This window comes from Eriocheir sinensis, unplaced genomic scaffold (assembly GCF_024679095.1).
Source record: "Eriocheir sinensis breed Jianghai 21 unplaced genomic scaffold, ASM2467909v1 Scaffold857, whole genome shotgun sequence".
NCBI classification, from domain to species: domain Eukaryota; kingdom Metazoa; phylum Arthropoda; class Malacostraca; order Decapoda; family Varunidae; genus Eriocheir; species Eriocheir sinensis.
In genome coordinates this window covers 31,467-103,555 of record NW_026112227.1, presented here as the reverse complement: position 1 = coordinate 103,555, position 72,089 = coordinate 31,467, and positions in this window count along the sequence as shown.

Here is a 72,089-nt window from a genome sequence, read left to right as displayed (position 1 = left end):
TTGTCATTCACGTGGGGACAAATGACGTAAAGACAACCCGTTCTGAGGAACTGCTTGGGAAATACCGCCGGATGATCAAGCAGTATACACGTAAAACTGATGCCAGTAACATCATAATCTCAGGAATCCTCCCGAGGGTCGGTGCCGGACCTAGCTTTTACAGTAAGGCCTTCAGCACAAACAACAGACTTCAGTCCCTTTGCTCACAAGAAAACGTCCAGTTCGCTAACTTGTGGAACAGTTTTTACTACGATTCAGACCTGTTCCTTGGTGATGACATCCACCTAAACCATGTTGGAGCAGCCCGTTTCGGGAGGCTGCTCTGTGACCAAGTGGCTCTTCGAAAGCCAAAAAACGCGGAGGCGAGAACACCAGCAGCTCCACCGTAACTTGGCAGAGGACAAATCCTATATACGGATAACTTCTACACCAGCCCTCTGCTTGTCAGTTACCTGCACGACATGGAAACAGGTATATGTGGGACGGTCAAGGCTAAAAGGAAACACATGCATCGCCAAAAAAAAGTGACTCACAAGGGTGAAATGCACCTCTACGCTGCCAACAATAGAAGTAAAAAATTGGACTGAGTCCGTTCCAAAACGATGACAAGTAGGACGTATCGGTTAAGTACGAATTCGGATTGAGCCCGTTCACGTTACTTAAGATGACAAGAACGCGTCGGTTACGTAAGAATTCGGACCGAGCCCGTTCACGTTACTTAAGATGGCAAGGACGCGTCGGTCACGTAAGAATTCGGACTGAGCCCGTTCACGTTACATAAGACGAGAAGGACGCGTCGGTCAAGTAAAAATTCGGACTGAGCCCGTTCACGTTACATAAGACGAGAAGGACGCGTCGGTCAAGTAAAAATTCGGACTGAGCACGTTCACGTTACATAAGACGAGAAGGACGCGTCGGTCACGTAAGAATTCGGACTGAGCCCGTTCACGTTACTTAAGATGGCAAGGACGCGTCGGTCATGTATGAATTCGGACTGGGCCCGTTCACGTTACTAAAGATGACAACCCAGCAAACACAAGTACGTCGGGCCTCCAGCGGCCCGACAGTGCAAAACTCTGTCGGCCCGATGTCCTTTTTGCTCATCGTTTTAACGGAGGCCCGACGTAGTATACCGGTCATATGTCTCCCATATGCCGATCATATAGTATGCTAGTGTGTGTGTGTGTGTGTGTGTGTGTGTGTGTGTGTGTGTGTATACTAGCCCCAGCCCCACTCACCCACTTCCCCCTTTACTTTTACCACAAGCCGCACTGGCTTATATATATATATATATATATATATATATATATATATATATATATATATATATATATATATATATATATATATCTATATCTATATATATATATATATATACTACAGCACCACGTATACATAGGGACATAATAAATAAATGTACTGCAACGACTGAAATTAAAATCCTAAATATAGTATACTAGGGTTACTTAACTAAATAAAATAAAAAAAATTGCATGATAAATTATACCATGTTTCAAATCACTTTTGCATGTCACATGTAAATCAAACTAAGTAAGAATCTTGAAGAGTATAATAATCAGTCACCTAATATATGTATTACTGGCGATAATGAAACTTCATTGTCCACTTTGAATTATGAATGATTAAATTACAGCAGTAAAATATAATGGTCTTAAACAAAATTATAGACACCTGTAATAGTTTGTGGTAGTTGTTATTACAACTTCAACTAAATTTGTTCCCAGACATACATTTATCGTGCAATATACATATATATCAAACTATTGAAATTTATATTAATTATGATGATATATCAGCTATATAGCTCCCTTCTAATTTACCATATCCTTATTATTCTGGTTAAGTTATCTTTCCATAGTTAATGTTAACTTTGCCAGAAATGGCGCATGAACTATACAACAACCGTTATGTAACTGCAGATCATTCGTAATTATTCCACTACCTGAACTTTTTTTGGTCCTCCGGCGCATAATTTGAACACAGAAATCCTAGTCATTGACAGTAGGCTACATGTAGGTACTTGAAAAAAAGAAAAATCTAAATTATTAATTAGTCCGTATAAAATTGTCACTTTTTTTAGGAGCTGTTAGCTGCAACTATCCTGTAAATTATTGGCATAAGTATGTTGTGTGCACTTACACTATGCAGTAGGCTATGCTTACTCATAAAAAAAAAACATTATGCACCTACACTATGCATTAGGCTATGCCTACTCATAAAAAAAAAAAAAGCACTTACACTATGCAGTAGGGTCTGCCTACTCAAATGCCCACGGACACGTTCTGGAAATCAATTAAAAAAAAGTATGCATTTACAATATGCTGTAGGCTACTATATTACTAAATATTATGACAACGAGTTTGCCATTGACACATATATTATTACAGTATTAGGAAAAGAATGTGAGAATTTAAGTAAAAAAAAAAGAGAAAATGTAAAGTAGCTAGGTTATCAAGTTGTGAATGAGTTATTTCACCAGTTACAGCAAATCTTATGCACTTATTACAACTAACTACCACAGTACAACATAAGATACATGATAAGAACTTCAGCAAACCTACCTTGCACAGAAAAGTATTTCAAAATACAGCAGGGAAGAGCAGACGCTTCACGTACCACGACCCACACCCGCCGCCCGCTGCATACTGTGTGCCGGCGTCCAGCGAACACTATCATCTTTGCCCGATTTTTTTCCCCCATCACATTATGGGTATAGAACTCCACATAGTACATAATTTCATTTTAATTTACATATATTAATACTGATAACACAATGATTGATTTACAAAACAACAATCGAAGAAGGATTCACGTCACTGGTGAATGTTAATTGTGCTATGTGTGTGTGTGTGTGTGTGTGTGTGTGTGTGTGTGTGTGTGTGTGTGTATCTGGATCTCGACAGTAATGCGCAGGACACCTGTATAGGTGCATAACACGCATATATGTGTTGGCTGTTGTGGGGACGGGGGAGCCAAGTGTGCAGGGGAGGGAAGTGGATCAAGTGTAGTTGTTACTGTCTGTCTGTCTGTCTGTCTAGCTGGCTGGCTGAATCTGTGGATTCTCTCTCTCTCTCTCTCTCTCTCTCTCTCTCTCTCTCTCTCTGTCCGTTCCATGGCGGGAACCGTTACTTCGTCTCCACCCCTGACCCGCCCCCCCCACCTCCCAAACGTTACCCCAAGAACGGTAGCGTGACTTTTTTGCTGACAGGAACATGAATATTCTGTCAGTCTGTCTAGCTGGCTGGCTGGCTAGTTGGCTGGATGAATCTGTGGATGTTCTCTCTCTCTCTCTCTCTCTCTCTCTCTCTCTCTGTCCGTCCCATGGCGGGAACCGTTACTTCGTCTATTTTCGTTCACGAACTAGATTATGGCAAGCTTTCAAATTCGTTTCAAATCTTATGTTGAGGCACATCCTATCACTGTTAATGCTAATTATTATTGTCAATCAACTATATACACTTTAAACAGAAAAGAACCATGAAACCACATCGTTTTACAAGTAACGGACGAAACTTTTTGACAAGCAGAATATCGTTCACTTGGAAATTAGACAACATAAATTCTTCGTTATGTAGAGATTGAAAGTAAATCATATATATTTGCCATGGCTATACTCAAATCATGAGAACATTGTAATTGAAATGAAATCAGTCATTTATGTGTCATTTTAATCATCCTAAATAATGATATAATAACATGCCTTCACAAACGCTCGCTTGACCATGACTGGCGGTTGAATGCACACGACGCCATTTTGCACACGGCACAGCGGCGCTTCCTGGCAGAAAGGAGACAACTGTCGATGATTTGGCCAATGCTGACATGTCAACAAAGAAAATAGCCGGGATGATGAGGATCAGTAAAGAACAGTCCAACGATGGAAAAGGAGTTATGAAGAGACTGAAAGTTTATAAAATACAAAAAGACGTGGGGGCCCTCGTCTCACGTCTATGCGTATAGAGTCATTGAGAGAGAGAGAGAGAGAGAGAGAGAGAGAGAGAGAGAGAGAGAGAGAGAGAGAGAGAGAGGAAAAACAAAGCAGAGACAAACAAAAAAATACAGAGAGAGAGAGAGAGAGAGAGAGAGAGAGAGAGAGAGAGAGAGAGAGAGAGAGAGAGAGAGAGAGAGAGAGAAGTCTAACTTATCACCCCCCCTCCTCCCTATGTGTGTGTGTGTGTGTGTGTGAAAACATCGGTATTTTGTTGAACGTTTATCTTTATCACAGTGTGCTTTTATTATATGTCTGAAATATATATATATATATATATATATATATATATATATATATATATATATATATATATATATATATATATATATATATATATATATATATATATATATATATATATATATATATATATATATATATATATATATATATATATATATATATATATATATATATATATATATATATATATATATATATATATATATATATATATATATATATATATATATATATATATATATATATATATATATATATATATATATATATATATATATATATATATATATATATATATATATATATATATATATATATATATATATATATATATATATATATATATATATATATATATATATATATATATATATATATATATATATATATATATATATATATATATTATATTATTTTTTCAGACTTTTCACTATAATATCTTACACAAATTGCCAGGAGTTTTTCCACTGGAATGTCATTAGTTTTGTCAGGCATAAAATAATATTTTCCCATTAATATTATATTTCACTTCAGCCTTAAGGAATGGGGACAAGACATAACTTATGAGAGTGGTACACTTTGTTCGGTGAAGATGAATGTTTCAGGGTGGACCCTTTGCCATTCATTTTGATGACTTCACCCAGGTGATCTATTGTTTGATAGAACAGTGACAGCACATCGTAAGGATAACTCAATTTCTGCCCTTTTCACATCATTAAACTCTGGAGACAGCTTCAACTTTTTAGGAACATTCTCTGTTTTGAAACTGACACTGAACTGACAATTTTATGTGCTGGTCTTCTTGTTCATGTTTCCCCAAAGTTCCTCGATGAGTCTGCAAAGTCTTGCGGCATAACTTGCAGAAAGCAAGATCAGAACCCACAGATAACACACTGGTGAACCAGGAAAATTCTTTTTCCCATCGCCCTCCATGGCTCTTAAATCTAGAGATAAGGTATTTAGGTTAGGTTTGGTGTTGAGTTATGACACAAGCCTTATATTCACACACAACCCTATGAGTATAGCTGCGTACCTGTAGGTGCACTGCTAGATAACACAGATGAAGAAAGTCTACCACCAGGCACCAGTCCACCAGCGGTCAGCCACCGTTGTTTGTTTTGATTTTGTAACTTAACTGTTTTCCCACCAGAGAGCAGCAGTAGCGCAACTCAAGATCAAGATCACTCTAGCAGCAAGTGCCAATTTCAAACTCTCATTCACTTCCCAGTTCCATATTTTCACTGTTGACTCAGGAAACGTGAAATTTCACCATATTTTATTTATTATTCACCAGCAGCTCTGAAATTTCACCAGAGTTCACCAGATTTTGTCTGGTTCCAAACTTTATTTACTTTTCACCAGGAGCTCTGAAATTTCATCAGATTTGTTAATCTGGTACCGAATTTCACCATCTGGCAACACGCCGCTCTGCTGGCTGGTTGCTGACGCACGCCGAATGCCTATGGCTTTTTATTTTCTCTTTCTCTCTTTCTCTTTCAAGAAGAGTGTATCAAGACACCTCTCCACCCGAAATTGACCTCTTTTTTGGCCACTCTATACTATTTTATGTTGTGGGAGAGGCAAGTAGCAGTTTTTTTTCATAAATTTTTTTGCCCTTGATCCGGCTCTTTTGTTTTAAAAAATAAAAATAGTCATGCTTATGTATGTTGCAAAGATGATTGATAATTGAATAATATCCAATATTATGTATTTCTAGAGAAGATTATTAAGAGAAGCATGTTTTTTTCTAGTTTTATAAATCGCTTCTAGTAATATATTTCCCATTGGTGTTGTTTCATCATATTGCTTGTGATTTAATTAATGTATGTTATGCATTTACTGGGATTCAATTTTCTCAGTACCCAAACCTTTTTGTTCACTATGTGCTTGTAATGTGTATAATATAATGTACGTCACAACACCATGGCAATGCCGCGCACATGATGTTTAATACCACGTAGGTGCTGGGTGGTGCTTACGGAGGTGCTCCTTGCCGTGGGAACGGTGCTGATTCGACAAGCCTTGGCACCGGATTATTCCTGCTGACTGACTGAAGCCGGCAGAAGACAGTGGGCGGCGGTGACGAGCAGATCACTGCTCGGGGTGTGTGTACGACTGCTCACAAAAACAGTAATTATTCTGTAAAACTGCTAATATAGTTAAAAGTGAACACGTTTCTTAATATACCAGAGAGAGAGAGAGAGAGAGAGAGAGAGAGAGAGAGAGAGAGAGAGAGAGAGATAGTAAATTAAGTGAACTCAAAGTGAACTTAACGGCTCCGCTCGGCCAAAACATAATCCACATCACTTAACTTAAAGGGCTATTGTGTTATCTCAACAACTTCAATCAACTGGAGAAAGCAGGCAACGGTACAACGGACATGACGAAAGATAGCAGTTCGTGCCCTTATCACAAAACATAACACTTACCCGCAGTTACTATAAAAACTAACAATATAAAAAGGCTAACAAAAGTGGTGGCAGCGTGGTTACGAACAACTCCGAAGTGTTATAACTCTCTCTCAAACATATGAACAGTAGCAAGTGTGTGTAAGGGGCAGACAGAGAAGGGAGTGCAAGAACGCTGACACAGCCCGCAACCTTTTCTGCCCCGGTGAGTCGAGTCAGCACACACCCGCACCTGAGAGCAGTATCCCGCCCCGCGTGACTCCACACCGCGCCGCTGCCAGGGGTCTCGTTACCAATTCCGAGATGCCCACTTGTCTGCCTACGCCGCAGCCTGTCGTGGGTAGGCGCTTACCTTCGCCAGAACAGGGCGGACATTTGGAGGGACGTGGTTGGGCCCCCACCCATTCATCCCCGCTGCCAGGCGAAGACGACGGCCGCCCTGAGGGCCGACAGCCAAGGACGCGGGCCAAGCCATCCAAGGACACGGGCAAGCCATCCAAGGACGCGAGCGAGCCAGCCAAGGACGCGGGCGAGCCAGCTAATGACGCGGGCGAGCCAGCCAAGGATGCGGGCAAGCCAGCAAAGGACGCGGGCAAGCCAGCCGAGGACGGAGGAGTGCCAAGGGTGCCGTCTTCACATTTTCATGGTATCCACATACATCTAGCTGACACAACGGTTTTAATTTACACCACTTGTTAAGACGTTTCAGGTGATTTTTACGTGCTGTGTGTGTCTCCTGTGTGGAGCCGTAACTATTTTCCCTTAGGCTGTTGAATTTTATTCAAGTGTAGGTGGATGTTTAATATTTTTCCTGAATTGTGATCATTGTTCGCATTTTAAGTATAGTCATTCATTATATTTTCTCCTTTCTTGTGTGTGTTTTGTTGCACAGTGGAGAAGGTAGTTTTATCGTGCTAAGTAGTCACTCATTATTCTTTTCCCTCTTTTCAATGCGTTTTGGAAGCATCTGGGGCGAGTGAGCACACACTTAGCGGTGGATGATCATTACCTTTCGTGAAGTTTAGCGGTAATACTTTTCCTTTTACCATATTCCTCCTCATGAAGCCTTATTTTACTAATGCCTCTTTTTAAATGACAGAGAAACCTAACCCGGAGTTAGAAGCTTTGGCCGAGGTATATCAGAAATTGGTACAGGATTCGGAAGAGACCGACGAAGATGAGAGAGTTCCTCCTCCTCCTCCTCCTCCTCCTTCACACCCGAATGTTAAAAAAAGGTAATATCTTAACTAACCACCAATCCACAATAGCTACTAATACCATTAGACTTTTGCCGACTACGGCATCAGTCACAGCTGCAGGCAATGAACCGGATTACAATGCGAGAGACTTCATCCTACAATACGAGGATATTATGAATAATTCATTTGTGTCAGAACCGGAGGTAAAATCTCCTTCATTAGGTCCAGATTAAAGGGAACAGAAGCTTCAGCTCTTTTGTACACCAGCGCGTTCATGAAACCGCAACAAACCAAAGATTATGACCAGTTTCGGTCACATTTTCTGGAATCGTCAAGGGCGTAAATGTAGCTGTGACCAGCTTGAGTTCAGCTGTGGAAAGTAAATGTCTTTTTGCCGGGCAAGTGGACGCCTTTCGGTTGTCTACTGATTTGGGCTCATATTTGAGAGCTGGTGGCTGGGCAGAGGGAGAGAATATGTCTCTATCGAATGTGATCAAATTTCTGGAATTTTTCATGTACATGGCTGTCATAAAGGGCCAGTTTCGAAGAAAAAAATTATTTCTCCCTAGCCTACGACCCCACTGACAAGTTGCACGATTTCGTCCTTTTGTTAAAGACCAAAATTGAGGAGAAAGACGGAGCGCCAGTTCCCGCTGTAGCCGTTTGTAGAACAGAAAGCTGCTAATATTAGCGCGTCCTCATCGGTGGTGGCATCCGCCACCGAAAAGCCTAAACGCCACTGTTCTTATTGTCAGCGAGACGGCCATACGGTTGACTATTGTATAAAACGTCAGCGGGATCGCAGGGCAAAGAGGGAAAGGAGAGGCTTGCAGATGTCAGGTAAGTCTGCTTCTCAGAAGAACCCGCCGGCCGCTTCAAAAAGTCGTGACTAGGGCTACAACACTGACAAGTCCTGTTTTATCCACGGTACTGGTAGTCACACAACAGAGGAGTGTTTCTCTGTGCTAAAGTTGAAGAAATAGCGAGCAGTAAAGTTCGTGAAGGAGTCGGGGAAGCCGAGCCCCCATCCCCCTAAAAAACGAACCAGGGTAGCAACCCGGGCGCCATAGTAAATTGAGACTGCAGTGCAAGCTGACAACAAATAGTAGCTTGTTTGAATCGGTTGTGGCCGCGTGCAGTCAGCCTGAAATTATGGCACTTAAAGTAAAGCTGGGTCAGCTACAAGCGTCATTTGCGGTCGACACCGGCGCTGCGGTTAATGTGTTGTCAGAAAAGACGTACATAGCTTTAAAACGCGCATCGCGGGAAGGCCGCTACCAACTACGACCCTCTGACCTAAGCCTTTGCGGTGTCACCAAAGACAGGCTTAACATCCTTGGGGTGGTGTGTTTGCCAGTGAGTTTGGTACTAAAGACCCCTGGCATGTGTTTGATTTTAAGTGACGTCACACTTTTCACTGCCGTCTGACGGTCTTCTTGGGTTGTTGTCACTGAGGTTTAACCGCATGGTAATACTTTCAGATAGTAATACAGTAAAGTTTCAAGGGAGATGTTTCAAGGCCATGGAGTAACCTGTGCGCCTCGCCTCTCCCTGGGAAAGAAAGGAAATACCCAGCAAGGGTCGGGAAAGTGTTTCTCCTGAGTCGGTAATGCATACCGTTCCGACTCTTTCCACGGTGCCGGTGTATGACGCGGGCACCACCTCACTTCATGATAAACCACCAACACCACCTGATGTTTTCGGGGGATGGAAAAATGTCAATGCGATAGTCGTAGGGAATCATGAAATCCCTCAACGAACCGCAATGCGCATCCCCGTGTCAGTCGCGAACGCCACCGTAGGTTGTGACATCTGCCTAGAAGGGCCTAGTCGTGTGAACACGCTAGCGATAGAGCCCACCCTTAACACGGTACGCGAGGGAAGTAGGACCGCAGCTTTAGTGGTTAACGCCACTGGAGTCTTTCTAGATCGCGCATTAGCGTTCGACGGGCAGATGTCGCCAGAGCCTTTAGAGTTAAAGCGGACTTGTGTCGGCGCGGTGGGTCAAACCGACGCCGGCGACAAGACATGTCAGGCCCCATCTTTCGATTCTTTAGTTAAAGCGGTCGATTATCCCGAGCTTAAGGGCCCGCTTCTGAAGCTTTTACATCAGTATCGTGATGGCATTGCCCTACCCTGTTTGCCTTTAGGTGCGACTGATATGACAGAGCACGAGATTAGGGTTAAATCCGACACCAAACCGGTGTACATTCCTGCATACAGACTTCCACACAGTCAAAGGCTGATTGTAGATGAACAGGTTAAAGGTATGTTGGGCCAGGGTGTTATTCAGCATTCCCGATCTCCGTGGAGCTCACCCTTGTTCCTAGTCCCTAAAAAGGACGGACGTTTCAGGCCAGTCATCGATTTTAGGAAAGTAAATGAGGATGATAGGTACCCTCTGCCCGTTTTAGTTGACTTGTTAATGTCCCTGAGGCAAGGGAATATTATTTTCAGTAGTTTTGACCTTTTAAGTAGGTACTGGCAGGTGCCTATGGCAGCTGAATCCAGAGAGATTACAGTCTTCAGTACCCCTAGCGGTCATTTTGAATGGTTATTGATCCCATTCGCCCTCAAAACCGCACCCATTACTTTTCAGAGGATTGTCAACACATTGTTCTCAGACATGATAGGCAAAGAAGTCTACGCATATTTAGATGATTTAATCATCTGTGGCAAGGATGGCTAAATTAGAAGCAGTTCTGCTTAAACTTAGAGACGCTGGCCATCAGGCCAAGCTGACTAAATGTGATTTTTTAAAGTCAAAAATCACATTTTTAGGCCACACTGTTGATGGAGATGTAATCCACACGATGGACGATAAAATATCGTCCATAAAGAGTTTTTCGCAACCCCAAACCGTCGAAAACGTTCGGTCTTTCCTTGGGTTGTCCGGCTACTATAGGCCTTTCTTACAAGGTTTTGCCAAAATTGCTTCGCCTCTAACGCAACACCTTTAAATTGGAATGCCCCACAACACAAGTGTTTTACAGACTTGAAGTCAGCGTTAATCAACGCTCCAGCCTTGGCATTCCCGGACTACAACGTCCCTTTTACACTTTATACAGATGCCTCAGCCCTAGCTCTTGGTGCTGTTTTGATGCAACCGGACACTCGCGGTAAAAATCGCGCTATTGCGTACGCAAGTCGTACTTTAAACCAGGCTGAGTCGAACTATTCAGTGACCCATCAGGAAACCCAAGCGGTTGTTTGGGCTCTTAAACGTTTTAGAGATATTATCCTTGGCTATCCTATCACTGTCTTTACGGACCATGCGTCAGTCACCGAGCTTTTCAAGGGTAGAAACCTTACCGGTCGACTCGCACGGTGGCGCCTGACCATCCAGGAATTTGGGCCAATCTTTAAGTATTTACCTGGTCGCGCGAATGTCGTCGCAGATTCACTGTCTAGAAACGTGTAATGATTGTCCTTAAAGTTCCTCTTCGAAGGAGTGCAGTATCCCTTTACTACAGCCCCACTGGCAACCTACACGGTTTTATCAGCCAACTTTTATGGCATTTAAAGTAATTTTGGGTCCTGTTTGAAGCTTCGTTTCCCGTCGACACGTTCGTCGGGGAGGGGGGCCTTCGCGACCCTCTGACCTAAACCTTGTTGGGTGTCACCAGCGGTAATCAAAAATCCTTGGTGTGTTCTTTTACCCGTGGTTTAGGCAGAAATAGTCAGATAAATAGGTGGTTGGAAATTTGAGCTTTACGATTTTTTTTTTGCACAGAATGGTGCATAGTGATCGTCTCCAAAGACTATTGCCGGCTTGAGGTTCAGCCTGACGCTGCTTTGTGTATCTTTCCACCACACGACTATAACCTGCATCCTCGCATCTACTAATTTATGTTTGGTTCCTAAGCTTTTGCCTGCATCTTTTTCATGCGAGAAGGGGAGTGCTTGAGTAATACTTTTCACTCTAACCCACTATTTTATTTTATTGCTGAGTTGATGCAAGGCAGTCAGTCTTCTTAATTTAATTGGAGCCGTAATAACCGAGGGTGTAGACTAACATAGGATAGGTACAATTTAACCTTGAACCTCATGTGCTTCTGCTTAAAACATACTTTTTCTCTGCACTGACAGACTTAACTTAACTTGAGCAGATGCTGTCCCTAACTTTTATCGTAACCAGCATGTGAATATCTGTAAGCTTTGGAAGTAAGCAGACAAGTCTTACTTACCCTTACTTGACATACCACTGTTACCCGTTACGGGAATTATTTTTGGCGTCAAAGATGTCAGTCATCCACGTTCGTTACGATCGAGGGATAGGTGGAAATTTGTCTTTTCATTTGATGTTTATTAATGCTGGAATTACTTTAATCAATTATGCTGGAATTGTATATTTCAGTGAGATTTGTTACAACAGTGATTTCACAACTTAGTGACAGGATTTTCTTTTATAGTACTGTAGACCTGTAAAACGGAGTATTAGGAGTTAGTGGTGCTGACTGCCGATGCTTCTAAGGTTCTCCAGACTTGTCCTTGTTATCACATTGTAACTATTAGGAGACTCTACGGATAACATTACCTCTTTTCACACAACCTTATCTATTGTTGCAAACCCCACCCGTCTCGAAGGCGTGCCGAGGGTAACGACACTGGCAATTAATTGTCACGCAACGGATGAGTGTTTCTCTGCGACAGTTTTGTGCCCAGGTGTGACTCGAAGGTTCAGTGTAGCAGATCTTCAAGGATTGTTCCTTTTCTTTTACTATTCCAAATAGCTCCATTACCATGTATCCTAATGACAGTTTAGTCAATTTAATTTTACTAGGATGTATCATGCAAATAATTTTTCGAGCTATTATTTTGTTTTCTGAATAGTACTGAGCTTCCACGTCCACGACTCTAGCCCTGTTTACCTCGCCCTGTATGTACTTTGCCCATTTCTTGTTACTTCCATGATTATTTTTAATTATCATTGGCATTTCCCGATGCTGTATCGTTAGGCGGGCTCTGACTTGTATATATATATTTTTTTAATGCAATAACAGGACCTCGTTTAACTAGTACACATTGTGCGACTGTAACATGGGTAGGTACACTGCTTTTAAGGTCGGGTGAGTCGCGAGGTCGCGACTTTTAGAGAACCGAGCGATGTAATGTGTATATTATAATGTACATGTGTATGTATGACTGTACATGTGGCGACACCCGGTCGGTGTCGCACAACAGGATGTCTAACAACACGTCGTGCTTTTGGCCGTGGGAAGCTGTGATGAACTGACACTAGGATCAGCAAATGATGACTTTCATCAACAGTCATCAACCGGAACCCACACCATTCAGGACGAACTACAAGCAAATAAAACGGGCGAACAACGCGGAGAAGGGAGATATGACGGTGTCGGGCAGGCGAGCGGTGCTCTGCCGCCCCGCGCCCTGCAGCGGTGTGGCTGTCTCTGATTTCGTGCGTCTCGCTCACGTAAACTGTAAACCTTATGTAGTACAACTGTTAATATAGTTAAAATACATTTGATATTTGTATTAACCTGAGAGAGATAACTAAAGTGAACTAAAGTGAACTTATAACGGCTACCGCTCGGCCACACATCACTTACTAAAAGGCTATTGTGTTGTCTCAACCACTTCAGTCAACTGGAGAACGCAGGCAACGGTACACTGGACCTGACGTGAGACAGCAGTTCGCGCCTTAAACTTAAACGTAACACGTTACATTAACCACGTTAAAAATGACGCTTAAAAGTCGTTAACAAACGTACCTGTTGGCTCAGTGGCAGAAACGCCAACTGAAATTGAAAATTTCACTCTAAAGGATTTAGCAGCAGCCCAGCGTCGACATGACGTTTGGGGTAAAGTAATATACGCTCTGGAGCCGGGTGATGAAACAAGTCTCCCGCTACTACCTGTGTCTTTTTCACTATTGTTCTTGTCACAGGACGTCGTCTTGTGCCGCTACTGGCCCCGTAAAAAGGAGGCTGTCGCACAATTTGTGATACCGGAGTATTATGTACCGGCGGTGCTGAACTTAGTTCATAGCGCGGTGATCACTGGTCACCCGAGGAGGGAACTAACATTAATAGCAGACCGAGCGGTCAATTTTTGGCCATCTATGCGTGTAGATATTGACGCGCATGTGGCTAAGTGTGTAAAGTGTCAAGTGTGCCCAACATAAAGGGACGGTGCCTAGGCCTGCGCCGGTCCTAGAATACCCGCCCCCTGACCGGCCTTGGGATGTAGTTTCTATTCACTTGCTACAGCTTCCCGCCAGCCACCAGGACTCTAAGTATCTCTTGATTTGTGTAAATCACTTGTCGCGGTACGTTGTGTTAGCCTCAGTGAAAGATAAATCTGCCAAGTCCATTACTCATGCCCTAATAACTCATCTAATTTGTCCATACTCCACACCTAGGGTGTTGTTAAGTGATAATGGAACCGAGTTTCGAAATCAACTTTTAGCAGAAATATGCAAACAGTTTGGCATTACACAAAGTTTTACAGTCAATTATCACCCAACCAGCAACAACCTTGGTGAACGCGCTAAAATGAAGATTTTAGATGTCTTGCGCCCGGTCGTTAGTGGACTTCAGCATACTTGGGCGGACTGGCTAGCATATGTTGCAGCAAGCATAAACAGCCGTGTTTGTGAGTCAGCGGGACAATCTCCCCACTACATAATTTTGGGGGTTGAGAAGAAACTCCCATATGACCTGCTTAGTAGTTCTCATTCACCTGTATATAATGTAGATGATTATTCTAAGGTTCAACTCAAAGTTTTCATAGATATTCATAAAAACGTCAGAGAGACTACAGGCTACATCTGAGGCTATGAGCTTGCAGCAACATCAGCGTTTCGCCCCTGTTTCCTTGAAAGTGGATGACTTTGTTATGCTTCGAGTCCCAGAGAGACATACAAGTTTTCCCCTAAATTCGTGGGCCCCGCCAGATAGGCAAGTAGGTGGTCACAAATTTGAACTTTATGACTTCATTTTTAATTCATATGAAATTGTGCACAGTGATCGCCTCAAAAAGACAGACGTCAAGCCTAAGATCCTTGATTCGACTTTAGTTGAACCGGCGAGAACCGCCTGTTTGCCTCAGCCTGACGATGATTTGTCTATCTTTCCACCACACGACTATAACCTGCGTCCTCGCAATTACTAATTTATGTTTGGTTCCTGAGCTTTTGCCTGCATCTTTTTCATGCGAGAGGGGAGTGCTTGAGTAATACTTTTCACTCTTACTTACAATTTTCTTTTTATTGCTGAGTTGATGTAGGGCAGTCAGTCTCCTTAGTTGTTTGGAACCGTAATAATCGAGGGTGTAGACTAACATAGTGATAGGTACTTTTTAACCTTGAACCTCATGTGCTTCTGCTTGAACCATACATTTTTCTCTGCAAAGACAGACTTAACTACACTTGAGCAGATGTTGTCCCTAACTTTTATTGTAACTAGCATGTGCATATCTGTCAGCTTTGGAAGTATGCACACAAGTCTTACTTACGGGAATTATTTTTGACGTAAAAGATATCAGTCATCCACGTTCGTTACGATCGGAGGAAAGGTGGAAATTTGTCTTTTAATTTGATGTTTATTAATGCTGAACTACTTTAATCAATTATGCTGGATTTATATATTTCAGTGAGATCTGTTACAACGGTAATTTCCCAACTTGGTGACAGGATTTTCTTGTACAGTACTGTAGATGTTACAGTTAGATGTGTCCTGTGAGCATACGATGACCTGATGACCAATTGTAACAATAAGTTTCCCACTAAGTCCATAAATCACTCGACTCAAAACTAGTCCCAAGAAGTCATTTCAAAGAAGCACGAATCACTGAAGCACAGTATGTAATCAAGTGCAGAATTCCAGACAACAATGTTGCACTTACCTAGAGCCATAGCTTAAACATAAGGTACAGGTCCCTAACTAAAACCACCAACCTTACAACGTAACACAAAACATAGACAGAGCGCCAGAGAGGAAGCATCAAAGCCAGTGTGCCGGTAGAGAGAATGTCGGCTCACCCCCGCCGCCCAGCGAGCATTCCTCCCTATGCACATGTGCGCCTGCGTGAGGAGCATCGACTGATAACTACTCAACCCTCCAACTACTAACAAGGAAGTTACCCAAGTGAGGGGTACGTAACATAGACCTGAAAAACGGAGTATCAGGAGTTAGTGGTACTGACAGCCGATGCTTCAAAGGCTCTCCAGACTTGTCCTTGTTATCACATTGTAACTATTAGGAGACTCTACGGATAACTTTACCTCTTTTCACACAACCTCATCTATCGTTGTAGACTCCGCCCGTCTCAAAGGCGTGCCGAGGGTAACGACACTGGCAGTTGATTGTCACGCACCGGATGAGTGTTTCTCTGCGACAGTTTTATGTCAAGGTGTGACTCGAAGGCTCAATTTGTAGCAGATCTCCTTCAAGGCTTTTTTTTTTCTTTTTCCTATTCCAAATAGCTCCATTACCATGTATCCTAATGAGAGTTTGGTCAATTTATTTTTTCTAGGATGTATCATGTAAATATTTTTTCGAGCTATTATTTTGTTTTCTCGGAAGAGTACTGAGCTTCCACGTCCACGACTCTAGCCCTGTTTACCTCAACCTGTATGTACTTTACCCATTTCTTGTTGCTTCTATGATTATTTATATTATCATTGGCTTTTCCCGATGTTGTCTCGTTAGGCGGGCTCTGACTTGTATATCATTCTTTAAAGCAAGCATAGCAAGACCTCGCTTGGCTAGCACACATTGCGCAACTTTAACATTGATAGGTACACTAATTTGAAAGGTCGGGTGAGTCGCCGGGTCGCGACTTTTAGGTGACCGAGCGATGTAATGTATATATTATAATGTACATGTCAATGTGTGACTGTATGCCGCAACACCATGGCAGTGCCGTGCACAGGATGTTTAATACCACGTGGGTGCTGGGTGGTGCTTACGGAGGTGCTCCTTATCGTGGGAACGGTGCTGATTCGACAAGCATTGGCACCGGATTATTCCTGCTGCCGAAATGAAGCCGGCGGAAGACAGTGGGCGGCGGTGACGAGCAGATCACTGCTCGGGGTGTGTGTACGACTGCTCACAACAACATTAATTATTCTTTAAATCTGTTTATATATTTAAAATTTAACACTTTTTTTATTATACCAGAGAGAGAGAGAGAGAGAGAGAGAGAGAGAGAGAGAGAGAGAGAGAGAGAGAGAGAGAGTAAATTAAGTGAACTCAAAGTGAACGTAATGGCTCCGCTCGGCCAAAACATAATCCACATCACTTAACTTAAAGGGCTATTGTGTTTTCTCAACAACTTCAATCAACTGGAGAAAGCAGGCAACGGTACACCGGACCTGACGAGAGATAGCAGTTATTGCGGAAAGAGAGCACACAGGAACACACGTCCGACCAGAACGCCTGCCAACAGCCAACTCACCCACTGCTGATGATTTCTTTGGGTTGTAGGTGCCTTCTGTGTAATGGTACACAGCATAACCAATGCTACATGTAACCGACTGGAACTATCCAGTATGGGAGGCAAATATCAGCCAGAATACAAGTATTTATGATACAATTAAGAAAAAATACCGAGGCCTTCTTTTATTTCTTAGTGAGGAGTATAGAGTGTTATTTTGTGAGTAGCAAATGTCAGTAAACTGCACAAGAGGGTAAAATTATAGTGTTTACTCATACTCCTCTTCTCCCCAAAACAAGCTTGGGGGCCTTTAGGAATGTTTGGTTTTCGGGTTGGGGACACAAAATGCATCACTATCACATATTTTTGAGCTGGGGATGGGACGTAAAATACCAAAGATGTAGGGAAAATCCTTACATTATATATGAGTGTTTTGCACCTACAGGTACCCTGCGCATTAATTATCAAGATCACAATCAATAACATTTAGGGATTATTTTACACATATGGAAGCTGCACATTTCACCCACAGGGGGTTAGATGAGGATAGGTTAGTTTAGTTTCGGTTATGTTATGGCAGATTAGGTACTTTTGTTTTTCTCTATGTACATAAGAGTGTTGTTTGACTGGACAAAATCTAGAGTAGTAAGCTACTGTTTAAGGCTATATTCAACTCTTGGGACTACATCACATAACAAAATTTCACGAAACATAGTTACTAACGCTTAAATGCGCGGTTTATGTACGGGTCGAAAATATCTAAATGTAAGGATTTTTCCCTACATCACCTTCTTTTCCTCACCGAAACACAGGTTTCTGAGGCTACTGACAGCAATCTCTACTCATGCCAAAAAGCCTTGGCTTAGTCACGCTTGTTCTCGTGCTGTCAAAGATAGAGTGGTAGATCACAAAAGGTACCACAGCCTTCGAACTCCCGCTAACCATAATCTTTACGTTTCTGCCCGGAATCGTGCAAAATCTATTCTCCGACTTACCAAAACCTCCTTCATTGATAAAAATAAATGCTAAAACCTTGCTTTTTCTTATTCTTCCCGTGACTTCTGGCATATACCGAAAACATATCCAATTTCACTTCATTTTTTCCTCGTCTCCTTAGTCCTGATGGCAGCACCGCTGTCTCATCTATCTCTAAGGCTGAACTCGTTTCTCAAACTTTCTCTAAAAACTCCACTTAGGACGGCTGCTGTTGCAGGTAGGTACAGGTCGGAAATATACCTCAAATGAAGCTCCCTCGCGTCTGTGTAAGAAAACGTTAAGACCTGCTGACCATTCACCGGACACTATTCGACCCAATTTGAGTTTGACTCATAGACTCCATCACACGTCAGTGTCTGTCAAGGGACTTTGAGCGGCCAGCCTTACATCAGCCCTGATGCGGAGCACCAAATTCTGCCTGAGTCAAAAGTCTAATTGTACATTTCTCTGACTCAAGTTCCATTTTTTTCCGCGTGCTCTTCCTCTTCGCCAAGTGCACCTGTTCAAGATGTATCTCCAACCGTAGGAAGGAGAGGGTTAAAATTTAAAATAATGATAGCCACTCCCAGCAGCTCAATAACCCAATGCTTCACCATAGAACTTGCTCTATATCAGAAATAATACGAGGAAACATAAATCACGCGACGAAAGCGAAAGCGACGAGTACGAACCTAATATAACCTGTCCCCGCTACGGGTGCTGGTTCTAACCAGACTTATTTAACCAAATGCTAATCTCCAGCCAACTTTTCCTGTGAATTCATCTTCGCATTCATTAGTGAGTTCGCACACTCACGGACCATAAGAACAGACCATAAGGACCTTAAGTAGAGGAAACCTTATGGTACAAAGCAATACATTTTTTCCACAGCTACAACAATTGGAGGACATGTGTGTATCTTACCATGGAGAAGGGGAACTAAAGCCCGGTAGGAATATAATTCAAAAGCTGTCAAAAGATATTAATGAAATTATGAATTTACCATTAGATGTAATTACATATTTTGTAAGATGTAGACTGTTTTTTTTTTATGATTAGGATTTTAAATAGAGAAATCAATAATTCCAGAAAAATAAGGAAGAAAATGAGCAAGCTGGTGAAAAAAAGTCAAATATGTGTTTTATTTACTACAACGTTGGATATCTATTCAGACTAAAGCTATATTCTTGTTCCTTTGAAATTGTTCCATTCAGCTGCGGCACTGCCTCTCTAGCATCCCTCCCACTTGCCTTCTTGCGATCTGTCTCCCTCCCACCTGCCTCCAATTAAAAAAATATATATATATATATATATATATATATATATATATATATATATATATATATATATATATATATATATATATATATATCTAAATACACTAAATTATTATATTTCGTCCAGAAACCTAAAAGATACGATATTTATCAATCAAAGATAAAGACAATGAAAGCCAGTTTCGATTCTATTTGAGTTACTGCTCGACGTAAATACTTTCGATTTTATTTGCGTTACCGTTCGACGTAAATACTTTCGTTTTCTATTTCATCTCTCCTCGCTCCACATACTGACGACATTTTCTGCGCGCCGGTTGACCCACTGTCCTTTGATCCTGAGCCCACTGATGCAGAGATGCAAGCGGCCCGTCTCAGTGCTGGTTTCACCCGTTAAAGCGGAGTCCACACTATGCGTGACGAGGCTTGAAATTCCGCCTTTGGCTCCCCGCATTTCCCATTACGGTCAAGACCATGGAGGTATAAAGGGTGGAGAGGCCGTGAGGTGCTCGGGCTGATGCCAGCGAACTGTCAGTCGGCCATCTTTTTGTAGGGCTAGACAGCGACTGCTGGGCAGTGATGAAACACGTCATGGAAGCATTTCGCTACGTTGGAATGCATGTTTGTCCCCTGTCTAAGAGGTGGGGTTGGGGTGAGGTCACATAGTTAATAGGGTGAGTCAGGTATGTTTATAGGTTGGGCTATATGATGACTCAGGTCGAGGAGAACAACCGAGGTCAGGGTGAGGACAGATAATTAATAAGGGGTGCCAGGTCTTGACTCAAGTCGATCCACACATATTCTCTGTCTATAATTCAGTAGAGCTCTCGTGCAGCGAGAGTAATAACGGCAGGAGTGTGGCTCCGTGTGTGGTCTTGAATGCTGACTATCTGTGTTTCATTTGGGTGCAATGAACAAGCGAACAACAATCTGATCCATCCATTATTTTTAACCAGTAAGTTATTTATTAATTCATTTTTATATTTGATATTCAAGCAAGCGTGCATAACTTTCATAAATAAGACTGATGCAGGACATATGCACTTTGATTATTTGATCAAAGTGTTAGCAACATATCTCTGACAAGAACGTTGGCTACATAGTCGGATTTGTCAGCTTAAAACCTAAGTGATTTTTAAAGGGTGAGTCGTGCTGCAATGCTTTATTTACCCAACATCTGGATGCAACTCACTGATTTATCTCAGTTGAAAATAAAGGCCACCTATCTTTTCCAGCCAGATATGTTGCCATTTGTCTTGTGTGAAAGAAAATTCAGAGATAAAATTTTACAGTATCGACTGTCGTGCCCGGAAATTCGGGGCACTAAATGATGTTAAAAGGAAAGTCAACTAATGGGTATCTGGTCAAAACAAGAGGGACTCACCCTGGGGTAGTTTTTTGTTACCACCCAGAGATCTACCGATGAACTATGTCACCGGTAGCTCACTGGTAACCTTAAAATATATGTATATAAAGGACTGAGGATTTAAGGGGTTAAAGTGACCCAAAGCGAGACTGATTCCGTGAGCAGTGGGGGGTAACGTGGCAAGCGGGAGGACTCGGGGCGGTAAAGATGTATTGTAACTCACAGCGGGCCGGACCAAACTCACGACGGGAGATGAGATAAGAAATAAAGGCCAATAAATAGGGGTTGGTTCATTTATTCATGTGAGACTTAGTTTAGAAGGTATACATACTCATAACTGACGACACGGTTTACAGTTAACTGCTACTTGAAGGCACGATTTACCCGAACTGACAGAAGTGGGCGAATGGACACACGACTGGGTTCTAGTTTCTCCTTTCACAATGGTAATCAGAACATGGCTGAGAATTCTCCACGAAAACTTACCCTTGCGCGGGTGTACAACTATTGCCAAAACCAGGTACATAAGATATATGACAAAAACTCAGGGAGAGGGACTTTACACTTTGGGAGGCCCGTGCCAAGCGATAACAATTTCCGTCGAAACGACTAAATATACAGCCTCCTATTTTACTAACTCTTCTTACTCTAGAGATAAACCACAGATTAATGGCCTATATACTCCCAAAATACTTCCCGCAATAGGGGGCACAGAAGGGAATTTTTAAGGGGGACTCGACTCCCCGTTCCTACCCCTGGTAAGGCTCCAAAAACGCTTAAAGGGCTCCCTCCTACAACCCCTATCGCGGAAAGAAGAGAAGTATTGAGATTAACAACTAAAAGAGCACATCGGGATAGGTACACGGGTTCGTGTGGGTGTGTGGGTGTGGGTGTGGCAGAGAATGGGCCGCTAGTACCTGAGGGTAGTAGTGGGTTGAGCGGGCGAAAGATCAAGCTTATTTCATTTACTGGGATCAGAAATGCATTTACAGGATAATTAAGACACACATTGGCTAAAGGAGAGACGGTAATTAACCCTGGGGAGCACTTAGGAGGAAAATGGGGTGGAGGAGGAGAGTCACGTAGTACAGACCTGCGGGCAAGTAGTGAGTTGAGCGGGCAAAATGATGCCCCGGGAGACGCTACTCTGCGTTTTATACCTGCCCTGCGGCGGCCCTGTAGGGCGGGGAGAGGGGGCCAAGTAGCTGATTTATAATCTATCACGGTTTAATTAAAAATGAAGGGAATACTAGGGTAGTTTATATATGGGTACGGTCTCTTAACTTGCAAGGTGACGAAATTACATGTGAAGCAGCGGAAAAAAATATATGCAAGGGTGGATGACTAACTGATAGGGTATTGAGAAGCAAGGGCTGGCAACAATTCCAAGTGCGTGCGCTGGTAGGGGGGAAGGGGAGGAAAGGGAGGGACGACAGACGCTAAGTTCTGGCGGGAAAGTGACGTAAGTATTGCACCACATTGTGTAATTGTAGTCTGAAGGGGGGGGGATGTGTTATGTTATAGGTTGTGATTAATGATACCTACTTACAATTTCTTACATATCTATGATGGCCTTATAGTGACTTATAATTATTCATAACTACTTATGTTCACTTATAACCATTTGTAATCACTTATAATGACTTAACCTACGTATTTTCCTTATACTTCTAAGTTTCTTCTCCTGCCTTCACATCCCGGCATTACAACAAACCATATGCAAAGTTGTCAACACATGCTTGGCACAATATTGTAACAATTGTACGGTACTGTCTGAGTTCCAGGAGAGGGCTGTCTTCTCCAGCCTGGCACAACACATGTTAGACAGTGATCCGTTCACTAATCATCTTGTGTTACTGATCAAGGCTGTAGGCGAGACTTATCTGCAGGTCAGGCACATATATGCAGCCAAACAGTTTACTGCACGACTAATATCCCTTAAAGGCGCCAGAAGTAGAGCCAGGATGAATAAATTAGTACTATTTAGTGGAATGTGATTATGTGCATGATAAATAATATTTAATCTGAAGGACCTGTTGGCATGCAATATATGGGTAGCAGTTACACTGTAGTTTCACTTGACACGCCTGCATATTATAAGTAAGTATAAACAGTGTAAAATGGGGTAAAAAAAAAAGTGCTACTGAAGTGACAGCCCCTACAACACTATGGCGGACGGGGAAGAACGGTGGTCTCACCCAAGACAGTACTGACCGCGCGCCTCACAGCCACTCCACCCTTAATACCTACATAGTCAAGACTATACACACAAATCAGTCCGCTCAGCGCCTCCTCACGTGCCTATTTTTTTTTTTTTAGTGTACAACTTAAGCTTTTTTTTTTTACATATGGCCTATAGGGCCTGATGGTCGGCCCGAGTCCGTCATGGCGCATGCATTTCTTTTATAGTGGCGCCATTATTCTTGGGTCATGCTGCCTCACCGGAGCTCATTCTTGATTCCACTTTGTCAGCTTCTTCTAGAGTCCGTGTTAATAGTTGGTCTTCAGGACAGCATGTGGGTAGTCTTATGCCACTGCCTGTTTTATTTTACATACCTGTATTTTGTTTCATTTCTTGTATTGCTTGAATATATATATATATATATATATATATATATATATATATATATATATATATATATATATATATATATATATATATATATATATATATATATATATATATAACAGGAAATCATATGAACATATATAACTCATATATACGTTATATATAAAACGGTAGATAGTAAAATCAATGCAGATATATTCTAATTCCATACTTTATTGACTTTCATTGAATAACAGAAGCGATAGAAATTAGCAAATAACACTCACAAGAGGCCAGAAAAATTTTGTAAACTACACATAGTACAAGCTTACAATGTAAGACCAACTGCATTAACATACATGTGTCATATGCAGATATAATGGTTTTGAAACATAAAAATTAATGTTTACCAAGATCAAAGAGTACAGCAATAAGAACAGGAAGGAAACATTGTTTATGAAACAAAGAAAAGATAGGAATTAGCACATAATAAGCAGGCAGCATACATCTGTACATGAAACAAACACATACTAAGCAGGCAGCATACATGAGTACATGCAGCATATACAAGTACAAAATAAACTACACATCTAGTAGTTACAGAATTTTAAGTAAAGAAGACTAACATATACATTAAAAGGTCTGAAGATTCTCTTGAAGGAGTATCTATTTGTGAGGTAAGTAAATATGCCATGTGGCCAAACCATCTCAGGATGCTGTGCTTGACTCCTCAACCACTCCACATTTTGTTGACATTAACCTTTAACTTCCATATTTTGCACGCACTGTAACACATTTACCAGCTTTTTGTAGATCACTTGGTAAAAATAGTTTAACACAATACATCCTACCTTATTTTTCTCTTTCCCTATCTCCAACAAGCTTGGAGACCTGGTGGGAAAGCGGGATTTTAGGGTAGGAGAGCCAAATCACTAATATAATCTTGATGTCACAAGTGTCGTGAGATTTATCTCAAAACAGGCCTTTGTATTGGCAGCTCCTATGAAGAGAAAACAAAGCATACAGACCAGACGGTGTTCTACTCGAGGCAAATTATAATTGCCTATATCTCGCAGACCACATACCCTCCAAGAACTCTTTTGCGGCCTCAATCACTCGTCCATTAGTCTTCACTCCCGTAAAACTGGCCGACACGAACTTTGTTTACGCTTTACGTGCTTCACTCCTCTTACCCTTTCGTCACAGTCTAGCCCCTAAAACACTCCATAAGTGACTCACAATCACACAAACGCGGAACATATGCTAAATATGAGCCACCACTGTCAAAAGAAAGGGAGGCAGAGGATGCGTCAATCTTGGTTAATAAACACAACTAATCCCTATCGCATACTCTCTTACATATGTGAAAGTTTCAGTGTACAGCCGAGCTTACTGCACCAGGTGTGAGGCCACTTGTTCTGAGTAAAGAGAAAGTGAAGTGTAAAGTAAAGTGGGCGTTCTGTACCGTCTCCGCCAGTTCGTCTCCTCGCACAGTTGCTATCCATTTACAGGGGCCTTGTCCGCCCTCGTATGGAGTATGCATATCATGTGGGGGGGGGGTCCACTCACACAGCTCTCCTTGACAGAGTGGAGTCAAAGGCTCTTCGTCTCATCAGCTCTCCTCCTCATACTGATAGTCTTTTACCTCTCAAATTCCGCCGCCATGTTGCCTCTCTTTCTATCTTCTATCGATATTTTCATGCTGACTGCTCTTCTTAACTTGCTACCTGCATGCCTCCCCTCCTCCCGCGGCCCCGCTACACACGACTTTCTACTCATGCTCATCCCTATACTGTCCAAACCCCTTATGGAAGAGTCAACCAGCATCTTCACTCCTTCATCCTTCACGCTGGTAAATTCTGGAACAATCTTCCTTCATCTGTATTTCCTCCTGCCTACGACTTGAACTCTTTCAAGAGGAGGGTATCAGGACACCTTTCCTCCCGAAACTGACCTCTCGTTTTGGACATTCCTTTGACCTCTGTTCGGGAGCAGTGAGTAGCGGGCTTTTTATTTATTTTTATTTTTTATTTACGCCTTTGAACTGTCTCCTTAGCTGTAAAAAAAAAAAAAAAGAGATTATATTAATAGGGTTCACTATCCAATTATTGTCAAGCATTGCGTTGGGGTAGTAAAAGAGGGATGTTATTTGAAAACTCGCAATATTTTGTAGATGTATTGAATATCTTAGGAAAATAGATTACATAATAAACTGTTTATTGTGATGCACACTTTTTGATACCGTAATTAGCAAACCACCCTTCCATTTCTTACACAAAGCTTGCTCACTTAGAAATAAAGTGTTTTGAAAAATACATAGATCAAGTGCTGTGGCAACCTGTGTTTTGTTATTCCGGTGTGGAGTAATTATGAAATCTGCCATCACTGTAGCATTTATATGTATTTCAGCCCTCAGATAGTGGCCTATTTTTGCTATATTAACTAATCAACCAATTTTGAATAACAGCCTTGAATAACATATCTACCTCATTACAGTCGATCTCTGGGCATTGCTGAGACCTCACACACATATACCCCCTTGCTCAAGGTGGGACAGTAACCAGTCCTTTGTAAGCAGAAAAATCCCGACCGAGCGTGGCTCAAACCTCCACCTGACGGGGCATGAAGCCTGGCTCTCTGAGAAGACAAGTAATTCATTATATAATTAAATTAATAAATTTTATAATTAATGTGTGTGTGTGGGGGGGGGGGTATTTGTTTATATGAGGGGCACTGGTTGTCCATGAGGAGGCTTCTGATTGCTGTTGAAGGACTCAAAGTCAGCCGTCAGTTGAATACAGCCGGGATACTGCATCTGCCAGCTCCATTTCCTTGTTCCCCCGCATTCGCTTAATTTTTGGCCCTGCAATGATATAGAGACAAGTTGTATATCAATGATTTAGAATATTATGTGCCATAGACTATGTATGTGCTCTAAGTGTAATTTTTTTGGACATTGAACTATGCAAAGGATATTATTGACAACAGCATGAACCAAACTTAACCATTTTTTATGCTGGGATCACACATCTGCTATTTCGCTCTGCGACGGTTGGCGATTTTGAAAATGCACGAAATCGTGGGAGCATCGCCACTGTCTCTGCGAGTTTGCCTCTGTTTCAACTCACAGCAACATGGCGAGGAAGGGGCGCTCGCCTATACGCACGCGAGGGCGACAGGCGACGGGACGTCTAGGTGAATCGTGCGTGAATGCGCGCGACTGTACGCAGAGGAACCCAATTTTGAAAATAAAACCCGTTGCGACGGTTCGCGATGAACGCAGGGCCTGGCGACTATGAGCGACCGCCCCTCGTCTAACCGCTCGACGACGCTCGACGTCGCACGCGTGGTCGAGAAAACGTCGAGGGCGCGTCGCTGTACGACCCATATAGGCGGGCACACACACACACATACACACACACACACACACACACACACACACACAAACTAACCATAAATTAATTTTGGCACCCTGCATATCCCGACGCTCTAACGCTAAGGTTATTATTTCGGCTGATCAACCTAATAGGTTTTCAATATGGTAGAATAATCCCCGTCTGGCAACGCCAGTTGCTTGTGTCGACTCAAATTTGATAGTCGGTTAGTAACGAACACCCAGTGCTTCAAGTAAGTAGTAGCCCGTGCTACCCTCCCTTGCTGTCGCTGATATTGCTTTATTGTTTCTTGCTTCTAACTCAGCAGTTCTTAACTGGGAGTCGTGATCTCCTGGGAACGAAGTAAGTTGTTTTGAGGAGTATTGGATTTTATTCGTATGGTGTAAGGTTTTCTGCATGTTCTACCGTATCTACAACTTCTGTAATAAATTGAAAGTGGAAAGAGTATTACAATCTGTAATAACTTGCCATAAGATAAAGAAGAGAGAGAGAGAGAGAGAGAGAGAGAGAGAGAGAGAGAGAGAGAGAGAGAGAGAGAGAGAGAGAGAGATGGTTTTCATGGTGGTTATGGGAATGTATGGTATCGAGTGGATACGGTTGCGGGGCCACGTTTGGGTGTCTACTGGTAGGTTTTGCGGGGTAGTCAGTAGTATGGGTGATGGTTACAAGGGGCTATGGTAGTTATGGCAGGGGTTTGGTATGGTAGAGGGGTCATGTTGAGTGTTGAACAGAAGGTATATGAGGGTCGTAAGTAGTGTGGAAGGGTTGAAAAGTGGCTATGGTGATGAGAGTAGGTGTACGGTAGCAAGGGCTTCTGTAGTAATGGTGGATGGAAGAAAGGAAGGAAGGAAGGAAGGAAGGAGGAGAAGAAGACGAAGAGGAAGAAAAGGAGGAGCGAGAGGAAGAAGGTGGGCCACAGAATTGCCACGGGTACTGCTATAGTTAAACTGTTACAAATAGTCCGTTTGGGCCTCCGGTTCTGCGGGGCCATTCCTCCCCTCGGCTCTGCCAGGCAGTCCCGAAACCTATTTTTTATATCTCTCCTATGTTACATATAGGTAGCCTATTAGAGGAAGCGATTGGTGATTAACTCTGTCCACATTTGCACTGGGGTGTGACTTAATTAGCTAGGAGTGGTTATCCGTCCAGGTGGGTGTATGCTGACCTTGGCTAAAGATCATCCCTCAGGTGGATGGGGCAAGTGTGCTGGGGCCTTGCTACATATAGCCAGATAGATTGATGGATAAATAAACAAATACAGACTGATGGATAGATAGATACAGAAATATAGGTATATATTATGTAATAGCTTGTGTAATGCTTGTACATACTGAAGACAAGTACAAGAGCACATAAAATACTTCCAAAGCACATTTATGCCTTTTATATCCTGCACTAATAAATCTATAAAATATTTATTTTTTACTGGAAAACTACCAAGAAATCCAGTATGTAATAAAGGTTCTATTAATCTCTGGCTAAGATGATGCTACATGCATAATATATGAAACTACAAAGAAGTACTACACATATGCAAAATGTTGTTATTGATTCCTCTTCCTTTTATCTTTATTATTACACACACACACACACACACGGAGAGATTGAGAGAGAGACAGAGAGAGAGAGAGAGAGAGAGAGAGAGAGAGAGAGAGAGAGAGAGAGAGAGAGAGAGAGAGAGAGAGAGAGAGAGAAATATCCATACCAAGATACATGTGGGTAATACGATACGTCATTTATATGCGCATTAACATACTCTAAGCATATATAGACTGTGACCTAGATGCGCTCGCGAAAACGTGGTTCCTAGCTACAGCCTCGGCATAATCTGTCTGTATGAGTTTCCCTTACGAACTACACTCCATAGGGAGTATGCATCATAGAAAATGGTTATATTAATCTCTGGCTAGGATGTTACATGCATAATATATGAAACTACAAAGTAGTACTACACATATGGAAAATATTGTTAATGATTCCTCTTCCTTTTATCTTTATTATTACAAATACACACAGAGAGAGAGAGAGAGAGAGAGAGAGAGAGAGAGAGAGAGAGAGAGAGAGAGAGAGAGAGAGAGAGAGAGAGAGAGAGAGAGAGAATTTACCGAAGCGGGCGAGAGGGAGGAACTAAGGGAGTTGCCAGTTGTTGTTGTTTGAGATTTACCTCTGGTATCACTAGGGGAACGGGCCCTTGTTCGAAGATGGCCCATTATGAGGGTAAAATTGCTCCCTCCCTGCGCGGGGCAGCACGGGCTTAGCCTAATGGCTGCCCGTAGCAGGGTGCCGACAGACCGACTCTACCGGCGATTGAAATCTAGCCAACCAAGTCTGGCCTGTCTCTGGGAGTTGCCAGCTAGCTTAGGTTCCTTTATACTTGTGGAGGGAGAGAGAGAGAGAGCGAGAGAAGGCTTCTGCCACTGACCACCTGACGTCACCTTATCTGCGCCTGAGTTGACCTCCTATTTATTAGACCTTGCCCCCGCCACAACACGGTGCAAGCCTCATCCAGCTTGAGTCCGTTACTCCTGCTCGCTACTCGTCCAGCGCTCGCTCACACGCCCGAGGCAAAGCGAGCCATTAGTCCAGGAGTATTAGCTTTTCACCCGGAACAAATTAGTAACAAGCTGAAATTTTCAGGAAGTACTCAGAAGACCTTTCCTAATAACATACTAAAAGTCCCCAAGAATCCGTTGCGAGGGTTTTGGGAAATTCAAGATGGCGTCCAAAATGGCAGCCAATTTTAGAGTTTGTCATATTTCAAGCCCCAAACATCATAGAAAGTCAAACAATTAGTCTATATATATGTTTTTTGGGGCAAGGACTGCAATTCTCTAACTATTTTTTTTATTATCTGAATTTTAAATGGAATCATTAGCAAAAGAAAAAACAAAATACACGTTTATCAACCTGAACATACACACATTCTACAATAAAAGTCATGCCAGTAGCAAGAAACAATACTTAACCATTGACTTAACTCTAGACAAAAAATGCTTAGCTGTAGTCCTAATTATAGAATTTTAATCAACCAATCAATAAATAAATCAGTAAATCAAACAAATTTTGACGATGGTTTAAGGCATCGTCTTCGTCATCAGTTTCAGGAGAAACTGGTCTTGGTGCTTCAGTCTCTTCATCATCATCAATGAAGGATGGCATTTGTGGTGCATTTTTGCAGGTTTTACCACTGCAATTTGTACACATGGCAGAGCAGTGCACCCCACAGCTATCTGCTTTGCAGCCACATGAGATCATGTTGAGCAGACAGTCAGGGGCAATGGGGTGGTCAGTTTCAACTGGAATTAGGATGTCCTCCAGCTTCCATCCCCAGGCTGTTGGCTGCAAGGGCCTGCCCATCCATTCTTGGACAGTATGATAAGTTCTGAAGGAATGCTGTTTGGCTGCAGCACTTGTCGGAGGCAAACTTGCCAGTTGGAAGGATGAGGACAGAGATACTCTGCTAATTGCCTGTTTGTATGCAGTGTAGCGGAACTCATCCAGTGACACACCATGAGGTGCACCATACAACTTCAGGAGGAAGCTTTCACCTGCTTCTTGCACTTGTTGGTGAGTGCTTCCAGCATTATAGAATGTCTTGAGCTGATCATACTCCTTCTTGTTGTGAACCAGGTTGAATGCCTTACGCTTCCCTTGCCGATACACAGCAGACACTGTGTCACATCCAGTTATGGCGTGTAACACCATCAGATATTTACTTGTCTCACCAAGGCTTTCCTGGATATCACAAACCTTGTACAATGTGGTGGGATTCATACAGCATAGCATAGAAAGATCCATGTCTGAACTTGCTTGGTTCACCAGCATCACCAACAAGTCAGTGTCAGTTGCAACGACAACCACTGGTTCACCAGACTCTGCCAAGGATACACTGACATAAATTAATTCCTTGGGTCTGAAAACCTATATTTTCATACTTCATTTGTGTTTCTATCTTGATTGAGACCTGAGATATAACAAAATATGATACCGATGGCCATTTTGGACGCCATCTTGAATTTCTCAAAACCCTCGCGGCGAATTCTTGGGGACTTTTAGTATGTTATTAGGGAAGGTCTCCTGAGCACCTTCTGAAAATTCCAGCTTGTTACTAATTTGTTCCGGGTTGAAGCCATATTTGAGCTAATGCTCCTGGACTACATTAAGGTCGAGCGTCCTACTCTCGCCGTTTACCTGGCACACGGTCTCAGTCGGGGCGAGCGAGCTCTGTTGGTGGTAGCGAGTGTTCTAAGTGCTAATCGGTTCACGGATAGATAAAGTCATATCCGCCAGGGTTACTTTATTGGACAGAACTTACACACCTCATCATCACAAGGACAACACATATGATAGGTGTTTGTTTGTGTATGCGTTTGTGTGAATGTTGTTTGTGTAGGTTAACATTTAAGTGTTGGTGTATGTGTGGAACAATGTGTAACGGTGGACAACAAGAGAACGTGGACGGACAGTCAAAGGTAAACAAGTAACAAGAGATAAACAATTAGACGCACAAGAAACAGCGAGACGGGAGCACGAACGAAAACATTGACACAAAATAAGAATGAACAATGAGTCTATACTGCAACGCCCCATTTTCTGTTTTCACTGGAAGAGAGCACGCGACTGCTTGAGCGGTGGCTGCTACAAGTACTCCCCCCCAGTGACGAGGAAGGAGGAACGAAATCTTCCCAGGTGCGGGGGCGCTGTGGCAGACTTTGATGCGTTGCGGTGTGTAGTGTTGCGCGGTGAGTTGCGCTGAATAGAGTTGCGTTGAGTAGTGTTCAGCTACGGTGAGTCGAGCTGAGGTGAGTAGTGCAGTGACAACAGCTACAGTAAGTCGAGCTGGAGCTGGAGTGAGTAGTGCGGTGACAACAGCTACGGTGAGTCGAGCTGGAGTGAGTAGTGCGGTGACAACAGCTACGGTGAGTCGAGCTGGAGTGAGTAGTGCAGTGACAACAGCTACGGTGAGTCGAGCTGAGGTGAGTAGTGCAGTGACAACAGCTACGGTGAGTCGAGCTGGAGTGAGTAGTGCAGTGACAACAGCTACGGTGAGTCGAGCTGAGGTGAGTAGTGCAGTGACAACAGCTACAGTAAGTCGAGCTGGAGCTGGAGTGAGTAGTGCGGTGACAACAGCTACGGTGAGTCGAGCTGGAGTGAGTAATGCAGTGACAACAGCTACGGTGAGTCGAGCTGGAGTGAGTAGTGCAGTGACAACAGCTACAGTAAGTCGAGCTGGAGTGAGTAATGCAGTGACAACAGCTACGGTGAGTCGAGCTGGAGTGAGTAATGCGGTGACAACAGCTACGGTGAGTCGAGCTGGAGTGAGTAATGCGGTGACAACAGCTACGGTGAGTCGAGCTGGAGTGAGTAGCGCGTAGGAGACAGCTACGGTGAGTCGAGCTGAGATGAGTAGCGCAGTGAGGACAGCTACGGTAAGTCGAGCTGAAGTGTTGAGCAGCGATGAGTTGAGCAGCGAGGGGTTGAGCAGCAAGGAGTTGAGCAGCGAGGAGTTGAGCAGCGTGAGGTGGGCTGCATGAGGTGGGCTGCGTAAGGTGGGCTGCGTAAGGTGGGCTGCGTAAGTTGAGCTGCGGTGAGTTGAGTGGTTGGCTGTTTAATAGATCCTGGAAGGCTTGAATCCGCACTCCCGAATCGCGAACCACGTAGACGGGTCCTGAGCAGAAGAGTGGTGCTCTGAAGGACACCGCCGTAGTAGAGGAAGAGTTGCATGTCGTCGTCAGGTATGGTGAAGTCGAGCGGCGTGGAGATGGGCAATAGGCACTGTCGTAAACGCGCCGGGGGCCACGGCAGTCATAGAGTGCGTCGAGGGAACTGCGTGTGAAGGCGCTAGCTGACAGCGTGTCAGGGGCCTCGGCAGTCGGTGAGAGTAGAACGACTGCGTGTATTAAAGGCGCCAGCTGCCAGCGTGTCAGGGGCCTCGGCAGTCCGTGAGGGCGTCGAATGACTGCGTGGTAAGGTGCTAGATGCCAGCGTGCCAGGGACCACAGCCGGTTGAGAATTGAGGGGCGCAAGCATATGCCAGGAGCCGCGGCAGTCGTGAGTGCGTCGAACGACTGCGTGGGAAGGCGCTAGATGCCAGCGAGCCGGGGGCCACAGCGAGTTGAAAAGTTAGGGGCGCTAGCATGTGCCAGGAGCCGCGGCAGTCCGTGAGAGTAAAACGAACTGCGTGTACTGTAGGCGCTGGCACGTGCCAGGGGCCTCTGTGGCTCGGGGAGTGAACCAGTGTTCAAAAAGGCACTGTAACACAACACTGTACGCTTAGTGGGTAACACTGTGACACTAACTGTTGCTGGGGACGTGCTGCACTGAACTGTTGCTGGACACACTGCACTATACACAAGGATCCACAGGTGTAGGATAATCCAAGACGGCGGTGGTAGATCCAGGAGGCGGTGGTTAATCCAGGGGGCAGCTAGTAATCCCAGTGGGGTGTCACACTGTGTCTGCGTGTACACTGAGTCTGCGATGTGTGGTGGCGTATACACTGTCTGTATGGCGTGTACAATGAGTCTGTGTGTGGCGTGTACACTGAGTGTGTGGCACTGTGTGTCTCAGTAATATGTCGCACTGTATTTGAGTGTTCACTGAGTCTGTGTAGTGTGTCACACGATGTGCGTGTCTCAGTCGCCGGACCAGCAGAAGGGAGGAGGAGGGGTGGGGGTGGGTGGGTGAGCGCCGGGAGAAGCACCATGGGGCACAAAAGATGCCTGAAGGGCGCTGAAGATGCCTGGAGGAGGCGCACAGAGGGAGCCTAGAAGAGGCGCACAGAGGGAGCCTAGAAGAGGCGCACAGAGGGTGCCTGGAAGAGGCGCACATAGGGTGCCTGGGGGAGGCACAGAGGGTGCCTGTGGGAGACGCAGAAGGCGCCTAGGGGAGGGCGGGGGAAAACCCTGAAGGTGGCAACTACGCCTATGGCGTAATGTTTCTCCCGACCTGAGTGCTCAGCCCCACGAACCCCGAATGGAGGTGAGGATTTTTGCCCCAGGAGAGGGCGGACGAATGGACAAGTTACCCTGCCCAGGTCCTCCACTCTAGGAGAGAGTGCCCTTAAAACGGCACCGGCTATAAGCCACCTTGAACCATAGCAACACTCCGGGGTTACCAATTGTTGGTGGTAGCGAGTGTTCTAAGTGCTAATCGGTTCACGGATAGATAAAGTCATATCCGCCAGGGTTACTTTATTGGACAGAACTTACACACCTCATCATCACAAGGACAACACATATGATAGGTGTTTGTTTGTGTATGCGTTTGTGTGAATGTTGTTTGTGTAGGTTAACATTTAAGTGTTGGTGTATGTGTGGAACAATGTGTAACGGTGGACAACAAGAGAACGTGGACGGACAGTCAAAGGTAAACAAGTAACAAGAGATAAACAATTAGACGCACAAGAAACAGCGAGACGGGAGCACGAACGAAAACATTGACACAAAATAAGAATGAACAATGAGTCTATACTGCAACGCCCCATTTTCTGTTTTCACTGGAAGAGAGCACGCGACTGCTTGAGCGGTGGCTGCTACAGCTCTACCCCCGCCGATTACCCGCTTGCCTCGTCCAGGGCTCACGAGGCATTATGTGGGAGTTCGTTGCTCCCTCCACTCGATCACTGACTCTGCTTCGTCCAGCGCTCAAGAGGCAAAGCGAACCATTAAGGGCGGGCGACCTACCCCCGCCGTTTACCCGCATCGTCCAGTGCTCGCTTACGCACAAGGCAAAGCGAGCCATTAGCAGGAAGCGAGCTACCGCCGCCGTTTACCCGGCACACACACACACAGTCACTCCCGCCGATTACCCACTTGCCTCGTCCAGCGCTCACGAGGCATTAGGTGTGAGTCCGTTACTCCCTCCACTCGATCACTGACTCTGTCTCGTCCAGCGCTCACGAGTCATTAGCTGCGACTGCGTCACTCGATCAGTCAGTGACTACCTCGTCCAGCGCTCAAGAGGCGAGCGACCTACCCCCGCCGTTTACCCGCCACACAGGCTCACACGCACCGACAAGCGGGCGGGCGGTCGAGCGAGCACCAGTAGTAGTAGTAGTAGTAGTAGTAGTAAAAAAAAGTTTGAGACGAACATTGCAGCACCTTGTCACCACCCACTTGTATAGGGTAATGTGTCAGGGAATTTAACCGCAATACGCTTTATCTCTCCCAGTCCCATGCAGAGTAGGGGTCCGGCATCAAAAACCAGGCGGCCGTCGCGCCATTCATGCCTGGTTTATAAAGGGTCGCGACCTTTGGGTGCCTGTCCGGTGCGCTACTACGTGCGACCACCCTTAGTACTCCGGTACCCGATAGTACGGCATTCTTGCCCGAAAGCGGCGATTGCTCTGGGAGGTTGTTCGGATGTGCCGGATGGTAAAGCTCACGGTGCTCACGGCCACGCGAGGTTATTGCAGTAGCCGTAGTCGTGCAGCGTCAAAGCCGTGAACGAGCATCTATAAACCGCTAATACTGGTCTCCGAGCCAATCGCTTTAACATGTTTGCAGATAAAGAACTGTCATGGTGCAGAGGCTGGCGCTGAAAGTCGGACTAACTTGACCTGGATCCACTTCGGTGCAGTCCTGGCGGGTGCTGGTCGGTGGGGACGACTGCTAGAAAGCCATGGCACCATCAGGACGCCTGCAAAGCGTCAAAACTATTCCAAGGGCGTCAGCCTATCAATACGTCAAAAACCCAATCTTTTCAAAGCATCAAAAAGGCTGGAGCTTTTCAATTTGACGAAAGCCTGAATCTGCTGGATGATATCATATTATCAAAATCACCAGTGGTATTCAAAACATCAAAAAATGATATAATCTTATCAATGCATCAAAAACTTCAGATCTTTGCAAAGTGTCAAATATCTCTTCAGATCCTAGCAAAGCATCAAAATATATTATGTACTGGTACAGCAGATGAAGCAGGAGGTGGAACAATAATAATCATCATCAATCTAAATCAATCCCCTTATGTTAATGAGGATATCTTCTACTTTTGTTTTATTGTTGCTGTCCCTTCACATTCTACATTATATATGTCTTCTAAAGTATGCATGCTTAATAAGATAGGAATACAAACTGCATATCGATGTCCGTCTATATTTTAAAGCTCCTCAACATAAGAAAAATATTATCATACATTAAAATATAATTGTCATCAATTGAAATAAAATCGATACTCATTCACTTGGTCACTTAATCCTCCACTCAATCACCCACTCATTCACTCACGCAATGAGGATTTTTCGTGTCACGCTTGAGAGTAGTGAAAAATGACAGCCACCGAATCTGGCATTGGGAAAGGATGGTATGAGTGCATTTCTACTGGCCATCTCGAAATCGCCCATGAGTGTATCGAATGCTAAGTCTGGAGCTAACTCACGAATTTTGGCAGTGACCTTGTGATACAATGCCTCTGATTTCCCTGTCATCAGAACACTGGTAACGAGTAGAGCCTTGTCTCCGAATACTGCCGAGATGGAATATAACTGGTAGAACAGAACTGGAACACAGAAAAAAACATTCCATCATAGAAGGCGTGTTGCACCTATGTCAGCCCGGGCTTCACTCACTGATGTATCACTTGTTAGTTCGAGACTTAGATTAGTCTCTGCATCACTTGCTGGTTCGAAACTTAGAGACTACTAACTAACTATGTGCTGTTTTTGATGCTTCGATAGCTTTTGTTTTTTGACAAGATGAATACATCTAGAACATTTGATGTATTGATAGCTTTTGTAGATTTGAAGAACTGATAGGATCACTTTTTTACGCACTGAAGACATATAAACTTTTTTTACGCATTGATATGCTCTGGAGAAAATCAGTTTTTTTGGCAAAATGAATGCATTTGGAAAATTTGATATAATGATAGATTTTTGCAGATTTGATGAAATGATAGGATCACTTTTTGACGCTTTGATGCTCCTCCGTACCATCCCATGATGTGTTATCAGGATTTTGCACACACGCGCCGGAGCGGTGGTCTTGCTTAGGCTTAATGTTGCCCGGAAAAAGGTTGTATCTGTGTACAGACTTGCTAGAAAGACGTTCACCCGGAGTTATACTCGGTGGCGCCTAGAGGCAGATCGTACTCGTGTGTTCGGTGCTGTCTGTAGCGGTAAAGCATTGACTCCTTCCCGGACGAAACCCCGCTGCTTAGTTATCTAAGTATGGATTACTCCTAGTGGGACAGGGGGCTACATCGTTGGCTGAGGTCTAGGCTACCGCTATATATTAATACTCAATCCTCAGTGCCCTCATTGGTGCAGCTGGTCTGCAATACGCCATGGGTTTATCTGAGTGACACCTGTATAGTGCCAGGGTTACACTAAACCCGGCGTAGAGGTGGGATTCATGACCCTACTAGTCTTTTATCACCCCGCGGTGCAGCTGGCATGTAAGAAACCTAGTGGGGGCAGCTCAATTCCTGAGTAAATGAACTACTATCAGACTTATGCCGTTGTCTTAAACTGGCAGATCAAGCTCTCAACGCTTCGGGTTTTGACCCGTTGTGTGCGGTACCGAGCAGCCGTGCGACGGCACCAGCCCGCTACTGCCACCTCATGAGTAGTCGGTGGGTTTTGGTTGTCGCTCGCGGACCGACTGCTCGGCATTCAGCGCATCAAAGCCAGGCGGACTGCAGTCTGGGTACTTCGGTACCCCACTCTCTCAGAAATGGAAGGTATATAAAGTTTTTTTTCCAATGCGAGGTGATATTTTTTATACAGATACCCTTTTTCTACCTTAGCCTTCTGAAAAAGGCAATATATCCTTTTGAGGGGTAGAGAAAGGGTTTATTCGTTCTCAATAAGAAAATATTATAATCCTAATGACAATTAAAGGGAAAACGTTTCTTTATTTATTGTTCGGGGTATTTTTCTGAGTATAAAACAACTTTAAATAAGATAATAACACAATATATGTTGATGTTATCGAATGAAAGTGAACATTATTAATCAGGGGAAGGCGGTGGCTGAGTCGTCAAAGTAACGGCCTCGTGTTCAGGAGGACGCGAGTTCAATCCCCGCCCGGTGCCACCAAGCTGGGATTTTTCAGCCGCCGCCGAGTGGCTTAAAACTACCCACATGCTGTCCAGAAGACCACCTATCAACCCGGACTCTAGATTCTAGGATCAAAGATGAGCTCTGGGAGGGCAGCATGAGCCAATGCAAGATGGCGCCACTATAAACACTTGCCTGCGCCAGAACGGGCTGGGCCGACCATCAGGACCTACCGGAAAGAAGCCTTGGACCGACCATCAGGATCCACCTGGAAGAAGCCTACCGGCGCAATAGGCTGCAATGTAAAAAAAAAAAAAAAAAAAAGCTGATATCTGGCAATGATTTACTTGCGAGTTGCCACTTCTTATGTTTTCCGCGTCCGTCGCAGCCTCTTCCTTGTTCTCCCACCTGCAAAATACGTCGTAGAGAGGTTTAACTAGCTGCCATTTTCAATATTTAGTTCACCGTTGTCACAAACGTTTTCTTGTTGTGCATTCGCCTGTGAACATGCTTAGTGTATAACACAGCGACTTATTCCTGCAAGGAGATCTTTCTCGCCAGCCCTTGGTCTTGGCCTTGGTCTCACTCCAGCCATAACGGGCGGGCGCGGCTCAGTGTTAGCCTGACCATCAACTTGGAAAGATGTAACGCATCGTCTCAGCCTGTCCCCACGCTCACTCAAGCTCTACGCTACCCCGCTCGTGTGTTACCCTGTTGCCCTGTATATGTCTTCCCTGGCCCACGTCTTCACCTTCGCTGAAAATCACCTTGTGCTGTTTAATGTCTGCTGTGTGCTGTCCGGCTGCTGGTAATTCCTGTATACACGTGCATCTGCTGTAAGAACGTACGATTTTTTAAACTTTTTTGGGGGGACCCTTGCAGTGCTCTACCGCTCAGTACAGGTTGTGATTGTTCTCTGTGAGCCCTGGGTTATTGTATCGTCTTGTGAGACAGCCAATATGGCACCAGTACGGTCCTCTTCCCAGCTTGCCCGCCAAGTTTGAAAGGCGCGGTAGAAGTTTATTATCTCCCATTTTCCGAGTCAAGTGTCCTTCGGCTCCTCTGTTTTGATTGGTGGCGGCACCCCCGTCCCAGGCTCTGATTGGCCCACACCCCGCGCGTTACCACAGCGAGTTATCTTAAGCCGCGGTTACACTAGTCACTGCTACCCCTGGGCTGGGCACCCAGACCAGCCAAAATCGCCCAGCCCAGGGTAAATAATTCGAGTGGACGCGCTGGATCGTTATTCTCCCAGTGGTATGGCTGGGAGCACCGTGCAAATTGTCCATGCAAATTGTCTCTCTCAGCCTCTTATATTTACCGACTTATGACCCAAAAACTGTCCAATAGAGATTCACTTATAATTATCGTTAAAATAGTTAATTCCTGATGTTTCTTTGGCAATAGTTAGGCGTCATAAACCGTTCAATACTATGCTCTGAGGACGACAATCTGGCATTGGTGGGGGGCAGGAGAGGTATTCAGATACTGTAGTATTTAAGCATACAACTGAAACCAAATTATCCTATATAATAAAATATATAAGTATTATATTATTATATATTAACATTATTAGTGTTCCTGTATAATTAATGATCACTAACGGCACACAATTTAATAAAACAGCACCTTCACACTCGCTTGACTTGGAAACCAGATGTAAACAAACACAGGCCTTCGTCGAGCCATAACAAGCTATCAGGGCCTCAACAATATTGGCCCAGTCCTCCTCGCTTCCCATACCCATGGTTGTCGTGCTTTGTATACATCTGTGTGACCACTTGCGTTGTAAACCAGCCCTGCGGCTTGCTTCCAGCCCAGGGGAACAGTGACTAGTGTAACCGTAGCTTAAGTCTGTGGCACACCCCACACTGCGTAAACTTGAACATCAGCCCGACTGATCAGCTGATTCATTTCCTGTGTACATTTACTAAGTTTATTTGTACCGGCAGATGATGTGTGTATTCGCTGTTTAGCCTCGTGTCAGCAGAATCACGGCCTATTGTCATTCATCCGCCGTGCGTGTATTTTTGTCTTTCATTATTACCTTCATGTTTACCCGTGTGCCTAGATATTTGCAACCTTGTCATTTCTGTGTTAAGCTTAGGTCAGGTTAAAGTAATCTCGTCATATTAATCACAGTTGGTTGCTAAACACATGTTTATTTAATTGGCTTGCTTTCGTTGCTTTGCACATTTTTTTTGTATGTTCAAATTTGTAACGAGTTGTCGTTTGCACTAATTGGCTTTTTTAATTCATTGACCGAGTACTAGCCTTACATTCGTTGATAGCATACTTGCCAATGTCATTGTGTAAGCTATTTCTTTTCACAAATCTGTCATAATTTATACTATTGTGTGAGTAGGCCTATTTACCCATTTGCATGCATTCCAGCTGAGGTACCTTCACTTGCTTCATAATTGTGAACTTGAATATCAGCCCGGCTGATCAGCTGATGCATCCCCTTCCCCGCGTCAACCCACATTTCCAGTCCCCGTCTTAACCCCGTTTCCCTCCACGTTATTTCCCCAATCCGGTGTGTTATTTCCTGCCTTATTTCCTGTGTACATTTACTAATTTGATCTGTACCGGCAGATAATGTGTGTATTCGCTGTTTAGCCTCGTGTCAGCAGAATCACGGCCTATTGTCATTCATCCGCCGTGTGTGTATTTTTGTCTTTCATTATTACCTTCATGTTTACCCGTGTGCCTAGATATTTGCAACTTTGTCATTTCTGTGTTAAGCTTAGATCAGGTTAAAGTAACCTCTTCACATTAATCACAGTTGGTTGCTAAACATATTTTTATTTAAATAAATTGGCTTGCTTTTGTTGCTTTGCACATTTTTTTTTGTATATTCAAATTTCTAGCGAATTATCATTTGTGCTAATTGTCTTTGGTAATTCATTGACAGTACAAGCCTTACGTTCAATGATACCATACTTGCCAATTATATTGTGTGATTTTGTCGTCACTATTGTACCGTAGGCTATTTCGTTTCACAAATTTAATTGTCATAATTTATACTATTGATTGTTTAAGTATTTACCCATTTGCCTTCCAGCTAAGGTACCTTCACTTGTTTCATAATTGTGATTGTTTTTATTTTTCTTCATGTTGACTCTCCTTACTAATTCAGTATTTGTACAGCTTTGCTTCTTATGCTCCTTCAATCAGGTCGTCATTTGCAAACTTGCAGACCCAACCTGTCAACATACCTGATGATCCTGCTTTCTCCTCCTCTACTTCTAACCCTACTATTAACTTGCTACACCAGACACCTTCTGTCAAACTTTTCTCTGGTGAGGATCGTTCTTTCTCCGCACTTGCTTTTCCTAACCCAAATTCCAAGATGCCTTGGTTGACAGCACTGTTACCTCTGATGCTGACAAAATCTCTTTTGATTTCGCCTATTGTACCCTTCATTATCTTATCCTACTGTTACTTACCCCCCTGGTTGATTAAACTCAATTATATTACATTATAATTTATATTATATATTATATTTAGGTACACGTACATTACGCGTCTTTCCTGGATACCAGTCCCTCCCTCTCTTTTCCTTCATAGAACATGGGAAGTATATGTTGTGTGTGTGTGTGTGTGTTCATCGTCTTTTTGTATACCCCTTTGATCTATGTTGTGTACCCCCAGGGGTACGCGGACCCCAGTTTAGACAACACTGCTATCAAAAAAGTTTTTTTTTTTTTTTTCCAATTTCTGGCGAGGTCAAGTCTCCAGCACTTGACCTTTCATTAGATGCTGTTGAATATCTTGAACAAGCCTCTTGGTTTGAGGAAGGCGCGTTGTCTAAGAACAGGCTGATGTAATGTGTATATTATAATGTACATGTGTATGTATGAATGAATGTACGTGTGGCGACACCCGGTCGGTGTCGCACAACAGGATGTCTAACAACACGTCGTGCTTTTGGCCGTGGGAAGCTGGGATGAACTGACACTAGGATCAGCAAATGATGACTTTCATCAGCCGTCATCAACCGGAACCCACACCCTTCCGGACGAACTACAAGCAAATAAAACGGGCGAACAACGCGGAGAAGGGAGAGAAGACGGGTGACGGGCAGGCGAGCGGTGCTCTGCCGCCCGGCCCCGGCAGCGGTGTGGCTGTCTCTGATTTCGTGCGTCTCCCTCACGTAAACTGTAAACCTTATGTAGTACAGCTGTTAATATAGTTAAAATACATTTGGTATTTGTATTAACCTGAGAGAGAGAACTAAAGTGAACTAAAGTGAACTTATAACGGCTACCGCTCGGCCACACATCACTTAACTAAAAGGCTATTGTGTTGTCTCAACCACTTCAATCAACTGGAGAACGCAGGCAACGGTACACCGGACCTGACGTGAGATAACAGTTCGCGCCTTCATAATAAAAGTAACCCTTAAACTTAACACTTAAAAACAGCTAACAAAAAGGCTAACACTTAACTATTGTTGTAATTCTTATTTTATGCCCTTCACCTCCTTCTCCATGAACGTCGCGTTTCTGCTTCCCTTGATTATAAACCTGACGATAAACTAGTTGGTTTTGCGGCTAAGATTGTCAAGAAACTTGAGGACTCCCCCAAGGCTTTACCTGGCGTTCCAATTGCAGCTATGCAGAAGGACGACTCACACCAAGTTGTGTGCAACTACTGCAACAAAAAGGGTCAAACAGCACCGAACTGCTTTCACGAAAGCGTGGCATACGTTATAACGCTGGCAGTAACGCAGGTGCTCGATACAATAAGTCTTTTATCAAAGAGATAATTCCCCCGCCCCCCTCCTCCGGTCAAAAAGATCGTCATTCTTCTGTTCATATTCTTGTATTCTAATTTTACTCTCGGAAGCTTTTATGAAAATGACTTTTCGAGACACAAAAACTGTTGTCTCGATTTCTAGCTTCCATATATATATATATATATATATATATATATATATATATATATATATAGATATATATATATATATATATATATATATATATATATATATATATATATATATATATATATATATATATATATATATATATATATATATATATATATATATATATATATATATATATATATTTTTTTATTTATTTATTTATTTATTGATTGATTGATTTACTTATTTTTCAGAACATGAAGTTCCCATCTTCAGTGTTTATTGGGGAAGATGCTAGCTATCAACTGTATGTGAATGGGGATGCTCTATTCTTGTCAAGGATTACAAAGTTCTCAAGTAGCTGTGAAGCATTGTTTCACAGCTACTCGTACTAGGTGTTTGCTTTGGAATACCCAAAGCAAATACAGAGGGCTTTGTATCTCTTGGAAAAATACATCTTCCAGAATACCACATGTACAGTACCAGCCACTGTTGCTACATGGGCAAAAAAGGTAAATTTGTTTTATTAGTTCAGGAAAATTCTTAACCTAACAATACACTAGTATGCCTTTGCCCATATTTGAATATGATTCTGATTGTGTGTGTGTGTGTGTGTGTGTGTGTGTGTGTGTGTGTAATTCACCCCTTGGTCTGCTGCGGGTCTCTCGAGACAGCCAGCCGTTCCCTTACGGAAGAGCACAGAGCTCATAGTACCGATCTTTGGGTAGGACTGAGAACACTCACACACAACACACTGCGACAACGAGGTCACAACTCCTTGCCTGACGGCGCGTGCCTACTCACTGCTAGGTGAACATGGGCTACACGTGAAAGAAGATAAACCCAACTTAACTTCACCCGGCCGGGGAATTGAACCCCGGTCCTTCTGGTTGTGAGCCAGACCAAGAGGCCATATATAGCCTCTTGTAGGGCCTCAACAGTATTGGCGCAGTCCTTCTCGCTTCCTATATCCATGGTTGTCGTCCTTTGTTTACATCTGGGCTTCTCGGAAGAGCTTAGGCGGCTGGACTGGGCAGGCTTCTGTGTGACCACTTGCGTTGTAAACCAGGCTAACGGCTGGATTCAAGCCCAGGCAAAATCGTCCAGCCTAGGAGTAATAGTGACTAGTGTTACCGTAGCTTAACACTACCTAACGTATGATGAGGGATGATTGAAATGCATGATGAGGATAACGATACATACTTCCTAAGATAGAAATTCATTCTAAAGAAGTCAGATTATCACTTTGTCACAAATTCCTTTATACGCAGATACAAATTCATTCAAAATAAGTCTATTGTTCCTTAACACTGTGAGAGATTTCCTTAAATTCATTCAAGAAAAGTCCGATTATCACTTTATGTAACAAATTCCTTTATACGCGAATATAAATTCATTCAAAATAGGTATATTGTTCCTTGACACTTTGAAATATTTCCTTAAATTCATTCAAAAGAAGTCCGATTATCACTTTGTCACAGATTCCTTTATACGCAGATAGAAATTCATTCCAAACAAGTAATTGTTCCTTGACACTTTATGAGCGAGATTTCCTTAAACGGTTGAGGTACTTGAACCTGTCCTTGATCTTGTTGGGACTCCAGTCGTAGTACACGGGATGTCGTTCCGCCAGGTAGGCTTTTACGTTATACCATCTTACGATGAATAGACCTTTCCCCTGGCTTCTATCACATCCTATGACAGCCTGTTTTATGTCTACGTTCTTCCGGTGTCGCGCTTTTTCTGAGGTGTCTCCAGCTTTCTGGTGAAAGTGGATGGTACCGTGATCTGCACCGACGACACCACACTGAAGTCCTTGGTAGACGTCAAAGGACTGGTTTCCTGCATAGACAACAGCACACTGAGATCTTCTGGAAACCCGGTCGCCACGGAGCCCGAGATGGTGCTCCAGAAAAGGAGAGTAAATTTTGTTATAAACAATTCTAGGTTTTGATGGCTCATAACATGAAACCAGTTCTGCTTTTACGCACTCTATTTCAGGTCCATCTTCAGGTTGAGGTTCAGCTTCATGTCCACCAGCAGACTGCTCCTGCTAGGTGGCCTCTGGAGTTGAGGGCGATCTAATTGATAAAAAAAAAAAACATTGAAAGAAATGCAGTTCCAGTCAACGTGCATATCAAGTTTATATCCACCCAAAACTTCAGATCAGAGATCAGAGATTGAGTAAGGCCTACAATCCTCGTCCTCAACGCAGGCGATGGCTGCTTCTAGTGAGATCTTTAAATAAGGAGCCTGTAGAATCTCGAGTACGACGCTGAGATCAATGTTTTGCTCTTCCTCCTTCCTCCGCCTCTGGATAGCTTCAGTGTTTTCTTCTTTCTGGCACTTCACTGCAAATTAAAGAGAAAAGGACCCCATGAGCCAGAGTATTTATGAAACTGAACAATACAGCCATTTACATTTACAAAATTTGTGAATACTCACGCGATATGGTGTAATGTGTATATTATAATGTACATGTGTATGTATGAAGTTACGTGTGGCGACACCCGGTTGGTGTCGCACAACAAGATGTAATGTGTATATTATAATGTACATGTGTATGTATGACTGTACGTGTGGCGACACCGAGCGGGTGTCGCCACACGTATAGTCATACATACACATCTACAATATAATATACACATGACATTTTTTTTTTTGTTAGCCTTTTTGTTAGCTGTTTTTAACGTGGTTTATGTTAAGTGGCGCGAACTGCTATCTCACGTCAGGTCCGATGTACCGTTGCCTGCGTTCTCCAGTTGATTGAAGTGGTTGAGACAACACAATAGCCTTTTAGTTAAGTGATGTGTGGCCGAGCGGTAGCCGTTATAAGTTCACTTTAGTTCACTTTAATTCTCTTTAGTTCTCTCTCAGGTTAATACAAATACCAAATGTATTTTAACTATATTAACAGTTGTATACAAGGTTTACAGTTTACGTGAGCGAGACGCACGAAATCAGAGACAACCACACCGCTGCAGGGCGCGGAGCGGCGGAGCACCACTCGCCTGCCCGTCACCCGTCTTCTCTCCCTTCTCCGCGTTGTTCCCCCGTTTTATTTGCTTGTAGTTGGTCCGGAAGGGTGTGGGTTCCGGTTGATGACGGCTGATGAAAGTCATCATTTGCTGATCCTAGTGCCAGTTCATCACAGCTTCCCACGGCCAAAAGCACGACGTGTTGTTAGACATCCTGTTGTGCGACACCGACCGGGTGTCGCCACACGTACAGTCATACATACACATGTACATTATAATATACACATTACATCGCTCGGTTCTCTAAAAGTCGTGACCTCGCGACTCACCCGACCTTTAAAAGCAGTGTACCTACCCATGTTACAGTCGCACAATGTGTACTAGTTAAACGAGGTCCTGTTATTGCATTAAAAAAATATATACAAGTCAGAGCCCGCCTAACGATACAGCATCGGGAAATGCCAATGATAATAAAAATAATCATGGAAATAACAAGAAATGGGCAAAGTACATACAGGGCGAGGTAAACAGGGCTAGAGTCGTGGACATGGAAGCTCAGTACTATTCCGAGAAAACAAAACAATAGCTCGAAAAATTATTTACATGATACATCCTAGTAAAATTAAATTGACTAAACTGTCATTAGGATACATGGTAATGGAGCTATTTGGAATAGTAAAAAGAAAAAGGAACAATCCTTGAAGATCTGCTACACACTGAACCTTCGAGTCACACCTGGGCACAAAACTGTCGCAGAGAAACACTCATCCGTTGCGTGACAATTAATTGCCAGTGTCGTTACCCTCGGCACGCCTTCATGACGGGTGGGGTTTACAACAATAGATAAGGTTGTGTGAAAAGAGGTAACGTTATCCGTAGTCTCCTAATAGTTACAATGTGATAACAAGGACAAGTCTGGAGAACCTTAGAAGCATCGGCAGTCAGCACCACTAACTCCTAATACTCCGTTTTTCAGGTCTACAGTACTATAAAAGAAAATCCTGTCACTAAGTTGTGAAATCACTGTTGTAACAAATCTCACTGAAATATATAATTCCAGCATAATTGATTAAAGTAATTCCAGCATTAATAAACATCAAATGAAAAAGACAAATTTCCACCTATCTATATATATATATATAACTATATATATATATATATATATATATATATATATATATATATAGACATATATATATATATATATATATATATATATATATATAAATATATATATATATATATATATATATATATATATATATATATATATATATATATATATATATATATTTTATTATATATATTTTTTATAGTATATATATAATATATAGTGAGAGAGAGAGAGAGAGAGAGAGAGAGAGAGAGAGAGAGAGAGAGATTAAAATATATACAAACATGTCAATGAGTAACCCTGATTCTTATTCCAGGCCCAGCGCTGGTATACCTCACTGACAGTGAAGTGCGTCTGATGGACTCCTATATGAAGTACTACAGGCCACTTGCACCCTCTTGTATGACACCTCAGTGTTTTGTATTGCCAACAAGAATACAAAGGAGCGATGCAGAATGTTGCCCAAAGATTTCATTCTCCAACCTGGCAAAACTCATCAGTAACACTGCAAGAAGATGCACGCCAGAACCAAAAATACCATATCGCATCCTAAGGTGCTCGCAGATCACACCGATATGGGACGAGATAAAAGGACCCTACCTTTAGAAATAAGCTTGCCACACTGTACGGCCACTCCCTGGGTACCGCTATTTGCTATTATGAATTTAGCGGCAAAGTGGTGTCAGGGATGGAAGTAATAGAAAAATTAAATGAACTAAGAAATCGGTGCAAACTAAAGAATGATGAGCAACTATGCAACCAAGACACTGAGGTGCTACCTGATGCGGAGTGGTAAGTGCCGTAAGTATGCTGGTTAATGTGGAATGTGATCAGGTTACTTATTTGATATATGTAAACATATTTGGGTGTACAGTGGATGGATTGTATTTATCCCAAAGATCATCCTGTCAAGTGAGGGCTATGGCAGACAGTTCAATGGTGGAGGCTGACCCACCTCAGCATGCAAAGAGGCTTCCTGACCTGTGAAAAGGTGGATGACTTCTTCGTCCTCAGTCCTCCGTCACCGGGGAAATCAAAACTGAACGAGGAAGCAGCATCTGCACTGACAGATAGAGGGTGTGTAGAAACAGTACTAATGACATGTGACAATATGCATGCTTGTAATGATACATAACTAACAGAACTCTCTTCATTTTAGAAGTGTTCTGTCACTGGTACCAAGGCACTTCCCGTCGGACCTATCTATGCTGTCGCCTGTGGAAACTCTCACAATTTCCACCAATTAAACAATCAATACTATACAGCAAGACTAAACTAGACACTGCAGTAGTGTATGCGGACATCCGCAAAGCCATAAAGGCGCTTGACATAGGCGCCGAGACTGGATCGGTGTTCATAAAGTGGAAAGAAGTTAAAGCATCCATGAATGGCCTAATTCCCGAGTACAAAGAGTGGGACAAAGAAAATATTAAAAATAAATATAAATATTTGAAAAAGATGCGCAAAGAACTCAACATCTAAAATGTTTAATCTAATATTCAACCTTAGGGTAAGGGTTGAAGGAATGAAAGTTATGGAGGACCAGTGTAAGGGATACTGGCAAAGGAAAAAACGAACCATTATTTTTTTGTTAGCTTGAGTAATATGTATTGGATGGAAATGGATGTTACAAAGGATGTTTGTTTCATTTTTCTGATTATCCATTATGCTCAATGTTGACATACTATCATTATTCATAGTTAGCTAGGGTCATCATTTCATATAATCTTGCCTTTTCTCTCCGCAGATCTGGCACCACTCTGGGGTTTTCCCCACCAGAGTATGAGACTGGTAACCTTGCCGTGGTGTGCCAGCTTAGCTACCTTGTGTGCTGTAACCTTAGGGGAGCTATAACCACAAGGATGACTGACTACCAATGACCAGTTTCAATAAACCACCTTTGGATCACGATCCAGGCTTGAGGTTTCGTCACGTAACCCGATGGCGAAATCCTCCTGATCGAGCCTTGGTTCTGAGATGTTTATAGTTTCCTTGGCACTCTAGAAGAGTCATTAGTGAAGCACCAAGCAAGCAAGATATGTTCCCTATAAGTGATAGACTCTTTCCAAGATTTGAAACTCGTAGAGAGACCGAATGGCCACACAATGGGGTGTGGACGGCAAGAGGTAAAACACTATGGATATCAGGAATGTGGGAAACAATCCACCCAGAAGAATATCCCTGATGCACACACCCTTACACACACACTGGTGTAAAGAATGATGAATTTAAGGAGCGTGGGAATCAACGGGAAGGGTGACCTTGATAGAAACACCCTCACACACACTGGGGTAAAAAACAACAACTATGAATGTCAGGAATGTGGGAAACATGCTACCCAGAGGAGTATCCTTGATGCACACACCCTTATACACGCTGGGCTAAAGAACTATGAATTTAAAGACTGTGGAATTCATCCGGAAGGGTAACTTTGATAGAAACACCCTCACACACACTGGGGTAAAAAAAAAAAACTATGAATGTCAGGAATGTGGGATACAAGCTACCCAGAGGAGTATCCTTGATGCACTCACCCTTACACACACTCGGCTAAAGAACTATGAATTTAAAGACTGTGGAATTCATCCGGAAGAGTGACTTTGATAGGACATCTCATGACTGCGTAGTCGTATTTTCAATTCATTAGCATCGTCAAACACTAACATCGATGCACATTATATAGAGACGCCTCACCCACTCCTACGGTCCAACAGGATTCAGCGCAGGTATATCTAAATTTTAAGTTTTTCCTAGTGCTTGTGACAGCTGAGATCTACAAAACTTCAGATCTACAGGAATAGCAGTCATTCTAGGTAGACAAATCAAGGAAGTCTGCAAGTCTGCCATGAATGTGCTTTCGGTGCTAATTAAAATACGCTACCGCAACCATGAGATATTCCTACGAATAACTTCGGGAGAAAAGGAGCATTTTGGGTGCTCAGCTCAGGCCGTGCTCCCTATGTTGCTCATTCAAGTCTCACCAAAAAAATAGGACTTTCTGGGACTGGAATTGCGAGATAGGGAGCACGGACTGAGTTGAGCACCCCAAAATGCTCCTTTTCTCCCGGACTGAAAGTGAGCAACATACCTACACTACGCAAGTGTATAGTTAATGTGGTTCAACTGTAATGTGTTCGGTGCTGATTGATTGAAAGTACGAGCACTCAGTCAGGAGATGTACCTAGGAATTCCTTCAATTTCAAACATACCTACGCTACGCAAGTCTGCCATGAATGTGCTTCCGATACTAATTAAAATACGCTACCGCAGCCATGAGATATTCCTACGAATAACTTCGGGAGAAAGGGAGCAATTTTGGGTGCTCAGCTCAGTCCGTGCTCCCTATCTCGCTCATTCCAGTCCCCCTAAAAAAATCGGACTTTCTGGGACTGGAATGAGCGAGATAGGGAACACGGACTGAGTTGAGCACCCCCAAATTCTCCTTTTCTCCCGGACTGAACGTGAGCAACATACCTACACTACGCAAGTGTATAGTTAATGTGGTTCAACTGTAATGTGTACTGTGCTAATTAATTGAAAATACGTACACGAGCACTCAGTCATGAGATGTCCCTTGGAATTCCTTCAGTTTTAGACATACCTACGCTACGCAAGTCTGCCACTAATATGTTTTTGATGCTAATTAAAATACGCTACCGCGGTCATGAGATATCCCTACCCGCTTGCCTGGTCCAGCACTCGCGAGGCAAAGAGAGCCATCAGGTGCTGGTGCGTTACCCCCGCCGTTTACCCGCCACACGATTCATGACTGAGGGCCTCGTCCAGCGGTCAAGACGCAAAGTTTACCCGCCACACACCAAATTCTATGTCGTATGAAGAGCCAGTGTCTCCTTGACTTGTCCGTTACTTCAGACGTATACCCGTCACTCGAGCAGTCGGTGACTGCCTCGCCCAGCGCGCACGAGGCAAAACGAACCATTATTACGTGCGAGCGAGCTACCCCCGCCGATTACCCGCTTGCCTCGTCCAGCGCTCACGAGGCAAAACGAGCCATCAGGTGCTGGCGCGTTCCCCCCGCCGTTTACCCGCCACACGATTCATGACCGAGGGCCCCTCCAGTGCTCAAGAGCAAGCAAAGTTTACCCGCCCAACAGGAAATTGTATGTCATATGTATGTCATATGTTTGCGTTTCGACTTTTGCTACAATTCCCAAAGTCTTCCACCACTTGTAGGGAATATATCCAGCTTGTCGTAGTAGCCAGCAAACGACTTAATAAATGACGCTGGATCACCCAGCACCAACCACCATACGAGGCTGAGGCAGGCGCCTCCACGTTGGTCTAAGAATCGATCGATCTCCGCGGAGAAACAAGCAAACTCAAGGCTCGTGTCCGGAGGATTTCGCCATCAGGTTGCGTGACGAAACCTCCAGCCTTGTTAGGGAGAAGTCTTAACGGATCGCAGTGAGGATGCTGCTCTGCCGCAAACAACACCCTGACCGGTACGTAAGTCGTCTGCGAACGATTCAGTACGGCACATCAGCATCTGGGTGTTCTCTACTAGGGAGGGGAGAGCCTGAACCTGTTTGTCGAGGCACTCCCGAGCTCCCTCTGCACGGGTCCATCTTCTAGCCCCGCCCTCGAACGAGAGGGGAGCGAATCTCTCGAAAATTCAATGGTGACCATCCCGATGCAGGCCATACGCGGTATCGTTGGTCATCCAGCCGGGATTCTGTCTTAGAGGCCTTCAGGCATAATCACACGGACGTAGCCTCGCTCCACTGGCCGATCGACCAAGAGCGGAACCATATGTCCGGACCTGCCGTTCTTCTCGCCCGTCCGAAAATGAAACTCGGTGAATATAGGACCGTGCATAGAACACCTTCTGAGGGGGTTATGTACGATGATAATCCTTTTCTCTCCCTGTTTGGCCCACGACGGCCGTGGGGTCGAGGGACGTTCCCGGGAGCAACTAGGGAGTCAATAAAGACCAAGAAAAATCCGAAACAGCTGCCTTATTAGTAAAATTGTCTTTTGAAGCCTCTTTATGATAATTAGGGTGGTAATGTATGATAATGGTATTTTTTTATACTGTTTGGCCTAGGGGTGTACCGATGTATCGGTATCGGTATCGGTGGTATCGGCACATTTTAAGAGTATTGGTATCGGCTGATTTTCTGCCGATACTACCGATACTTGAAGGAGTTTTGTTTGTCGTATGTCACTGGTTGCAAATAATTTTGTTGAACAGAAATTGGATTTTCAATTTTTTTTTAAACTATATTAGAAAAGTGTAATTATCTAGTATCATGGAACTACATAGTTTGGAATTTCCCGCGATTTAATTTTCATAACTTTAAGCGATAAGATTAATATTACTTTGAATACAAGTATATAATACTTAGAATACACTTCAGCCTTTGGTACCGCAGACGCGTACAATACAGGTTTAGTAGCTTCGGCGCGGGATTGGCGGATCCCTTCCACTCGCCTCATCAGCGCTGCCAGTACAATAATTATCGCACAAATACGGAAATCCGACCGTTTGTACGATGTACAATTACGCCTGTACGATAATACGACAATCCCGGAATTTTTACAATAATTCAATGGAGATGTAAAATAATTTGATTTTTCAGTTTAAACATTTTTCTCTCTTAGCCGCTGAGCATGTAGTGTGTGGGTGACGCAAATACTGGTCTGATACACGTACCATTCACGTTCTGCTCCGTCTTCCGAGTAAGCCTATCTGCGTATCTGTCAACCTGTCAGAATTTAGCCAACACCCTTTGGCTGCGTTCAGTGAACGGATTGATTATAACACTGACCAAACGAATTTTGCTTTTTGGAAGTTATAATATCATATTTATAGAAATTACAGTATTTGCCTTTCGCAAACATCCATACTCCATATACAATCAAATAAATAGTACCACTCTATATTACCATTTTTTTCATTAGATTTTTTTTACCCATGTCTTTAAGGGATCTTTTAAGTATATTAATAACAAACTTCAAAATTCATGACTATGGTCACCTTTTTTTCAAGGCCAGCACTGATTACTTTATTTTTCTTCTATGGTGGAACATCAAGTAGTGGGTCTTTTTTTTTTCTTAACATTTGATATTTCCCTTTAGCTCCCCGTCGAAGGGGAGTCACCTTGTCGTGGTGACGGGGCTTGAAGCGAGGTCGGCGGCACCACCTACCGTGGTGCCCTACCCACCTCGATAGGGCTCGATGTCCGTTGGCCTCGTGGACCAAGTGCTCCCCCCTTATCACCGGTAGAGGAGGCCTACTGGTGATGTTGCTTTCTCCCGCCCTGCCCTTTTACCACCCAGGGCAGGGCTACTGTCTCCCCACGTGTTTGCCGTGCGTGGCGTCCCGTATACACCCCGTGCCCTTTCATCTGGATGTTGAGTCCACCGCGGGGCAGGGTGTAGTCCCCTCGGTGGGCAACACGCTCCTTTGGTGGGAGGGTTGGGGTAAGACGGGTGGTTCAGTGTGGCCCCACTGAATCAATCGGCTGGTCATGCGATGGCTAGGGTCAAGTGGTCATTGCCGGGTGGGCGGTCGCAACGGTCCCGCGGCCGCCGTTAAACACCTGGCAGTGGATGCGTATACTTCCCCATTACCCCTAGGGCTGTTGGGTGCGGTTTGGCCCCAACATTCAGCCTCCGCTTGTTGGGCTCCGTGGTGGGTGGGGTGTGGGAATGAAACACCTCCCTTGTGTATGGGTAAGTTTCCCTTGCCTCGGCCTGCCTCTCTCTCTCTCTCTGACGTCCGCCTGTCCCCGATTACCCCTACACGGCCCTCTCTCGTCGCCACCTTGGAGCCTTTCACCGTTCCTGGTGGTGCCGCTGGAAAGTCCCTACCTCCTAGAGGGGCTGACCAAAACAAGTACGTGCGACACAAAAGTCCATGTGTGTCTGACAAGGCTGCCTCCCTTTCCGGGGTAACTCTGATGTGCGTCCCTTCCAAGCTGGACGCACCTCAGATGATGAATATCGATCCATCGTTTTCCTACCGTGCCTTGCACTCCTTACTCAAGCCATTTGGCACAGTCCTTCGTATCCGTCTCATTTATGATGGAGACTTCAAGTCAAACAGATGCTATGTGACCTTTGCTTCAAGCGCTGAAGCCCAGTCGGCGTGTGATGCTGTTGCGACTCTGCCTATCGCAGGTGCTGGATTTCAAGCGAAACTTCTCCGCTCTTCCAATATTTCTGACAGTGACATGGACTATGTCCCGAACCTCTTCGAAGACGCTTTGTTAGAGCCAACTCCCAGGGACAGCCAGGTCCCTCCCCCTCGTTGGTTTGTTGCATACTATAGGAATGGGCGTGGCAACTTCATTCATGACGATTCATGGTACCTCGCCAAAGAAATTAGCACGATCCCTGAGGGGAATCTGAAAAAGTATGGGAAGGGAGTGTTAGTCAGGGCTAAAGATATTAATCAAGCTAAAATGCTGCAATATATACCATGCCCTGCTGACAACATGTTTGAAACGGTCAAAGCACACCATACCTTCAATTATAGTAGAGGCAGTATATAAAATCATGACCTCTATGAGTTCTCTGAGGAGGAAATACTTGGGATGTGCCCTAGTTCTGTTCATAAGGTGCCCAAGATGAAGGGTTCAGCTAACATGATACTTCTCACCTTTTTTGGTTCTACCTCCCTGACCGTGTCAGTATTGACCCCCTCCATCTTCGGGTAAAGCCTTTTGTTGATCGCCCTCTACAGTGTTTTTCATGTTGGTCATGGTCATGGTAAGAAATACTGCACTGAGCCTTCTCGGTGTGGTAATTGTTCTGCATTAGGCTCACACTCCACGGCGGAATGTGAGTCAGCTGCTTATTGCTTCTATTGCCAGGATGCTCACCAGTTGTCTTCCAGACAGTGCCCACGATATCGCCTGGAACAGGATATTTTGCAACTTGCAAATAGTTAGTTTATCAGCCTTGGTAGTGCGCGCCGTGAACTCCTCTACCGCCAGAAGGCCGGTACTGGAGCAAAGACGTACACCTCATCGCTAGGCACTCGCTCTTCTGCCCAGCCCGCTGCTCAGGTGTTTACTACGGTTTCCTCCCGGCCCTTTGAAGCTACTGTTATTACGTCCCATAATAGGTTTTCCCTTTTGTCCTGTGATTCTGTCGAGTCACCTCCTGGTTCTGATTGGGAGGGGTGTCAGAATTCAGAGGGGGCGTCCCCAAAGTCGCTCCCCGACCGGAGCTCAGACCCCTAGGAACCGCTCTGCCACACCCCGCGGCCGCCGCCCTTACACTAGAGGCAGGGGTCGCGGGCGTGGCTATAACACTCAATATTGTTACAACTGCAGAATCACAGGACACCATACACGTAATTGCTGGTACGGCAGCAACACCCAACAGTCAAATCAATATTGTTCCTACCATAAGACATCAGGCCATAACACCAAGGATTGCCGCGCGAGGCCCCGGGGAGGTACCTCGTCGGGGGAAGCCTCGCGCGCCACGTCTCCCGCAATAACATAGGCTCAGGTACAAAATCACACCAGGTGCGTGGTATTCATACAACACCCCTAACCCGCACACCTTTAAACAAACCAAGTACATCCACAGCTCATTTTGACATTGAAACCCAACCTACGGATGTTGAAACCACTACCATGAAACACCACCGCATTGCTCTTTATCCCCAATCCTCCCTTGCCATGACTGTCCCTGCTAAGTGTAATGGTCGCCAAATTAGTGTTTTCATGGACACAGGGGCATGTCCCAATATCATAAACATCGGTACATTGCGTGCCTTACATGACGCAAAGACAACCTTGGTATTGGAACCTCCTGCCTAAAATTAAGTGGACTAGATGAAAAATCATTTAAAGTATTTTGACAAACCACCTTTTCTATCCAGTTGGCTAACTCCCTGTCCCCGATTACAGCCACCTTTCATGTGTGTCATGGTTTGAATATCCCAGGTGATATTCTTTTGGGTCTTCAATCTATGCGGGAACACTGCTTGTCCCTAGCTCCAGCAGAAGATTGTGTTTACCAACATGAAACACCAATTAGAACACTCACGGCCCCAAAGCCATTGTTGTGCACTTCTCACTCCGCCGATGGAGAATATACTCATCTTTCTAGCGTGGCCCAGCGGTCACTGGTTGATACTTCATCTCCAGCAGTGCATGTTATCAAGGAACAAAGTGCATCATCCTCCAATACATTACCTCCCTCTCCCTCTTCTTCCTCTTCGCAAGAGCATTTGAGGGTCCACGGCGTTCTGGCGACTGACGTCACGTTAGAAGGACGTGGATCAGCTATGCTTCAAATGCGTCTTGCTGGTATAAGTGATGAATGTGAGGCTATCTGTATGAGTGAGAGCTTGAAGATGAATGCCATGACTATGGAGGATGCACTTTGCAAAGTAGATAAAAATGGTCAAACCTTCCTAATAATGCACAACTCATCCCCATACGTACGCAAGTTCCGTCAAGGGACATGCGTCGTTGACTTTGAAGTTCTACCTGAACGCATAGGTAGCGTACAGGAATCAGAGATCATCTCCCCCTCTGAAATCTTGCGGAGTGATCATCATAAACAAAAAGTAAATGATTACCTAACTACTCATCTCGAAGATCTAGCTTTTCCAGAAGCAAGGGAGAAATTGCACAACCTACTAGAGACATACCACTCCATTGTCAGTCTGCCGGATGATCCTATTGGATCCACAAATGTTTTAACACATTCAATACCGGTTGATCCCAATACCAACCCCATCTATGTGCCTGCATACAGAACACCACACTCTCAAAGACCTATCCTCGATACTGCAGTCAAAGACATGTTAGCATCAGGTATTATAGAACACACTACTTCTCCCTGGAACTTTCCCATTTTCCTTGTGAAGAAGAAAAACGGCCAATTTCGACCAGTTGTTGACTACAGGAAACTAAATGCTGTTTCGCACCCTCAAAGATACCCCTTACCTCACTTGCAGGATATTTTAAGCAGCATGGGCACCAACAACAAGGTTTTCACGACCTTAGATTTAGCAAGTGGCTATTGGCAGGTAGACCTCGATGAGCATAGTAAACCGCTTACAGCCTTCTCTACCCCTTCGGGTCACTGGCAGTTTCGTAAACTCCCCTTTGGAGTTAGTGGTGCGCCACTAACGTTCCAAAGGCTAGTCAACAAAGTTTTGCATGGCCTCCTTGGCAAACAGGTTTTCGCCTTTATAGATGACATCATCATAGTGTCACAGGATGTCGACTCCCACATGACCTTACTACAAGAAGTATTTAATCGCCTTTACCAGGCAGGTCTAACTCTGCGTTTCCCAAAATGTCATTTTTTGCGTCCAAGCATCACATACTTAGGCCATGTACTAGATCAGAATGGTGTACATACGACTCCTGACAAAGTCCAGGCTATTTTTAACTATCCTGTGCCAACAGACGTGAAATCTGTCCGCTCCTTCCTAGGACTGTCCGGGTACTATCGATCCTTTATCAAGGACTATTCACGCATTGCAAGACCCCTCACTCAACTTTTGCGCAAAGACTCCACATTTACATGGGGGGCGGAACATCAGGATGCTTTTGATTCCCTTCGAACAACACTAACATCCCCGCCTGTCCTGGCCTACCCAGACCACACAAAAGACTTTTTCCTGTACACAGATGCTTGTGGCAAGGGCCTAGGAGCCGCTCTCATGCAATATGATGTTAGAAATAAATTACAACCTCTAGCATATGCAAGTCGCACGCTCAACAAAGCAGAATCAAACTACAGTACTACCCACCTTGAGGCCCTTGCGGTCGTGTGGGCATTACGTCATTTTCGTGACATCATTTATGGCTACAATATCCATGTCAGAACCGACCACGCAGCCGTGGTGGAATTATTCAATACTAAAACCCTCACGGGGAAATTGGCCCGATGGAGCCTCATTGTCCAAGACTTTAATCCTTCCTTTGCTCATGTCCCTGGAGCAGTAAATCAGGTAGCGGACGCCCTATCCAGAAATATCGGCGCGATAATGGACATGGATGTAGATCATTTTGAAGACCCAAGTCGAACTCATGACCCAACTCTGAATGATTCCATACGCGCAGCGCAACAAACAGATAACTTCTGTCAACCCATCCTATACTATCTGCAGAGTGGCGACCCCAATTCCTTGCCAACACTACCTGTCCCCTTAACTGACTTTGATCTCAACGACGGCATCCTCGTCAGGAATACATACATCACAACTAAATACGGTCCGCATAGGGAAGTTACACAAATCGTCGTACCAGAAAGCCTAGTCTCTATGATCTTGCATAACATACATTCTTCCCCTCATGCAGGCCATCCTGGAAAAAGTAGAGCTTTGATGCAAGCCCGTTTGTTATATTATTGGCCACGTATGCGGCTCGACATCATTGATTACATCAACAACTGCCACACTTGTGCAGAAAATTATGGATCCATTACTCAGCAAGTCCCCATCAAAAGCTATCCCATACCTTTAGAGCCATGGGATACCATTGCTATTGACCTATTGAAATTACCCCAAACTACTGAAGGCCACAAATACCTATTGGTTGCCATTGATCATTTCAGTCGTTTCTCGGTTCTAGTTCCCATAGTGGACAAGCAAGCAACTACTGTGGCTAAAGCTCTCATTGATGAAGTCTTTTGTAAATATAACACCCCTAAAGTCCTCATCTCAGATAATGGCACAGAATTTAACAATAAAATCTTGGAGGCAATCTGCAGGGAATACCAAGTTGATAAGGTAAATACCATGGCTTATCATCCAGCTTCCAATGGCATGGTCGAGCGACAAAATCGAAAAATCATTCAGACACTTCGCTCTCTGGTCGGTGATGTCTCAGTAACTTGGCACGAATGGATGCCTCAGGTAATGGCTTCTCTTAACTCATCTCTCCATAAATCAATAGGTGACACACCTCATTTTGTCATTTTTGGCCAGGACCATCGATTGCCGTACTCATTCCTCCTCAAAGAGGACACACCCATCTATAATTTTGATGACTACGTTCGAGTCAGAGGGACAGACTTCCAGAAGATCTATAAACGGGTTACCTCCAACATCGAGGATAGCAAGGCTGCCATGAATGCGTCACAATGGAAATCAGCAACCGACAAATTATTGGTCACAGGGGACATTGTCTATTTAAAAATTCAGGAACCCAAAAACAAACTAGCACCTCGCTTTGAGGGACCGTACCGAGTACTGTCCTACGACAAAGGGAATAAGGTCAAGATCCGCCACCTGACTACCTTGGAAACAAAGCTTGCACACCTAGACCACCTAAAACGCACTAACCGACCTTCTTCCTCAACCTGTGAGGAGTCGACCCCTGCGCCTGACGACCCTCTAACGACACCGACAAATACTCCAGGCCCAGCTGAGGTGGACACTACCAACGACTACAGGAAGAAACTAAGATCATACACATCTGCACACTGATGCATTTGTACGGAGAACCATCTTCATCCCTTAGTGTCCCTTCTTCTCCCACAATTTTTTTTACCTTATCCATCCACTAACCACTTTCTATTATCTCACCCAGTTGCGATGCTACTCCCTTGCCTATGTGTCTTGGGAGGTGTTCTCCTGGTCCTCCCCACAAATGCCACGAAGCAGCCCTCCTATGAACAACACCTACGTGTGGGGGCAATCGTGGAGCCAGACGGCCCCGTGATGGTGGTGGAGGACGTGGTCGATGTCCGCATTACCCTCTGCGATTTTCGTGAGCTGGAGCGACTCCATATACCCCAGTTCCGGCGCCAGATCCAGCAAGCGGAAGCGGTTCTCCAGCAGACCTCGGACACAGTTCATAAACTAAACCATCCACTCACGCTGACATATTTCTCTACTCTCATGCTATCTTTCCTAAATATCCAACAATCCTTTGATAGTCTGCTAGAATGGACCCCTTTTTCAACTTACCTTACAACACCAGTAGCCCACGCCAGGTCCAAGCGTGGTCTCATCGACATTGGTGGGAGATTGTTAAAAGGCCTCATTGGTACAGCTACAGAAGCCGATGTTGCTGAAGTTCACGATCAGTTAGACAAATGGGGTACTATTTTGAATAACCAGGCCATTGTTCTCAGTTCCCAAAACAAAGCTATTGAGACGGTTGTTAAGACTCAAAAAGTTATCATAGACCGCCTCAACAACTTCACATCCCTCATAACCCAGCTTCAGCAGGACCAACACCAGTACTTATTGGCTCACCATTTGGCTTTAATGGCAGCAAACCTCAGAGCTGTCTACCTTGCAATCACAAATTTTAAATTAGCACTGCAGGACACATTTACACTACTCAGAGACGTGTTAGATGGTGTTGTAACCCCTTCCCTTCTCACCCCTCAGGAACTTATGCATGTCATTGATTGGGCCAGAACAGAAAAAGGCTTAACTCCTGTTTTCAGTGAGACCCAGGTTCAATATTATTATCCCTACATGGAGGCAACATTGACTACAGATGGTATCTTGGTGCATATACCCTTTAGGTCGCCAGATATGTTCACTATCTATCACATTCATCCATTCCCTACAGTTGTCAATTCTTCCATCTACCAACTATCTACATCTCATGCCACTCTCTTGGTTTCATCAGATTTCATGCACATTGCTTTTCCAGCTGACTTTCATGATTGCCATATCACCCGATTCCAGATGTACCTTTGCCCTGCTTACCAGTACGTCTTTTTGCCTACCAGTCATTATCCTTGTGAGCTGGGTCTAGTTAGAAACTCCCCAATTGAATCTCTGTGTCTTTTCACCCCAGTCGAGGATACCACCGTCTTCCACCTTAGAGTGAAACCCTGGCGTTACTTCTATTTCCATCATTCAATTGCTCTTACAGTTACTTGCCCTGGATCCCGACCTAGCAACACCGCTGTCCACGGCTCCTTTGTCATCTTGGAGGCCTGCAGTCTCACATCCCACAACCTAACCACTAAACAATCTAACCATCTATTGCTTAACCAAACCTTTCATACCTACAACCTCAAACCCTTTCACTTGCCGACACCAACGACTCCCCTACAACTCAAACCCTTACACTCTTTAGGAGACACCTTACCCAACCTCACTGCACCGAACATCACCCTACAACCCATTTCCTCTCTCACCATCTGGCCAGAACTTCGCCCCGACACTGTATACCCCATCCTCGCGTCACTGACTACGGTACTGACGCTCACTGTGATCCTAGCTACCCTCCTCATCTGTGTCTTCCACCGCCGCTACGCCTTCCTGCGTCGAGCCGTCCTCCAGCGCCCCTTCCAGCCAGCAACGGCATAGGCCATATTCCCGTTGTCCAATAATATTTTTTTTTTTTCATTGAGCATAATTGTATTCATATGCCATTTATCTATACCCAGAGGACAGGATAATTTCTTTACAATAACTAACTAACATGCAAGTCCTCTGTGATATGTATCTATTTACCATTTGTATATACGCCTATATCTCCATCTACAACCAATTTTTTTTTGTTTCCATATTTTAACTTAACCATGTATGTATTCCCATACCATTTATTCCATGATCATGATCATATTTTCTACTATATATTATTTCTCATGTTATATTTAGTTAATAAATCATTCTCCCGGGAGTTTAGATATTAGAAAACAAATATTTTTTTTTGTGCACTAGTTTTTATTTGTTTATACACCATTACTATAGGTAATGTAACCATGTGCCAATTGTTTAACTGCATTTAACTGCTATTTGTCCCTCATGGGCTTATCATCCTGTATCCCATTCCTTATTTTTTTTTTTCCCATTCCCTTATACTGTGTACTTCCTTTCTCGTCTTCATACTTTCTATACCTCATTTTGCCCGGCCATCCTTGTACATAGAGTTTTACTCTCATCGTGGCGTGGGCGCCACGCTAGCCTGACCGAGCATTGTAAACATGTAAATATTAATCCTAAATATCTATCCGTTTCCACTTCTCTCCCTCTATCTGTATAAATCCTTTTGTGACTAGGCAACCTCATGAACGAAAGATGACGCACATAGCTTGTGCGGCTGCCGAGAGCAGTCATCATTTCGTCTAGATAGAGTTCACATCACCGCTCCGTGTAAGACACACAACCAGTAAAAAGACAAGTTAAGCAAGGACTTTAACTCCAAACCTGCTAAACTTATAATGGGGAGGGAGTGTTAGTCAGGGCTAAAGATATTAATCAAGCTAAAATGCTGCAATATATACCATGCCCTGCTGACAACATGTTTGAAACGGTCAAAGCACACCATACCTTCAATTATAGTAGAGGCAGTATATAAAATCATGACCTCTATGAGTCCTCTGAGGAGGAAATACTTGGGATGTGCCCTAGTTCTGTTCATAAGGTGCCCAAGATGAAGGGTTCAGCTAACATGATACTTCTCACCTTTTTTGGTTCTACCCTCCCTGACCGTGTCAGTATTGACCCCCTCCATCTTCGGGTAAAGCCTTTTGTTGATCGCCCTCTACAGTGTTTTTCATGTTGGTCATGGTCATGGTAAGAAATACTGCACTGAGCCTTCTCGGTGTGGTAATTGTTCTGCATTAGGCTCACACTCCACGGCGGAATGTGAGTCAGCTGCTTATTGCTTCTATTGCCAGGATGCTCACCAGTTGTCTTCCAGACAGTGCCCACGATATCGCCTGGAACAGGATATTTTGCAACTTGCAAATAGTTAGTTTATCAGCCTTGGTAGTGCGCGCCGTGAACTCCTCTACCGCCAGAAGGCCGGTACTGGAGCAAAGACGTACACCTCATCGCTAGGCACTCGCTCTTCTGCCCAGCCCGCTGCTCAGGTGTTTACTACGGTTTCCTCCGGCCCTTTGAAGCTACTGTTATTACGTCCCATCATATATTTTCCCTTTTGTCCTGTGATTCTGTCGAGTCACCTCCTGGTTCTGATGGGGCTTCTCCGGCCTCGTCCCAGGTGATGCATGTTGATGTACATGCACCTCACATTGCTTCGCCGAAGTCCGCCAGAGGTATGAAGAAGCGACATCGCGGTTCTACAGATTCAGTTGAATCTGTTCCGCCAACTAAGATTACTGTAGGTATACATGATTCTGGGGTCTCTCAGGATAGGCCTATGGAGGAAGATGCGGAGGCTCATATTGAGCCTGCTGAGACCCCCTCTGTTCCAGTTCCTGTTGCTGTTATTGGTTTTCCTGATCGGGATATGGAAACTGCGGAATCCCTTGGATATAGTGTTGGGAATCCTCCCCGTGAGCATGTAGCTTCGGGGAGTGGTGTGCGGTCTGGCTCTACTAGTACGGCGTCCGGAGGGGGCGCAGGTTCCTTTGTTGGGAGAAAGCTCGAGGTCCCTCGACCCGGCTTCTCTCGGGTCCCAGTCTCCTCTTCTCGTCGTATTACCGTACCGAATCAGGTGGGTAAAAGGCAGTCTCTTTCAGGGGCTCGCCTGGAGCGCACTCGAAAATAGACATCTTCCTACTCCTCCAGTGGAATTGTAGAGGCCTACGAGCCTCGTGGGAGGAACTCCGAGCATTGATATCTCGGTTTTCTTCTGCTTGCCTTTGTTTACAGGAGACAATGCTCGGAGACTACACTCACTCTAGTCCTCCTGGGTATCGTGCCGTTTACAGTACCCCTAATCCTGGACAGGGCCACCATGGTGGCACCGCCATATTCGTTCGCTGTGATATCCCTTATGTCCCATTACAGCTTCACTCAACGTTGCAGTATGTTGCTGTTAAGGTTTATTTGGGCAAATCTTATACATTATGTAGCCTTTATCTCCCTCCTGGTGTTCCCGTTGACAGACACGATATTGACGACCTGGTGCAGGAACTTTCCTCGCCTTTACTTTTATTAGGGGATTTTAACGGTCGCCATCCGTTGTGGGATGATGGTGCTATCAACCCACGCGGACTTTTAGTTGCTTCTTTTATTGAGGATCAGGGATTATAAATTTTAAACTCTGGGGAGGTGACACATTTTCATAGCCAAACTGGTACTTTTACCTCTTTAGATCTTTCACTTTGCACTTCTAATTCTCTTCCTGATTTTCGTTGGCGGGTCTTACCGGACTTGTATGGCAGTGACCACTTTCCAATTTTATTGGAACGCATTTATTCTGTACCACAGTCACGCCTTTCTCGCTGGCGTCTAGATAAAGAAGACTGGCAGCGTTTTACGGAACTTAGCTACTCTCTTCGTCCGTTGGCTGACTTTGAAACTTCTGACGAGGCTGCATCCTATTTCACTGATGCCTTACATTCTGCAGCCCTTCAATCCGTCCCCAGGACGTCTGGCCAGTTCCCTAAACGTCCTGTTCCCTGGTGGAACGCCGCTTGCACTACTGCTGTTCAAGAGAAGCGTGCTGCATTCTCTCGACTTCGTCGTCACCGTGGGGACCCCCAGTGTTTGGATGCTTTTCGGCGAGCGCGTGCTCGAGCACGACGCACTTTCAACGAATTTCTTGGAAGGCTTATGTCTCTTCCATCACTACCAGAACTACACTCACATAAGTCTTTAACAGAGTTCGTAAGATCTCTGGGAAGTTTCCCCCCCCTCCCCCTCCAGTGTTATCGCATGCAAGGGAAACGGTGGCGGACCCTAAGACTGTTGCTGACCTATTCGCCAAGCACTTTGCCAGTGTCTCTAGGAAAGATCCTACTGCACCAGGGGCTCGTCATCGCCGGGATTTGGAATCACTCGGCGTTAACTTCGCTTCCACCGGAGGGGAATCTTATAATATCCCATTTTCTCTCTCCGAGTTGAAGACGGCTTTATCCCAGTGTCATGATTCCTCGCCAGGTCTGGACGACATCCCTTATGCTTTCTTACGCCACATGTCTGACTGTGGTTTTACATTTTTATTGGAACTTTACAATTTCATTTGGCGTACCGGTGATTTTCCATCTCTGTGGAGTGTGGCTAACTATCGTCCTATTTCTTTAACATCCTGCATTTGTAAAGTGATGGAGAAGATGGTGAATGTCAGGCTTATGTGGTACTTGGAGAGCCGGAGTTTATTGACCCCGGTGCAATATGGTTTCCGAAAGATGCTCTCCACCTCGGATGCTCTTTTATCCTTGGAGTCCTCAGTTTGTGAGGCGTTTCCCAATAATCACCACCAGGTGACCGTGTTTTTTGATCTGGAGAAGGCCTATGACACCGCTTGGTGTCATTGAATTTTACTTAACCTGTTTGAGTTTGGTCTTCGTGGCCGTCTCCCTGTTTTTATTCCGGAGTTTTTATCTCATCGTCTTTTACGGGTAAGAGTGGGGAGTACTCTTTCCGAGTTTTGTCCACTTGAGGATGGTGTACCACAGGGAAGTATTCTCAGTATTACGCTATTTGCTATGGCTATTAATGGAGTCGTTGGTGTCCTGCCTGATGGAGTTCATAGCTCCTTATATGTAGACGATTTATCCATTTCGTTTTCTGCGGCAAGGATGTCGTTGATTGAACGAAAACTGCAATTGACTCTTAATAGAGTCACCAATTGGGCAAATACGCGCGGCTTTCGATTTTCGTCCTCAAAGACAGTAGCTATGCATTTCTGTCGTCTTCGAGGCGTTCATTCGGACCCTGACTTATATCTTGGTAATAGGCGACTGTCCTGTGTAGAGAAGACTCGTTACCTCGGTCTTTTATTTGATAGCCGCCTAACCTGGGTGCCTCATTTACGTTACGTTAAGGCGGCTTGTCAGAAAGCCCTGTCCCTCCTTCGTGTTTTAGCTCATACCTCTTGGGGTGCAGACAGGGACACGCTACTCATCCTCCACAGAACACTCATCCTTTCCAAGTTGGAATATGGCTGCGAGGTATACTCCTCCGCCAAGGAGGCTCACCTACGCGTGTTGGACTCAGTACATCACGCCGGGGTCCGCTTGGCTACTGGTGCATTCCGGTCTTCACCGATACCTAGCCTCCTCGTGGATGCTGGCGTCCTGCCTCTGGATTTGAGACGCCAGTCCTCTCTATTCCGTTGCTGGTTCCGCGTCCAACGCCTTCCAGAATCAGTTCCTTGTGTGTCAATTTTGCGAGATTCCCGTTGGCCTGCATATGATGAGCGACCTAGTCTCCCTAAACCTTTTGGGTTTCGGGTAACGTCTGCCATGACACCGTTGTCTTTCCCTCCCATTCCTATCTGCCCTTATCGAGTACCTAGGGTTGGATACTGGCAGTTGCCCGGTGTATCCGTGTGTTCTCCCACTATAGATAGTAAGAGGGATTTACCGCCATATGCGTCCCGAGCCTTATTTTTAGAGCATTTCACTGAAAACTCGGACTCCATCCCTGTCTTTACTGATGGCTCTAAATTGGATGCTGGAGTTGGCTTTGGTGTTGTGTTCCCCTCCTTCTGTCGGGGAGGTAGTCTTTCTTCTGTTGCTTCTGTATTTACTGCAGAGCTGTCTGCAATAGTCCTCTCTTTACAGATTATTTTTACCCTTCCTGTGGACTCTTTTATGATTTTTAGTGATTCTCGTAGCGCTCTTTCTGCGCTGGGCTCCTTTACTCCCTCTGTTAATCCCTTAGTTTTATCTGCTCTCGAGTGGTTGTATTTGCTCAGGAACAGGGGATATCGCGTTGGGTTTTGTTGGGTTCCAGGACACGTTGACGTACACGGGAACGAACGAGCTGATGGACTTGCAAGGGAGGCAGCAGCTAGAGCTGCCCCTCCTAGTGCTGTCCCATGTACAGATATGTTTCCAGAGATTCGCAAGGCAATTCTTGCCAGTTGGCAGGAGAGGTGGAATGCTCGGGGTGCGACCTCCAAAATGGGAGAGATTACCAGGACTGTGTCTCGTCCTTGGTCATACGAACGTGTCCGTGACCGTCGCTCGCAGACAGCCTTGACCCGTCTTCGGACGGGTCAGACGCGTCTAACACCTGGTTACCTCATGTCCCGGGGAGTGCAGCCTTATTGTGATGACTGCTTGGTTCCCCTGACCGTGCGGCACTTGCTGGTCGAGTGCCCCAGTTTGGGGGACCTGCGAGCGCGATACATGTCGCAGTGTTGGGGAGAAGACGGATCATTCCGTCTCTCGCTGATGCTGGGAGGGAGATGCCTTTCCCCGGGACATGAGGTACTTCTCTTTATGGAAAAGGCTGGCCTTCTCCATAAGTTATGACCGTTTTCTGTGTGATTTGTTTCGTCTCGTTTTATTTGGCTTTGCTCTTAGTTTTTTAGCCCTTTTAGTTTATTTATTTTTTCCTTTTTTTTTAGTTTTTAACTCATTGAATGCGGCGCCATATGACCTTGGCTGTTGCGGCGCCTAATTTAAATCAATCAAACAATCAATCCCTTTAGCTGCTGGAACTGTTGTATAAAAAAAATCAGTGCACAGGTATCGGTATCGGTATCGGTCAAATATTGGGGTATCGGTACATCCCTAGTTTAGCCCACGACGGTAGGATCTAAGGACGCTCACGGCACTTTATAGGAGTGAAAAAAAAAGACCAAGAACAGTTAATTCACTGAAAATACGATGACGCACTCATGAGATGTCCCTAGGTATATGTTCAATTTTAGATATAGCTACGCTACCCAAGTGTATATTTAATGTGCTTTAATGTTAATGTCTAATTAATTGAAAATACGATCCTTTAGTCATGGAATGGCACTAGGAAAAAACTTAAACTTTAGATATACCTACGCTGAATCCTGTTGGACCGTAGGAGTGGATGAGGCGTCTCTATATAATGTGCATCGATATTAGTGCTTGACGATGCTAATGAACTGAAAATACGACTACGCAGTCATGAGATGTCCTATCAAAGTCACCCTTCCGGATGAATTCCACAGTCTTTAAATTCATAGTTCTTTAGCCCAGTGTGTGTAAGGGTGTGTGCATCAAGGATACTCCTCTGGGTAGCTTGTTTCCCACATTCCTGACATTCATAGTGTTTTTTTTACCCCAGTGTGTGTGAGGGTGTTTCTATCAAAGTCACCCTTCCGGATGAATTCCACAGTCTTTAAATTCATAGTTCTTTAGCCCAGTGTGTGCATCAAGGATACTCCTCTGGGTTGCTTGTTTCCCACATTCCTGACATTCATAGTTTTTTTTTTACCCCAGTGTGTGTGAGGGTGTTTCTATCAAAGTCACCCTTCCCGTTGATTCCCACACTCCTTAAATTCATCATTCTTTACACCAGTGTGTGTAAGGGTGTGTGCATCAGGGATATTGTTCTGGGTGGATTGTTTCCCACATTCCTGATATTCATAGTGTTTTACCCCAGTGTGTGTTAAAGTGTATCAATCAAGGGCACCCTTCCTTCCGGTTGATTTCGACACTCCTCACATTGATAATTCTTTACGCTAGTGTGTATAAGGGTGTGTGCATCAGGGATACTCTTCCGGGTGGATTATTTCCCACATGCCTGACTCATTTTTTTTGTTTTTGTTTTGTTTTATCCAAGTGCGTGTAAGGGTGTTTCTATCAATGGAAGACGGGTCTCGCTCCCACGCAGACGTCTTGCCGTCCACACCCTATTGTGTGGCCATTCGGTCTCTCTACGAGTTTCAAATCTTGGAAACAGTCTATCACTTGTAGGGAACATATCTTGCTTGGTGCTTCACCTAATGACTCTTCTAGAGTGCTAAGGAAACTATAAACATCTCAGAACCAAGGCTCGATCAGGAGGATTTCGCCATCGGGCTACGTGACGAAACCTCAAGCCTGGATCGTGATCCAAAGGTGGTTTATTGAAACTGGTCATTGGTAGTCAGTCATCCTTGTGGCTATAGCTCCCCTAAGGTTACAGCACACAAGGTAGCTAAGCTGGCACACCACGGCAAGGTTACCAGTCTCATACTCTGGTGGGGAAAACCCCAGAGTGGTGCCAGATCTGCGGAGAGAAAAGGCAAGATTATAGGAAATGATGACCCTAGCTAACTATGAATAATGATAGTATGTCAACATTGAGCATAATGGATAATCAGAAAAATGAAACAAACATCCTTTGTAACATCCATTTCCATCCAATACATATTACTCAAGCTAACAAAAAAATAATGGTTCGTTTTTTCCTTTGCCAGTATCCCTTACACTGGTCCTCCATAACTTTCATTCCTTCAACCCTTACCCTAAGGTTGAATATTAGATTAAACATTTTAGATGTTGAGTTGCGCATCTTTTTCAAATATTTATATTTATTTTTAATTTTTTCTTTGGCCCACTCTTTGTACTCGGGAATTAGGCCATTCATGGATGCTTTAACTTCTTTCCACTTTATGAACACCGATCCAGTCTCGGCGCCTATGTCAACCGCCTTTATGGCTTTGCGGATGTCCGCATACACTACTGCAGTGTCTAGTTTAGTCTTGTTGTATTGTATTGGTTGTTTGATTGGTTGAAACTGTGAGAGTTTCCCTTTCGACAGCATTAATAGGTCCGACGGGAAGTGACTTGGTGGCAGTGACAGAACACTTCTGATTTGAAGAGTGTTATGTTAGTTATGTATCATTACAAGCATGCATATTGTCTCATGTCACTAGTACTGTTTCTACACACCCTCTATCTGTCAGTGCAGATGCTGCTTCCTCGGCCTGTTTTGATTTCCCCCGTGACGGAGGAGTGGGGACGAGGAAGTCATCCGCCTTTTCACAGGTTGTTTGATTGCTTGAAGGTGTGAGAGTTTCCACAGGCGACAACATGGATAGGTCCGACGGGAAGTGGCTTGGTACCAGTGACAGAACACTTCTGAAATGAAGAGAGTTCTGTTAGTTATGTATCATTACAAGCATGCATATTGTCACATGTCACTAGTACTGTTTCTACACACCCTCTATCTGTCAGTGCAGATGCTGCTTCCTCGTCCAGTTTTGATTTCCCCCGTGACGGAGGACTGAGGACGAAGAAGTCATCCACCTTTTCACAGGTCGGGGAAGCCTCTTTTGCATGCTGAGGTGGGTCAGCCTCCACCATTGAACTGTCTGCCATAGCCCTCACTTGACAGGATGATCTTTGGGATAAATACAATCCATCCACTGTACACCCAAATATGTTTACATATATCAAATAAGTAACCTGATCACATTCCACATTAACCAGCATACTTACGGCACTTGCCACTCCGCATCAGGTAGCACCTCAGTGTCTTGGTTGCATAGTTGCTCATCATTCTTTAGTTTGCACCGATTTCTTAGTTCATTTAATATTTTTTTATTACTTCCATCCCTGGCACTTGAGAACATTCATAACATTTCTGATGTCTGCCTTAGCGGTTGCCCTTTTAACAAGACTACAGTCTTTCATATATTTTTCAAACTTCTCTATAAATGATTTAAGTCCATCTGAGAGTGTGATTGTCACTTTGCCAGAACTGACCTTGACAATGTAAGAATTTTTGAGTTGTGTTGTCAGAACCAGGGATTCTTTCATTATCTTGTTATATAGGATTGATTATCGTCTGGCCAAATGGACTTTTCAGCCTGGACATCAAGCCGTTTCACATTTTTTATCTCAAACGCAGCACTGGTGCAGTGGGTATTTCATGCTCCCGTCAGGTTTAGTCTTGGTCTTAGAAGGGGCATCCTCCGTGGACACACTCACTTGCACAAGCTGCTCATACTTCTTAAGCATTTCATTCCGGTCTTCCTTTGTGAGATACCCGCGACATTGGCTGAGATGCCGATGTAGATTCATGCACCTGCCAGGACATCCTGCTATGGGGCACTTTCGCCTGCAGCAAGTCAAAAAACATGTAAGCATGCAGTTATATTAACACTGATCGACTCTTATACATCCTATACAGGGTGATTCAATATTGTTCCACCAAACTTAGAGTATCAGTTGTATTACTTAAAATAAATACATTTTATTCTGTAGTAATTTTTCGAGAATTGCATTATTTAGGAAATATGTGACTATAGCGGAATTTAATTCGGCAGCTCGTGTGTGTTGGTAACGCTGCATGAAGGAAACGGAGAGAGTGTTGTCCCGCTAACCGAACACATCATCCCCCTCCCTCCCTCGCACGTAATGATGACAACACCATGGTACTTTGTATTTTTTAATTAGAATGTAAATCCACACATCACAATCATGGTTTGCGTCAAATGAGTTACAGTACACGGTTACGTAATGCACAATCTTCATCAGAGCTCATTAAGTAGATAACGAATATCATAGTCATCCAAATAGTATCACCTGGCCTCCCTCATACTGCATAATTTTCCGGGAGATGGAGGAAGGGGTTGTATGTATAGTATATCATAATGTAGTGTTGAAAAGCTTTTTAACGTTCACTTTCTTGACATGGTAGTTTCCCTAGCAGTATTCTCTGGCAACTATTATGGCGTCAGGAATGGAGAGGTAATGGATGTAATGGTTATTAGCGGTTGCTCGTGACTACACTTCATGAGAGTTGCGCATCAAAAGCTTTTAACCCTTTTAATCCGGCAGAGTTTTTATGTTCGTTTTTGAGCTGACATTGGATGATGTTATGAGGTTTTATGATTCTTCTCTTACATTCAGCGAGTTATGAATTGTATCCAGTAATATTCTCGGTTTGAAAATTTCGTAGTTTCATTCAGTTCTGACTTATCATACGTATACTGTTTTAAAAGTTTCAAGAAGCCAACCGGAGTGAAAGGGTTCAAGAACGTAAATGCTAGAATGGGCCGTGTTCTCGTGGCCCAGTGGTTCAGGCCTTGTACGCTCAGGCGAATACCAGGATGCTGGGGTGTTTATGTTCGAGTACTGCCCTGTACCACTGGTAGTTGCAAGGTAGGACCATAAATGGTTGGACTCTTTCCATCACCCCAGTCCGGTGTTTACGCTTGCACTTGAAGGACTGGGCATCTCCACTGCTGTCTGGGTGGTTGGCGGCGTACACACCCTCTTCCCTTGAGGTATATCCCCAACGGGCCCCCAAAAAAAAAATCGTATAGGACACACACACACACACACACACACACACACACACACACACACACACACACACACACACACACACACACACACACACACACACACACTCTCTCTCTCTCTCTCTCTCTCTCTCTCTCTCTCTCTCTCCTTGCTATTGACTCTAATCATAGATGAATATGAATCACTAGATCATCATTCTTAAAAAAATATTTATACGTATTTAATTTCCATTAATTTTGGCAAAGGGTAAAGGAAAACAGCAGTAATTAGCACGCTCATCCCTACCCATAGGTGATAAAGGCTGCCCTGTTTGGACGGCAGTGCATCTGTCGATGAGTAACGCGGGCCGTTGCAGCGCTGCCTGGGCCCTGGGGCCAGCTGATTAGCTCCTCTCCAGGCAGCACTCGGCACCGAACCCGCTGCACATTTATAGGATTTTCAATTTTTTTTTGCGGGAACGAAAGAATGC